General features: G+C 42.7%; 1 protein-coding gene across 1 annotated transcript; it reads left to right on the top strand.

The window, feature by feature from the left end:
* The first annotated feature begins 13253 nt into the window (after nt 1–13253).
* Nucleotides 13254–61334, top strand: CDYL (chromodomain Y like). Its single transcript, XM_069960210.1, has 7 exons — nt 13254–13673; nt 43490–44153; nt 50140–50393; nt 54920–55092; nt 56566–56776; nt 59562–59705; nt 59798–61334. The coding sequence occupies exons 1-7, from the start codon at nt 13650–13652 to the stop codon at nt 59954–59956; spliced, it is 1629 nt and encodes a 542-aa protein (XP_069816311.1). The 5' UTR covers nt 13254–13649; the 3' UTR covers nt 59957–61334.
* Nucleotides 61335–72089: the final 10755 nt, after the last annotated feature.

The following is a 72089-nucleotide window of genomic DNA, read 5'->3' as shown; positions in this document are numbered from 1 at the left end:
TCTTAGAAGATACAAAAGAAAGAAAAAAAATCGACAGCTCTACCCACTCTCAATAAATCCACATACACAAATCAGATGTATGATTAATTACTGGGTAAAACAGATAAAGAAAATATGGAATACTTCACAACGGACAGAGGACGTTTTTCAGCTGATAAGAATATGTCTGTAATCACTGAACAAATGCACGTACCCAAATGAGATGTACGTTTAATTACTGTATAAGAGATGTCAAGTATTTCGTATTTTTGGTGACGGACAGAAAATGTTTTTCAGCTTATAGGAATACACCTGTAATTACTAAACAAATGCACGTACACAAATGTTATGTACGTTTGATCACTGTATAACAGATGTCTACTATTTGTATTTTTCCTGACGGACAGAGGAAGTTTTTTTAGCTTATAGGAATACAGCTATAATAGCTAAACAAATGCACATACACAAATTAGATGTCCGTTTAATTACTGTATAACAGATATGAGCAGACCAAAATACACTTTTGGGCACTATGTATAAATTGGCAAATCCAATATGCAGCCTGCCATCCCAAAGCTAATTATTGCTGTGACTGCAATGCTGTCTATGGACAGGAAAATGCTTATTGCAAATATGCTAGTGTCATTACCTATTTGTCTAATCAAAATGGCTGCATGCAGGGAGACGATGATACAAGATAGCAGTGTGTACAGCACAGTGAGTGCGGAGACAATGGTGTCCAGAACGCAGCACAGTGACTAATTGAAATGGCAGCACCCAGGGCCAGGGAGACAATGATACACTAAGACAGCAGTCTGTACAGCACAGTGAATGAGGAGAAAATGGCGTCCAGAAGGCAGCACAGTGACTTTTATATGAGATGGTCATGTGATTTTAGCAGCCAATGAGACCCCTACACCTCAGCAATGATGTTTCTGACACTACTATGTGCTCTGCACGGATTGGCTGGCACAAAGGAACTTGAACCTTAACTCAAAGAGTAAAATGCTCGGTTCAAGAAAATTGAGATGTTCGACTCGAACCTAACTTTTCTCGAACAGTTCAATCAACACTACTCTTGTGTGGAGTCAGTCTGCGACCCATGTGAAAGTATTTCATTTAGTCGCACATGAAAAATCATGCCTACTTTTAGCGTAAGCTGAAGTAGACATGATTTGTGTATGTGTCGGAAAAGTCGCAAGATTTTGCACAGCTATGCGGTTGTACAAAATTTTGTGACTTTTCCACTCCAAAAAAGTGGCATATAATTATAAATCTCCCCCAATGAGTGTAGTCTGATATTTAAGTAAATCTGTCCAATAAGTATATAGCAAGACTGCTCATTTGCTTGTTATATTCATACTCTACAAATGCATAGAACATGCAGAAGAGATGCTGTCATAGAACACTATATATTGTGTATATTTGCAAATACTAGTAACAATTGGGCATTTTTGCACAAGTCTATCAATCCTACCACATAACAGTCAAATTTACCCCCATGTATGGCACAATTATGTGACACAATACAGGATACATACAAAACTGTACATAATACTATAAGCATTAAAAAAAAGCCTATTAATTGGAATGACAATATAGGTTGACCATATGTGAAACAACCCCATATATGAAACATGGGACCCAAAGAGGGGTGACATTGAGGAACTCATTAATGCCAACATGTACTGAAGCAGAGAATGATTCGTTCCCTTTAGAAACTAGGCTGTAGGGCAGTATTGCAACACGATTAACAACCCCAAACACACCTTAGAGCAGTGCTTCTCAATTCCAGTCCTCGGGCCTCACCAACAGGTCATGTTTTGAGGATTTCCCATACAAAGAACTCCTGTGATAATACCTGATGCACTGAGCATAATTATATCACCTGTGAAATACTAAGGAAATCCTCAAAACATGACCTGTTGGTGAGGCCTGAGGACTGGAATTGAGAAGCACTGCCTTAGAGACCACCACTTCCTTGGTAAAGAAACTGAGGGTAAAGGTGCTAGACTGGCCAAGCATGTCTCCAAACCTAAAATCTATTGAGCATCTGTGAGGCATCATCAAACGGAAGGTAAAGGACTGCCAGGTCTCTAACATCCTCCAGCTCTGTGATGTCGTCTTGGAGGAATAGAAGAGGATTGAAAATTATGGTGGCCACACAAAATATTAACACTTTAGCCATAACTTGGCCACTTTAGCTACAATCTGCCCCCCCCCCCCCCAAACCACTTGTACCTTTGGATAACTGCTTTGAATCCAAGATCTGTCCTGGGGTCTGTTCGGCAAGTGATGCAGTTATTGTCTTAAAAAACAACTTTAAAACCTGCAGCCCGTGCGAAACAGGAGTATCTGTGCCCTAACTTTGCACCACCCCTCTGTCCCTCCTCCCCACCCTCTTCATCATTAGGAATACCACTGGAACATTTTTTCCATGCTGAACACTGCACAGGTGCTTAACGATCCAGCCCATGTTGAGCATTCACACAGCTGACGAATAGGAGACAATCTGCCTGGAGAATTCCTTAAGATGAAGAGAGTGGGGAGGAGGGTTGGTGCAAAGTTAGGGCACAGATACTCTCGTTTGGCAAGGCCTGCAAGTTTAAAAGTAGTTTTTTAGGACAATAACTGCATCACCTGCCGAATGGACCCCAGGACAGATCTTGGTTTAAAAGCAGCTATCCGAAGGTACAATCGGTTTGAGAGGGTCAGATTGTGGGTACAGATTCGCTTTAATGGTCATGTGTTGTGTTATTTTAAGGGCACATCAAATTTACACCAAAAGTTATACAAGCTGGACATTAACTACTTTACAATGTATTGAAGTGTCATATATTCAGTGTTGTCCCTTGAATCTATATAATAAACTATTTCCATAAAGGTTTGCACTGTATCTACCTGCTGGGAGAGGCACATATCTACTTACGAGAGGCATATACTGTACCTACAGACTCCTAAAAGGTGCGTTACTACTATTTGGGCACTTTGGGTTAAGTGAAGATAATGTTGAAATAAGACCTAGGATGTTTGCCTGAAAGATTCTGCAGATACAAGTCATGAATGAACAATGTAGTCATGGCAATCTGAGCTAATTGGAGAGAAATAGAAAAAAAACAATGTCAACATCCAGAGAAGCCCCCATTGAGTCACTGGATATAACTGTCTATAGTCACTTATACAGTCTGCAGAACCTACTGTATGTATTTATTGCCATATGGGCATTTTATGCGGTAATATTGGTCTGAGTATAGAGTGTTTTGTTCACTACAGTATTGAGATAATTTCAGACACATGTTGTCTTTTTGGTCCTTGTATACTGGTATTATTGGTAATGTTGGTCTTGATATACTGTTTTTTGTTAAGTAACAAAAAACTGTGTGTCGGAACTGGCCTAGCTGGATTATGTGCCATTGGCATCCTTGGTAATAATGGTCTTGGTATACAGGATTTGGAAAGTAGCAGTATGATGGTAATATGTATGGTGATAATAATACTCTTTGTACACTGGTAATATTGGTCTCAGAATACTGGATTAAAGGGGTTGTCCAGCGAAAATCTTTTTCTTTTTTAAATCAACTGGTGTCAGAAAGTTATATAGATTTGTAATTTACTTCTATTAAAAATTCTCAAGTCTTTCCATACCTGTATATCATGCAGGAAATGTTGTTTTATTTTCAGTCTGACATAGTGCTCTCTGCTGACATCTCTGGCCGGGACAAGAACTCTGTCTCTGTTTTCTATGAATCTCCTTAGAAGACCTCTCCTGTTCTGGACAGTTCCTGTCTCGGCCAGAGAGGTCAGACTTGAGATTTTTTAATAGAAGTAAATTATAAGTCTATGGCTTTCTGGCACCAGTTTTCTCATAGAAAAAGAGACCATATGCAGAAAGTCAAATCTTTGCACGTTTACAGACAAGACTGTCGCTGGACAGACTGTGCTGGGACAGAGCATCAGATCCTTACCCGGTGATATCAGTTTTTTAGAAGGTGAATAAATCTGCAAAATTAGAAGAAAATTAATCGAAATCAGGAAGGTGAATTCTACCTAATGGCAGCATTTTTTTTTTTGGCCATGTAATCACAGGTACACTCAGGGCCAGCCTTAGGGCAAATGGCGCCTTGTGCGAAACCTTTTTTCGGCGACACCCCCAGCCATACACAAAAATACCCCCCAGTCATTCACACAACTACTACATCCCCCCAGCCATACACACAACTACCCCCCTGCCATACAAACAACTACTTCCTCAGCCCCCAGCCATACAAACAAGTACCTTCCCAGAGATACAAGCAACTACCCCCCCAGCCATACAAACAACTACCCCCCAGCCCCCAGCATACAAACAAGAACCCCCCAGCCATACAAATAACTACCCCCCCAGCCATACACACAACTACTCCCTTAGCCCCCCGCCATACAAACAAGAACCCCCAAGCCATACAAATAACTACCCCCAAGCCATTCACACAACTACCCCCCAGCCATATAAACAACTACTCCACACACAACTACACCCCCCCAAGCCCCCCCCCCCACAAAAAATACAGCTCCCTAGCCCCCCACACAACTTCAGCCCCCAGCCCCCGCTGAGTTCTTACCAGAGCGTTGTCCATGGCATGACGTCACCTGGACCGCTGATTCGCTGGAGTTGCGTTCTGGGTGACATCATGCTACAGTGCTGCGCAGGAGAATGGAGGAGAGGAACTAACCACTTCAGGAGGAGGGCGGCCAGGGGTGCTCCGGCAGACAGCTGCACACCTAACTTAGATATAGAAGTTAGATGTGCGGTCTGTCTGCCACAGGGCCCCAAATAAACCACCATGGGAGGAATGTGGCTCAGGCAGACAGACAGCACATCTAACTTCTTTTTCTATGTTAGGTGTGCAGCCGTCTGCCGAAGTGCCCCCCCTCAGCTGGGAGTAATGGCGCCCTGGTAGCATGCCCCAAAGGCCGGCCCTGGGTACACTTTGAAGATAAGAATGGAGGGAGGGAGGTGGGAGCCTTGTGAGTAAAGAAGGAAACTCTTTGCATATGAAAATCTACTACAGACTTTGCGATCCTACTTGCTGTGATCCTGCTGCTGCTGTTTCCTTTCTGTTTTTATATCATCTTGCAAACCCAGTGCAAAAAAACTCCCTGTTCCCCCCACACACCAACTTTAATACTTTACTGTAAATTAATCTAAAGTCCTGTGCCAGCCTGTTAAATCCAAGCCACTTTCTCTAGCACTAAATATGTCAAGGCATAGCAGAAGGGTTCGCACTCCTGTCACTGGCCAGAGAAGTAAGGAAGAATATGTTTTGTGCTCTGTGCTGACATCTCTGGCCGAGACAGGAACTGTCCAGAACAGGAAAGGTTTTATATGGGGATTCATATAAAACCGAGACAGAGTTCCTGTCTTGGCCACAAATGTCAGCAGAGAGCGCTGTGTCAGACTGAAAATGAAACAACATTTCCTGAATGACATGTAGTAGTTAATAAGTACTGGAAGACTTGAGATTTTTTAATAGAAGTAAATTACAAATCTATATAACTTTCTGATATCAGTTGATTTAAAGGAAAAAGATTTTCACAGGACAACCCCTTTAAAAGCAACTTGTCACCACTCTGAAGGTTTAACAAAACCATGTATGTGCTGCCAAACCTGGTCGCCAGCTGTCCTGAACACACGCCACAAATACTAAAGGAAAATGTAGACTGACAGCGGCACAGAAAAAGATGCATGACACAGAAAGCTAAACCAAACACAAAAACCGAAGGAACAAACACATGGAAGACAAAGGTAAGAACCTTGTGCCTTCTGGTGTAGTATTATAAGAATGGCAAGTGGGTAAGCAAGTAACCACTCTCCTGGGATGGTTGTGCTAAACAATAGGCACAACACTATCGTGCGCATGTAATAGGAAGGTCACAGCTGCAACTTCGGGAACACCACATGCCTTGGGGTGCATACAAATATAAAGAACGATCTCAAGCCGAGATCAACTGACCAAACCCTTCTCGAGAATCAGTGCAGTTGACATGCTGCCCTAAATGAGCTGGTGGGCCATGTTTTCTGTTGCTCATGAATATCCAGCACTACTGAGCACACGCACACAATGGAGAGGAATACTTATTGTCCATGTTATTCAGGGGGATTTCTCCCAATCAGCTGCACAGAACATTGTGAGTGATACATCCTTTGTTTTGCTTCTCTGTCACTAGTTTATGCTACCCTTAGGGTACTATTTCACAGGCCGAGGAGGGCCCGATCAACGATGTAAACGAGCGCCGACCTGCTAGATCGCCGCTCGTTTACTGGGCCTATTCCACAGCCCGATGATCGTTGAGTGAGGGCTGCAGGGACATCGTTACCGATGTCCTTGCCGCCCTTGCAGCATACATTACCTGTCAGGTCTTCTGCTCTGCTCCGTCTTCCTCCCCGGGTCCCGCGCGCTTTAGCTTCAGAATCCCGGGTTCCCGGCCTGTGATTGGCTAAGCGCTCCAGCAGCTGACAGGCCATTCTGAAGCCAGAGTGCGCGGGACCCGGGGAGGAAGACGGAGCGGAGCAGAAGACCTGACAGGTAATGTATGCTGCTGCTGCTGCTTCTCAAATCGTCAGTCGCCCGCCATGCACCACTATTCAACCGTAGCGATGCGCGGTGGGGGAACGATGATTTTAGGTCTGGCCCTAAATGAACGACCAGCCGATGACACGATCGGCTGATCGTTCTCTCTATTTCACAGATCGATAATCAGCCGAATAGGGATGAATGGGGCCGATTTGGCCGATTATCGTTAGTGTGGAATAGGGCCCTTAGATAGCATAAACCTACTGAAAGAGCCTCTTTAATGTAAATGGGTGGTATTACTTTCTTCTTGCCAAGATGGATATTTCAAGAGCCAGGCCACTAAATGGAGATTTGCCAAGTCCGGATGATGTAGAGGTCACAGCAACAAGAGATATGTTTAAACGAGTTGGGAGAAATGATATTCCCCAGAAAAGAGAACTCCTGGATCCCGAATTGGCACATGGACAGTTTGGCAAACAAGTTATTATTTCTAAGAAAATGCATAACAGTGCGAACATGGTTTACATGGGAAGACCAATCCGGCGAAAAATTTAAATATCATCTAATTACACCACCAAGAATTTCCCCAGATGTTCCCTGAGTATGTTGTTCACAAAATGCTGGAATAATGCAGGGGCATTACTCAAACCAAATGGAATCACCCAATACTTAAAATGCCCTTCAGGGGTATTGAAAGTATGGGGCGGATTAACTTTACCATAGGCCCCGGGCTGTTCACCAAGCCTGGGCCCCCCAAACTCACTGTAACTATGGCAGTACTAGCCTGACGTTCATAGTACAGGACAGATAATGTCATGATGTCCTTATTTGTGCAAAATTGCCATTAAAAACAGTGATTTTTTGCAAATCATGGTGGAAGTGTAGCCAGGAGACAGTACACCACTGAAAGTATAAGTCTTTTTGGGTGGTCATGGGCCCCCCCAGGAGCTCAGGGCCCCGGGCTGCCGCCCGAAACGCCCCTATTATAATCCACTACTGAAAGTATCCATTCATCCCCTTCCCTTATTCTGATCAGATTGTATGCCCCACGAAGATCTATTTTAGAAAACCACTGAGCACCCACAATCTGATTAAAATGGTCTGAAATATGAGGAAGGGGGTGCTGGTTTTTGATAGTGATCTTATTAAGTTCCGAGAAATCAGAAATAAACTCCGAGATCTCCCCCTCCTTGGGGGAGACATCTGCGGCATTCAGTGAAATACAATGAGGAGAGCACTCAAGTCCCCATTTTACCAATTTGCAAGTGGAACAATTAAAAACAGGATTATGTTTACTCAACCAAGGTAAACCCAGAACAACATCAGTAGATAAATTTTCCTAAGTTAAAAAGTCAAGCTTTTCTTTGTGAATTGACCCAACCTTTACCTCCATAGATGGGGTGACATAGCAGACTCCGGGCCAAAGGGGTAGAATCCGCACCAGTGATGTTTAACGAATTATTAAGCAAAAGCAGACATGTCTCTAATGGTCCTTTTAGACGGAATGATTATCGTTCGAATTTGCAGGATAACGATTGCATTTGAGCGATAATTGTTTCGTGTAAATGAAGCAAACGATCAAGCGACGAGCGAGAAATCGTTCATTTGGATCTTTCAACATGTTCTAAAATCGTCGTTGATCATTCGCAAAAAATTCGCAGCTTGTTCCATGTAAACGGTCTTTCAATGATTTCACCTATGTGTGAGATAGGCTTAAGCGATCGCAAAACGATTTTTCCGTACAATGTATCGTTTCGTCTAAACGCTGATCGTTATAAAAAACACATTGTTCATTCAAAATTGTTAATCGTGCGATTGGGCAAATTATCGCTCCGTCTAAAAGGACCATAAGCGAGACCAAAAAGCAGAACTAATGAAATTGGCTGAGACCCCAGAATCTACATGAGCAAAACCTGAGACCAATTTGTGCCCCAAACACAGGGAGATAGGTACCAATAATTTGTTTTTATGTTCAAGGGATACCTGTACACCTGAATAACCCCCTTGATGGTCATTCAAGCGCTGGAGTTTTCCATCAGCTGGTCTGGTCTAGCAGGACAGGACCTCACACGATGACCGTGTTTACCACAGTATAGGCAGAGGTCATGTTGCAAGCGCAAGGCTCGTCTGGTCTTGGCGTCAGAGGTTCCAAGCTGCATAGACTCATCATGTGATGCAGGAGCAACGGGCATAGGTTTGGCAGTAAGATTGGGAAAAGACAGAGGCCTAGATGAAACAGAGAAGCCCTTCTCCTTCCTCCTATCCCTGAGCCGTCAGTCAACCCTAACCGCTAAAGTCATGGCCTACTCTAATGTGGAGGTTTCAGGATAACCCACCCAAGCGTCTTTGATGGTGTAAGACAAACCCTATTTAAATAGAGTCTTGAGTGCAGGTTAAAACCATCCAGTAGTTACACTATGTCGCCTGAACTCGCTACAGTAATCTTTAGCTGAACATCGTAAGGAGCCGAGACTCGGAAAGGGCAACGTGATGAGGCTCAGAATATATGGAAAAACATATCTAAATTTCTCCACTCCTCAGCATTAGGGGGAAGTTTCAAGGCCCAGGCCTGTGGATCGCCCTTAAGCAGTGATACTACTATCCCCACTTGAATCTGGTTAACACGGAAATACAACAAGCAAGACTGCTGAAAAAAACTCAAATTTCTCTTTTTCACCTGCAAATCTATCAGGGAGCAACATTCTAGGCTTGGAGACCTGAAGTACCACAGGCGAAGCCGCTATCGCTTGGGTCTGATTAAGCAACAAACGGTGTATCTGCTGCGCCAATTCAGAGACCAAACCCACTAAGCGGTTTTTAAGGTCCTGGACAACATTTCCATATAGGCGATAATGGTAAATGGGGCTGACTATTCTGTCAGAAGAGGCAAAATAGCTTACACAAACAAGGACAGTGAGCCCTGACTAGTCCCGCCCACTGTCCCTGCCTACTTGCCTCAACGGCCCTAAACGGCCATAGACAACCACAAAGGCGATACCTACTCTTGATATGTGGAACACAAAACACTAACAGACAAACAAACACAATAAGAGAAGTCAGACAAACCAGGTCAGCAACACTCAGGTGGCGCAGTACAAAAACAATAAGCAGGTGGATAGTCAGGGTACGATGCAAAAGGTCAGGGCTGGCGGCAATAAGCAAAGTCGAGGTAGGCGATAGAGGTCAGAAACACAGAGAACAGAGAAAAGGGATAGGGAGCAGGCGAGTAAACTCTAATAGTCAGCAGGGAAAATAGGAGTCTGCTGCTACTTACCCAGAATCAGAGACTGGGTCCAGCAGCTGATTGGACCAGCTCTGATCCCAGAACCAAGCTCAGCTTAGCAAATCTAGCAGTGTAGTAACCCCTGCACTGCCAGAAGTCTGACAGGCAAGGTGGGTGTGGCTGGAAATTTCAGACACAATTCAGACAGTAAAAAAACACAGACAGAAACTCAGCGCTTCCTCTGCCGTCCGGCACGGGCCGAGGAGCGCAAAGTCAGATTCCTAACAGAGAGTTTTAGCTGTTTCTGAGGTGAGGGGGAAAGAGCTTGCAAGTGACTGGATATAGGGTGTGAAATAAAGATGCACGAGATTTTCTATGGACATCACAGACATCACAGATGACTGGTGAAGACTTCTCGCCGATGGAGTGTCACTGGGAGGAGGGTGTAAGTATCTGACACGCTATTAAGGGGTAGGGTGGGCTCTGCCCCGTCTCCTGCCTTACAGGTTCCCTTTAAATATGTTAAAGGAATAAATATAGTTGAATAGGGAGTGTTTTTAGAAAAAGATTAAACTCAAGAACAAGGGTACACAGTAAGAGGTTAGCTGGGGGAAAGATCAAAAGCAACAGGAGAAAATACTACTTTACTGAAGTAGTAGTAGATGCTTGGAGTAAACTTCCAGCAGATGTGGTAGGTAAATCTACAATAACAGAATGTAAACCTGCCTGGAATAAACATATATCTATCCACACGTACCCTGAGGAAGCGCCAAATGTGAAACGTACGTTAGGGAGATGCTGACATGGGTGAGTGGGGACTGTTTTACTGGCTCTCAGCATTCATGGTTTTAGGGAGGTAGTTTAGTTAGGCTTATGGTGCGTTTACACAGACAGATTTATCTGACAGATCTTTGAAGCCCAAACCAGGAACAGACTATAAACAGGGATCAGATCATAAAGGAAAGACTGGGATCTATCCTCTTTTCAAATCCATTTCTGGCGTTGGCTTCCAAAATCTGTCAGATAAATCTGTCTGTGTAAACCCTCCTGTATAGAGTGTGATATCACTGCACTGCCTAATAGCGATGCAGTGGGCTGCTGTAGAGTATTTATATTCCTCACCATGTCAGTAGTATCTGGAACTTCATAAAACATCATGTGATCAATTTTTTTAAATTTTGAATTACGTGTATGGAGATTTATTGAATAAAGGTATTTTATATATTATTTGGTCCATGGTTTCTGTGTACAAAGTTTTCATGTATGGAATAATGTGTAGTGGTTTTTGCGGACAGTTCTGCTTGTATTTGACAATTAATAGTGTTTGGTGTCCAGTGGAAATTGTGTGTTCAATTAAGATAATAAAAGAAATACTTAAAAGAGCAGACTAGGTGGACCCAACAGGCTTTGTCTGCTGATAGTCTTCTATGTTTCTATTGACTAAGTGGGCATTTCCTGTTTGTTGGGATAAAGAACATAAAGCTCCAGGTAGTGGGGATGGTACAGTTGTTACAGCACCAGCAGGGGATTAGTGACAGGTGAGTATGTGTTTTTTTCTTTTTTTTCAGTTTTGCCCCATACCCTGAGCATTTTTACATATCAAGATATTTACTCAGACAATGCCTTTAAAAGGGAACTCCAAACAAATTGCCAAACAATGCAAGGTTCTTACCTATGTCCCCCTCTACACACACACACACACACACACACACACAACACTCTTAATGTGTTTTTACAGTAGTCCTTCTCCTCTGATGCAATTTTATGTCTGCTCTGTCTCTCTTGCCATTCCTCTTCCTCTGCCCTATTATCAGACTACATTTCCCAGTAGTGTCTGTGGTTTAGGCTCAGAACCTACTGTAGTGTCTCTCCCACCCCATAACCCTGCCCCCTCTCCGCCACCTGTCACATCTGCATCCTCAGTCGGTGCTCAGCAAACAAACTGTAAGTTGGAGGTCACATGATCTCTGTCTCCTGAGGGGGAGGGCATCAGATGGAGCAGGGGACAGAGTAGTTTATAGGGAGGCCATTTTTCTTCATTTCCTGGATGTCAATCATCTACCAATGCAGCAGAACTGGGCAGATGCTGTAATACATTATATAGAGACATCTATATAACTTTCAATGTATTTTTAAATAGAAAATTATTTTCCCTATCTGGAGTTCTCCTTTAAGGATAAATTCCCTGCTGCTATGAAGTTCTATTTGTTAAGCATAAGGTAATCAGGTGCTAAAATATTTATATTTTGCACGCTCAAATCATGTGGCATATTGGAGTTGAAAGAAGTAATGTCAAGAGTATCATAAATATAGGTTGGTCAACAGAAATCACTGCAGTTGCACATTAATATACTGGGACATATTGCTAGAGTGTGGGGGATGATGAAAAAAATGCATATTTGGATTTTTTTTTATAACAACTTCTTTTTTGCTTGGGGAACACTGAGTTTATAAGTTGTATCAGTTCAGCTCAAAATGTATAGTAGTCAGTATTGGCAAAGATTCTGAAAGCTTCATTGATGTTGGTCTAACCTGTATTACCAGCCCTCCACCCTTGTCTGCGCTCCTAATATTTGCAATTCGTCTCTTATCTCAATTGACTGTGGCACCTGGAGACATCTCACCTCCTTTAGAAGATCCACATCCTGCCCCTAATCAACACCTCTAACAGTTGAATCACCAAGAACATGCAGTCTCTTCTTGGGTATTCCATTATTCATTAGTATCCCAAGCAAATATTCTGTACACTGACCAACATGGATACCCTGATGGCCACAAAACGCTATAGATTATTTTTGTATCACAGTGGCCAACATGAATCTCTTAAAAGCTTGAAAACTCTATAGCTGGTCATAGCTTCAACACGCTGGACAAGTTGGATAGCTTTCCATAGCCTTCATACAGGGGCTGACAGGAATGCACCATGCTGCTACTTGTGCCCTCACAAAAGCCAATGCTATTACATCTTTAAGGTCCATTATTTTCTATGGTCAACACACTGCTAACAATTTCCCATGTGGTTGGAAGATCTCTGTGACATGGTGCTACTGTGGTCTTTGGTGTAGTAGTTCTCCATACACAGGCCAACCATGATGGTTGTTGTCTTCCTCAGGTAAAGTGGAGCCTTTGTGCAACACAAGACACTACACTACTGAGATGTCTTTTAAGAAACACAAGAAGCTTTCACAATTGTTGGAAACCTCTGTAAATATGACAAAGTTGGGAGCTGTCCTACTGCTAGTTGAGGGAAGCAACAGGGTCGCTGGCAGGACTGTAGGTGAGCTTGGTGTCAGAGAATAGGGCACACTGCATGCTGAGTGCCAGGATGTTGGGTGAGTCATGTGGCAGGATGGGCAGTTGTGGGCTCGGGGTGTAACCAGAAGACTCCCCAACACTCCAGCCCGCTCCCCAGCGAAGGCAAAGTCGGTGTAGGATGAGGGGGGTGGGTGCGAGTTGGAAGGACAATGGGAGGGGGCAGGAGGAGGGGAGAAACAGCGACCTAGCGACTCCGACGAAGAGAGGAAGGAGGGAGGGGTGTAATAATGGAGGTGGGCGGTTCGGTGTTTGGTGCTGAAGGATACACTGAAGAAGAAGAAGATCGCTGAGCTCGGATCGCGCTTTTACACCCGCCCTCCCCCTCCCTATCTGCGCTCGATTGTGGATCCTGCGAAGAGCCGGGGAGCCGCCGGAGCGCTGAGTGTATACAGAGACACATCCAGAGCGCTCGGTGTGCCCGTGTGAGTGTGCCCGAGTGAGTGTGTGAGGCGGCTGCGCAGCTCCTGTGCGCACACTACTAGCACACTGGCATTTCAGAGGAGGCCAAGCACACACAACTGAGAGAAAGTACTGTGCTCAGCCCGGCGGCGGCTCCCAGACCCCCGGCCCCCACCAGCATGGCTTCCGAGGAACTCTATGAGGTACAGTAAGCCGGGGAGCCCGGCCGGGGGCGGTTGGGAGGAGGGTGGGCAAACGGTGACCCCTCCAGGCAGCTCTTCTTCCCTTTTTCTCCTCACCCTCCCCTCCTCCTCCTCCTCCCGTGTCCCCACATTCCGGGGAGTGTGTATCCCGGTAGTTGTGTGTCTGTGTGGAGTTACTCCCGTCCCTGCTTCCTCCCACCGGCAGCTGCACCTTCATCTTCCTCCTCCTCCTCTTCCTCGTACTCTGTGCGCCTATATCGGCACTCATCAGCAAGCAGTTTGCTGGACAGAAATCGTGAGGAGAGCCAAGTGGTGGCCCGGCCTTCCTTCTCCTCCTCCTGTGATGAGGAAGATGAGGGGAGCAGCCGTGACAGTGACTTTGCTGTGTGTGCCGTGCAGGGAGAAGTAGCTGCCATGGCTCTCACAGGGGACAACGAGTTGGCTAAACACTTTGTGAACTCCTTGCACGACATCTGGTGCAGGAGCCGGGCTCTGAGGAGAAGTCATCTTTGTGAATGTGCTGAGGCAGCAGCAGGCACGTAGCGTGTGCGGGAGGGAGGGCAGACACGTGTGACTGGCTGCGGGGGCAAACTACTGACAAAGTCCTTACCTGCTGCTGCTGCTGGGACTTGTAGTGGCACATCCCCCATCTCCTCACTCGCCATCAGGCAGGGCTCTAGGCTGCCTATGCACATACTAAATAGGAGAAGTCCTGGCCAGCTGAGCCCACCAGGGCATGGGTGTTTTCCAGGAGTTTTGTTGGGGAATAGCCCAGCATCCGTTGACTTGCTAACATAACTTCCCTTGGCAAGCGGATGACCAACAAGCGACCACATGTTGATACAAAGTGTATGAGCATTTGGTTTCTCTGTTGCACTCAAGGATCATAGATGTGATGTACAGGATCACAGAGGATCCAGGAGATGTTACATTGTGTGCGAACATTGTAACAGAACATAACCCACAGGAAATAAAGAGTTTACCTCTATTAAACCTGTTGATTCATTACACTGACAAGTTCACAAGCCATTAAGACCCCGGTGCCAGTAGTCAGGCTGACTGGTAGTGGGCATGTAGCATGAGACATTGGTAGAAAGTAAAGCAAAAATTTCTCATGAGATTTCAAGGATTGTTCTATACAAGGTACACACCTGATCTAAGGCTAAAGAGGGAAAAAGTGATTTATCAAAATGTCTTTCAGTAGGAATCTCTTTGTTGCCCATAGCAACCAATCACAGCCAAGCTTTCACTTTACCAGAGCAATATGAAATGAAGGCAGGGCTGTGATTGGTTGCTGTGAACAATAAAAGAATCTTACTATAAGGGTAGCTTCACATGTACCGGATCCGCAGCGGATTTCACGCTGCGAGTTTGCAGCAAAATCCGCTGCGGATCCTTGTAGTGTGAAGGTCTATGGGGTTACATATCCGCATCAGAATTTTCATTCCACTGCGGATATTCCATAGGCTTTATTCTATGATTTGGCAGATTCCACCCGAAGAATGAATTCGCTCATTGGTGGACAGCGGAATCTGCCAAACCATAGAAGGAAGCCTATGGGATTAGCAGAGAGGCGAGCTGCAGAATCCGCGGCAGGTGATCGACTGGGATTCTATAGTGTGGACATTCCCTTAGGAAGGAGGATAAAGAAGCCAGTTGCCTTCTTTATTACTGTCTATTACGTCAGAAAAGGTGGCAGGTCTAGCTTGTGAACTGCACAGTTAGTTCCCTTCCAGCACCTCATCAATGAAAACTCTTGGCCCTTGAGTTGTTGCAAAACTACAGTTCCCATCATGCCAGGCGTTGGCTGTTCAGGCATGATTGGAACTGTAGTTTTGTAACAGCTGGAGGACCGTGAGTACCAGAAAGGGGAATCTGTGGACTTTGGGGCCAACACTGAATCAGAGAAACACTATACCTTTCATGATTGCAGAATATTAATCTTGCCTTTTAAAACTTTATAACTTTTGTCCTACCTGAACCATGGTTTCTGGGGGGTTCCTGCTTGCCTCACTGGCCTCGATTGTTAGATGACTTCCAATACCTAAACAGGAAGAGATTTATTAATCAAAGCCAGTGGGCCTGGGAGAAGCTGATAGGGACCACCTCAATGACAATGATGGTTTGCGCAGAATGAAAGTGATGAAGTTCTCTTTAATATGAATGGTGACCATTAGGGATGGTCCGAACCCTCCGAGGTCAGCATCAGATTCCCGCTGTCTGCCCGCTCCGTGGAGTGGGTGGATAAAGCAGGAGGACCGCCTGGAAAACTGGGATACAGCCTATGGCTATGGCTGTATCCCAGTTTTCCAGGCGGTCCTCCCGCTGGATCCGCCCGCTGCACGGAGCGGGCAGACAGCAGGAATAATTACCGAGAGTTCGGGTTCGTACGAACCCGAACCGAGCTCGGTTCAGACCATCCCTAGTGACCATGGTACCTTGTACCTTTTATAGTGTGCTGAGGATTGCTTGAAGTGTAAGTCCATAATGACTTGTATAAAGCAAACCACGTAGAAGAGATTTTTGAACAAAGATTATATCAAGGCAAACTGGGATCAAGCCTGGTTCGATAAAATCCCTTTTAATGGTGCGTTCACACCTACAGGATCTGCAGCTGATTTTCTGCAGCAGATTTCATTTAAATAACTAAACACAGCATCAAATCTGCTGCAGATCCTGTAGGTGTGAACGCACCCTAAAGCTGTCTGTGGCTTACCCCTTGCTCTTCTCTGAAATTGTCAGAGGCCTTTTTAAAGGGGTTATCCTGCGCTACAAAAATATGGCCACTTTTCCCCTCTCTCTTGTCTCCAGTTCAGGTGTGGTTTGCAATTAAGCTCCATTTACTTCAGTGAAACTGAGTTTGAAACCCCACCCAAACTGGAGACAAGAGAGGGGGAAAAGGGGCCATGTTTTTGTAGCGCTGGATAACCCCTTTAACCTCCTGAAGTGCCGAGCGCTGTAACACTTTTTCTCTACTCTTCCCATACTTGATCTTTCTTGTAATTTAAAGCGAATGTACCATCAGGTGCATTCGCTTTAACACGAACCACGGATAGATTGGTGCCGGCACAGGGAAGCCGGTGCTGCGGTCCATTTTTTGAACCGCAGCCCGGTTCCCGTGTATGTCGCCGTTCTATCCACAGGTACCGGGCCGGGGCTGAAGCACTGGAGGCGGGCCAGGCCACCCCCAGTGGGATAAATCCCCCGCCCCTCTATGACGTGGCTCCGTTAGAATTAATGAAGCCGCTTCATAGAGGGGCAGGGGATTCCAACTACTGGGGGCGGGCCAGCCTGCCTCCAGTGCTTCAGCCCCAGCCCGGTACCCATGGATAGAACAGCACTGTACACGGAAACTGGGCCACAGTTCAAAAAAGGGACCGCGGCATCGGCTTCCCCACGCCAGCGCCGATCTATCCGTGGGTCTTGTTAAAGCAAATGTACCTAATGGCACATGCGCTTTAAGCAGGGATAGTGGTGAGAGGGGGAGCAAGGAGGTGTTACAGCTTGCAGAATTTTATGAACTTGAGAGCCTCTTTGACACTTTGCACAGGAGAATGAAAGCGTTTTTCTATGTTCTGGAAGCAGAGATGAATATATTAAAGGGTACTATGTGTCTCCTTGCCCAAAAAGCTATCTAACACTGCCAGCAGTTTGGAACACGAGTTGCAGTTGACATATTCACTTTAATGCCATTGTTTTTTCAAAAATAAAAGGTCTGTAAAGACACATTTGCACTAATCCTCCTCCCACCTTAGCAATGCTATGCAATGCATAACAAGCTAAGCAATCAAGAAATGTAGTTGTCTGTTAAATGCAGCAACCTAACAGCCATGCACATCCCGTCCATTATAGTAATGCCACAGAAAGTCAGAAAAGATAGTTGTAAAGGGAATCGGTCTGCTGCAATTCATATTTCAAACTGCTGACACTGCTAGATAGCTATTTAAGGAGATCAAAGAGATACATGGTATCTTTCATATACATAGTGCTGAGAATGAAGTATTTTACCTTCATCTTTAGCAGTGGTTCCATGCTATAGGGAGTTTAATGCTTTTGTGTTTCTGTGCACTGGGGGTGGGACTGTCAGCAATGGCGGTAGTCCTGCCCCCAGTGGACCAAAACATCTAATCAGTATGAGGATTAAACTGCTAACAGTACGAAATCTGCGTTGAGGATGAAGGTAAAAAAACTTGCCTTCATCTTCAGCTCCCCGTGCATAGTTAGGAAATATTAGCAGGTTGGATGATTCTGACCTGTTGATAGTTTCCCTTTAAGTGTCCACATCCTCTTTGCTGTATAGCTAATTGCATAGACCTCTTAAGGTGCCTTTACACAGAGATTTAATTTACAGGTTTTTGAAACCAAAGCCAGGAACAGACTGTAAACAGAGAACAGGTCATAAAGGAAAGACTGAGATTTCTCCTATTTTCAAATACATTCCTGGCTTTGGCTTCAAAAATTTGTCAGCTAAATCTCTCTGTGTAAAGGCACAAATGAACAGAAGTGAAGTATTAGTCACTGAGTGCTGGATGGGCAGCCCTAAAGTACTTAGTTCTGATGGGTGGATGTCATCAAACTACTTGGATACTGTCATCCACTGCTTGGATACCAGCAAGACAAGAATGCGCAAAAGCATAAAAATAAATGTATTTTATATTACAAATGGCCCTTGTTTTGGGCATTTTGTTTATGTAGTAAATAAAAGTTCTTAATGGCGCCCTACATATCTGTATGTAGACATTGTCCTGATTTGGCAGTGTGTAGTAAGAATCCAGTTTTCAACATACAGACTGTGCTGACTGTAAAATGGAGCATATACTCTAAAATTGTGTCTATGAAATTACAAGGAATAAGAAATGCAGCACTCTGTGCACATGTAAAAGAAAGTATTTCTGATAAGGGTATTCCTATGATGTGAAAAATAATTCACCTGATATTTTATTTAGGATAATGAAAACACGGAGGACTGGTTTGGGTAAAGTTACCATTGTGTAGGTAGTTGAGCAAATGCTGGAAGTGTTGAGCGGAGAGACTGAACTGTTTGGGTTTGAAAACATTCTCCGAACTCAAACTCTCAGCAATTGGCTTCCCACATCTGCAGAAGTTGGATGCAGACTCAGGGAGTCCTGTTAAACATGGATACAGACATAGGTCTGTTGGTAGTGGATTTGATGTAAATGAATTACTGCAGGATGAATAGAAGGAGTCTTCCACCATGATTAGCACCCAACATCGCCTTAAACAATGCAAATTTATATGCTTGAGCTTGTTCACACTACGGTGCTTGTGGAAATATAATCCCCTCTCTTTATTGTCGGTAGTAGAATAATGTGATAGCTAGATATTTGCCAAATACTTTTGTTAATTATCCTTGTCTTGGTGATCATTTTAGTGTTGCTTGTTTGGAAATGTGTACATTTATTTATTATGGGTGGAATTTGTTAAGAGTAATATGATTTGTATGTGTGTGTAGAGGTTAAGGGGTTTGCATTGTTACGTTTCTTATCTTTTAAAAGGATTAATAAATAGTGAAAGAAAGCACTTTGTTACATTGACTTTTAGGCTATGTTCACACAACAGTTTTTATTAAAAGAGCTGCCTTTGTTTTTAATTAAAACAACGACTGTTCTTTTCATATTGAAATGTGTCACATTGAAATCAATACAAACAACTACTGTTGTTCACACAGTGTATTGAACAATGGCCATTGTTCGCTATGTCCTTGAAAATAATTGACGCCCGTTATTTCTGGCCATTCTGCATTTATTTCAATGTTATTTTCAATGCAACAACAATTTCGTTCTTTGACACTTAAGATGGCCATTGTTTTTGAGTGCCAAACAATGGCCGTTGTCCATACTGTGTGTGAACATAGCCTTACCAGTAATAATTGCAACATGACACTCCCTGTTGTTCAAGATGACTGTTTTACACTGAAGAATATCACTTTTTGAAAGTCTTTTACATTTATGCAGAAGTTGCGCATTTCTGGTCTTTCCTCATCATTTCTATTGGGGTCAGGATTCCAGATAGGGTAGTGCCACATATTTATAATATTATTTATTTATTTTTACCTGAAAATTCTTCATGTAGCCTATGTAGTGACATGGCACCATTTTGGTACTTTGACCTAGATTTATCAATCTGCCTTAAACCAAACATGTCTCCTCTTGCCCATAGCAAAATCACAGCTCAACTTTTATTTTACCAGAACTTGTCAACAAATGACAACTAAGCAGTAATTTGCTGCTATGGGCCCTTGACTTTTTCATAGTTAGTTTGTGTTGCACAGAACAGCTGTCGTTGACCACAACTTACACGTACAGATATAGGGGGAGATTTATCAAAGGGTGTAAAATATAGACTGGTGTAAACTACCTACCATAACCAATTACAGCTCAGCTTTCAGCTCTGGTAAAAGGGTCTGTGAATGGTTGCTGTGGGCAGTTTACACCAGTCTATATTTTACACCCTTTGATAAATCTGGGCCATAGTGCTTTGCAGTACTGGAAGTCATCACTGGCTTAACATGAGACTTTTGGAACCATTGAAAGGGAGGAATTGAGCTGAACACTCACAGCAGCATGAGATGAGTAAGGCTGTAAAATTCTAGTACCATGAAGAATTTGTGGCCTTCAGTTGTAGCAAATCACATGAGTGAGCAGAGCAGCCCCACACCATCACATTACCACTCTTATGGCTGACAGCTGGTATGATGTTCATATTATGGAATGGGCTACTTGATTTATACCAGGCATCATGGGAGCAGTATCATATAAATAGTTATAAATTTGACTTACGGTGATTTTCTATTTTCCTCAAGTGCAAGACAGAGTTATTGTTATCATCACAGTACAGTGGTGGCTTGGATTACGAGCATAATTTGTTCCGGGACCGTGCTTGTAATACAAATCCACTCTTAAACCAAAGCAAATTTTTCCATAAGAAATCACTGATATGCCGACAATTGGTTCCACACCCCAAAAATAATGACTTATTATTCTGAATAACATATAAAACAGATGAATAAAACATTCAGAAACAGCAGAACATGTGATATTATAAGTTACTGTACAGTAATGAAGGGCTGATGGAGCATGAAGGAATGAGCAGGGCAGATGTGAGTACATAAATGCAGCACTCTGTCCAGTGAGAGTGGGGTTACAGCTATGGAGAGATTACCTCCACAGTCCTGTCCCCTAATGTAAGCCCCAGCCTAAAGTGGATCTGCTATGATTTGGAAGGTGAGGGAGACTTCCTGGGTCAAAGTACAGTGCTGTAGACCCCGCAATGCAGACCATGTCCCTCCTCCACTCGCGCTCTCACCCAGTACAGGGAGTTCTTAAACCAAAACAATGCTCTTAAACCAAGTCACAATTTTGAAAAACTGTGAGCTCTTAAACCAAGGTACCACTGTATCTCCTCTCTTGCTACTCTTCCATAACTAATTTAGACAGTGTGGAGTCATGAACATGGTCTTAGGATGAGACTAGAGATGCCTACATTTCTTTGGAGATTTTGGGACTTTTTGGGGCTTTCCGGCAAAAGTTTAGAAGTTTAGCTCCTATTCTACTGGTTTCCATTTCAGGATAACTGCTTTTGTACCACTCGCTCACATTCATTTTGTTACCTCTCCCTTAACCAGTCTGTTGGTACAGGGAACCTATGCTGCTGTGATGACAGGACTAGCAAGCAAGCAAGCAAGGTCACTCTACAAACATACAGACAGTGTGTAATTCCCCCTTAGGTCTCACTCTCACACTTTCACTTTGAAGGGAGTGAGTCTGGGGGTTTCAGTTGGGTCTGAATGAGTTTTTAGAAAAGTTCAATTGAGGGTTGGTCAGCAGAGCATGGGACAGATTTGCTGTCAAGCCCCGTATCCCAAGCCACCTGGACAAGGGCAAGGAGCCAAATGAATAATTATCAGCAGCCATTTTGATGATAAAAAGGACAATTCTAGTGTAAGTTACTATTTGAAAATGGCATCCGGGCAGCCCCTCTGCCCGGCTCCTACCCGCTCGCTGCCATGGGAATAAGGAAGGCTGCTCGCTGCTACGGGAACAAGGAACAAGCTAGCGCTGACCTGATAGGTCGGCGCTCGTTTCTTCCTCTGAATCGCCCTGTGTAATAGGGGCGTTAGCCATCTCCTTTCAGTAAGGTGTAGGAGGTCTTCCAGAGTTTTGATCCTTCCTGCCTTCCAGAAGGAAAACAAAGGATTTTCATAGCCTGGCCTGAAATCTATTGCTTTCCACAGTGGAAAGTGTTTCGAGCATTTTACCGATTTCTATGCTACCATAGTATCCCGCAAAAGTAATAAGTTTTTGATGGCTGGAGGTAACGATGTGAGAGGTCCATGAACAATGGCCATGAGGTCCCAAGGGCTGGCTAGTTGTTGTTCCAGAGGAATATTAGAGTGAAAGCATGAGTTCTAAATTTTATTTTATTTATTAGAGTTAGATTAAAAAAACTTTTTATTTTGTTCTAATTTGTTTCCATTTTCTTACTGTAATTTTTTTTTTTTTTTACCTTTTGTTCATTGTTTGAGGGGGCTGCCATTTTGCCTGGACAGTTCTTAACAGAATTTAGTGACCTGCTTTACAGCAAGACTCATGGACATAGACAGAGTCTGTCCTCTTGAGATGAATGTGAAACATCACTGAGCATGCTCTGTGACCTTTGAAGCGGTCATTCTACAGGGAGCTGCTATTATCTCCTCTATCTGGGTGTCACTGCAGTGCTGTACAGATCACTTAACAGCAGTCTACTTTTAACACCAGAGACATAACAGGAAGTCTCAGCTAAGTCTTAGCTAATAATTTCACAAAAAATTATTAAAGTGTCACTGTGGTTCCATTTTTTCCCCCCAGAAATCAATAGTTCAGGGGATTTTAAGAAACTTCCTAATTGGGTTTTTTAGGCAAATATGCCATTATCTGCATTCAAAACGACTTTCCCCAGGCCCCCCCCCTCCTCTCTCTCATCCACTGTTCATTATCAGGAAATCTCGACTCTTTTACACAGTCTGGCCCTGTCTGTTCTATGGAAAGGGGGGAGGAGGGAGAATGGAGATTAGTCGCCAGCAGAGAACAAAGGATTACACAGTGGGAGCCGCTGAAAGCCCCTATTCGGAGGTCAGAGAGGTCAGTGCTGACTGTCAGAGAAGATAGCTGGTGATGTAGCTGTAAATTACGTCTTTGCTGTCCTGTGTTGGTGCCTCATCTGCCTCCACCCCGCATTTTTAGTCTAATAAACCCAATTACAAAGGTTCTTAAAATCGCCTGTACTATTGATTTCTGCAAAAAAAATTTAAACGACAGTGACACTTTAAAAAATATGTTTAACATAAAAACATAATTTAAACAATAAGTCATTTTGTGAAATGAAATTTATTTTCTAATGATACCTTTAATTTTACCATAAAATGCAAAAATAATTTTTTGTGAGGTAAAATTAAAAAATATGCGTTTTTGGTTATTTTTGGGGCTTTTATTTTTACACAATGCAATTTAAAGTTAAACTGACACATTCTCTGGGTGGTTATGATCATGATATGCAATTTATATAGGTTAGATTTTATTTTCCAATCTAAAAAGAATTATAAACATTTTCCAAAAAATATTCATAAAATTTTGGCGGTTGGAATTTTTTTTCATTTACAGAACTCACTGTATGCAATCAATAATCTTATATCTTAATAGTTTGTTCAATATGTTATATCTTAACCCCTTCCCTCCCAGGCCAATTTTCATTTTTGCGCTTTCATTTTTGCCTCCTTGTTTTTAAAAGGCCTTAGCGCTTGCATTTTTTTACCTATAGACCCACATGAACCCTCATTTTTTGCGACACCAATTATACTTTGCAATGACAGATTTAATCTTTAAATTTTTCCATAAAATATGCTGCAAAACCGGGAAAAATTATTTGTGCATTAAAATTTAAGAAAAAGTGCAATTCTTTTGATTTTGGGGGGGTTGTGTTTGCGATGTTCACTCTAAGGTAAAACTGACTTGTTATTTATGTTCCTCAGTTCAGTATGATTACAACTATATGTTACTTGTATAACTTTTATTTTATTTTACTATTTTATTTAAAAAAAATTAAAACCTTTTGTAAAAAAAAAAAATACTTTGTAAAAAAAATTATTCCCATGCTTTAACGCTTTTATTTTTGGTCTATGGGGCTGTGTAATTTTTTGCGCCATGATGTGTGCTTTCCCATCAGTACCTTGTTTTCATATATGCAACTTTTTGATAACATTTTATTACAATTTTTCTGGATTTGATGAGACAAAAAAATCAACAATTTTGCACTTTGGTAGGTTTTTACACTTACATGGTTTACCATGCAAAATCAGGAATGTGATCATTTTAATCGTTATGGTAATACCAAATATGTTTATTTTTTTAATTATAAAATGGGAAAAGGGGGTGATTTAACCCCTTAACGACATCGGGCGTAAACTTACGCCCTCGCGCCCTGGTACTTGGCGCATCAGGGCGTAAATTTACGCCCGATGTTTCCCCGATCGCTGCGTGTTCACACACAGCGGTCGGGGAAGATGGCCTGCTATAAATCATAGCAGGCCATCTTAGCTTCACGGCACGGGGGGTGGTTAACACCCCCCGTGCTTACGATCGCCGCTATAGGCTGATCAATTCAGATCAGCCAATAGCGGCGATCGGAACCTTTCCGGGTCATCGGCGACCCGATGACCCGGAAAAAAATGGCGGTCGGTGCTGTCCGAGGACGGCACCGACCGCCATTACTGTAAAAAGTAATGGTGATCGCCGTGCCACCGGCCCGATCGCCGTGAACGGCCGGCCGGCCGTTCACGGCGATCGGGCCGGTGGCACGGCGATCAGAGTCCCACAAAATAGTAAATACCTGCCCTGGACCCCTCAGCTAGGCAGCCGAGGGGTCCAGAGCAGGTATTTGTACATTACTCACCTGTCCCGGGCTCCTGATCGGCGTCTTCCGGGTTCGCGGCATCCTCGTCTTCGTTCGGGTCTTCGGCTTCTTCCGTGACGTCACGTTCGGCTTCTCTCGGCTATTTTCGGCTCCAGCGTCGGCTGTTTCCGTATTTTGCGCTCTGCTGCCCTCTAGCGGCTGATAATGTGTAATACACGTATCAGCCACTATAGGGATGTTCAGAATGTAGAAATTTTTATTTTTATTTTTTTCAAATTTTTTTTTTTCTATTTTCCGCACCCTATCGCCGCTGAGTGTTGATCAGCATCGCACGAAAGTGCGCTGCTAATCAGCAACTCCTCCTTTTTGGCGTAGGGTGTTTTTTTTCTATATTCTACTGCCACGGTCTGCTTATAAGTGCAGACCGTGGCAGTAGAATATATCACCAACTCCTTTGTTGGCGTAGGTTTTTTTTTTATACTTACTGTAAAAAAACACGTAAAAAACACTACATTACACCACACTACATTGAATAAAGTTTGACACTACACCACTACATACCCCATATACCAATCCCCGTATAAAGATGGCCCCCAGGGTGTTTTCGGCGTCAGAGGGATACGTTATTATTACCTCCGACACCGAAACAGCCAGTGAGGATGAATGGGGGGGATCGTTCTTTCCTCCATTCATCCTCATCCTCCAATGACATGTCTGGGGGGTAGCGTAGCGTACGCTGCCCCCCAGACACGTCTTTTCCGCCAGTACCGTCCCAATAAGAGATGACGGTATGGAGTGAAATTCTACAATCTCTGTGAGAGTACCTCAGGGTACACTTACAGATTTAGGGTACGTGCACACTGCGGAATGGCAAAGGATAACCCTTTGTGCATTCCGCAGCTGGCACCCGCCGGCGGACTGATGCGGGCGCATGTCTCTACCCGTGTCATAGACTCCATTCTATGCACGGGCGGATTCCATCGTCCATCCAAAGAATGAATACGTTGGACGGAGAGCGGAATCCGCCCGTGCATAGAATGGAGTCTACGACACGGACGGAGACGTGCGCCTGCATCAGTCCGCCGGTGGGTGCCAGCTGTGGAATGCACGAAGGGTTATCTGTCGCGATTCCGCAGTGTGCACGTACCCTTAGAGTGTATGTAGGAAGGGACACCCGAATCCAGCCCCCAGATGCCCCCTCCCCCCCCATCCTCGGAGTTAGTGGGAAGATCGTTCGGGAACTGATCTTCCCACTGCTGGATAAAGGTCACCACCACCTGTACGGGGATAACTTTTATACCAGCACCCCCTCTTCCGGTCCCTCGCTGCCTGAGCTACTGTAGCTTGCGGCACGATCCGAACATATCAGAAGTAGTAATAGGGCCCTAATATTTAGCAGCCATGGAGCGGACCCAGTGCTTCTGGATATGAAGGACCCCGTATCACACCAGGACAACATTTTCCAGGTGACGTCCCCCACACTGGAGAACAGGAGACCCCAGAAGAAGTGCAGAGTGTGGCGTAACAGGGGGATCAGGAAGGACACCATTTTCCCGTGTGACACCTGTCCTGATCCCCCCGGCCTCTGCATACTGGATCGCTCCAAGGCGTACCACACGTCACTGGGGTTCTACATTATCTAAATTCTGTCCCTTATTCCTATTTCAGGGGTCACGTTGATCCAGGGATTATTCTGATCGCCAATATGGAGTCGGGAAGGAATTTTCCCCTGTGATGAGGCTACTGTCGTCTGCCTTACGAGGGTTTTTTTTTGCCTTCCTCTGGATCAACACAGGTTGAGTTTGATGGACACCTGTCATTTCCAACCTTATAAACTAATAATTGGCCTAATCCCCCCAAATAAATTAGAATTGTCCCTTTTCCCCAGCTAAGTAGGTATGGCTGCCATTCCCATTAGAGGATGCCATGATGCAATTACAAAGCCTCTGTGCGGCCAGGACAGTAGAAACCCCCCACAAGTGACCCCATTCTGGAAACTACACCCCATAAGGAATCTAAGAAGGGGGGCAGCGGGGATATGGCCCCCTGGTGACGGCCACATTTGGGACGTGAAAATGAAAAAAATTGTATTTTTTATTTTCTCGGCACATGTTCTACGTAAGTGCCCGTCACCAGTGGGGTCCATATGCTCACTGCACCCCTTGTTAGATTCCTTATGGGGTGTAGTTTCCAGAATGGGGTCACTTGTCGGGGGTTTCTACTGTCCTGGCAGCACAGGAGCTTTGTAATTGCGACATGGCCTCCATCCTCCATTCCAGCCTCTAAATGGCGCTCTGTCCCTTTGGTGACTTGCCCTGTGCCCATATGGCACATTATGCCCACATGTGGGGTATTTTCGTACTCAGGGGACACTACCCTACACGTTTTGTGTTCATTTTCTTTTTTAACCCCTTGTGGAAATGGAAAAAAATCAAGGCTAGACCAACATTTAGTGTAATTTTTGTAAAATTTTTACTCTAAATCATTAATCTTGTCATGTTTTTTCATTTTCACAAGGGGTTAAAAGATAAAAAAAACATTTAATGTGTAGAGCAATTTCCCCTGAGTACGGAAATACCCCACATGTGGACATAAAGCGCCATGCGGGTGCAGGGTAAGCCTCCGAAGGGAAGAAGCGCCATTTGGTTTTTGAAGGCTGGATTTGGATGGAATGGATTTCGAGGGGCCATGTTGCATTCAAAAGGCCCCTGTGTTGCCAAGACAGTTGAAACCCCCCACAAGTGACCCCATTATGGAAACTGCACCCCTCAAGGAATGTAACAAGGGGTGTAGTGAGCATATGGACCCCACTGGTGACGGACACAAATGTGGAACAATGTGGCGTGAAAATGAAATATTACATTTTTTACACTATAATGTTGGTTTAGCCTTGAATATATCATTTTCACAAGGGGTTAAAAGAGGAGAAAAAAAACAAAATGTGTAGCGCAATTTCCCCCGAGTCCGTAAATACCCCACATGTGGACATAAAGCGCCATGTGGGCGCAGGGCAAGCCTCCGAAGGGAAGGAGCACCATTTCGTTTTTGAAGGCTGGATTTGGATGGAATGGATTTTGAGGGGCCATGTTGCATTCAAAAGGCCTCTGTGTTGCCAAGACAGTTGAAACCCCCCACAAGTGACCCCATTATGGAAACTACACCCCTCAGGGAATGTAACAAGGGGTGTAGTGAGCATATGGACCCCACTGGTGACGGGCACAAATGTGGAACAATGTGGCGTGAAAATGAAATATTACATTTTTTACACTATAATGTTGGTTTAGCCTTGAATTTATCATTTTCACAAGGGGTTAAAAGAGAAAAAAACACACAATATGTGTAGAGCAATTTCCCCCGAGTCCGTAAATACCCCACATGTGGACATAAAGCACCATGTGGGCGCAGGGCAAGCCTTCGAAGGGAAGGAGCACCATTTGGATTTTGGAGGTTGGATTTGGCTAGAATGGATGATGAACGCCATGTCGCATTTACAGAGCCCTCGTGCTGCCAAAACACTGGAAACCCCCCACAAGTGACCCCATTCTGGAAACTGCACCCCTCAAGGAATCTAACAAGGGGTGCAGTGAGGATATGGACCCCTTGATGATGGGCACATTTGTGCCATGAAAGTGAAAAAATGAAAATTTTCCCTTTCACGTCACATTGTTCCACATTTGTGCCCGTCACCAGTGGGGTCCATATGCTCACTGCACCCCTTGTTAGATTCCTTGAGGGGTGTAGTTTCCAGAATGGAATCACTTGTGGGGGGTTTCCAGTGTCTTGGCAGCACGAGAGCTCTGTAAATGCGACATGGCCCTTGAAATCCTTTTCAGTAAAATTCGGCTTCCAAAAGCCAATTGGCGCTCCTTCCCTTTGGAGGCTCGTCCTGCGCCCCCTTGGCACTCTATCGCCACATGTGGGGTATTTCTGTACTCGGGAGAAACTGCGCTACACATTTTTTGTCTTTTTTTGCCTCTTATCCCTTTAAGAAAATGAAAAATTGAAGGCTAGAACAACGTTTTAGTGTAAAAAATAAATTTTTCTTTTTTCACGCCATATTGTTCAGAAAATCTGTGAAGCACCTGTGGGGTCCAGATGCTCACCGCACCCCTTGTTACATTCCTTGAGGGGTGTAGTTTTCTAAATGGTGTCCCTTTAGGGGTGTTTTTTAGGTTTTGGCACCCCAGAGCCTCTGCCAACCTGAAGTGGTACAGTCAAAAATGACCAAATATAACGGAGGCGTTGAAATTCACTAGGCGCTCCCTTATATCTGAGGCTTGTGGTTGCGTCAAATAGCGCAATACGGCCACATATGGGGTATTTCTATAAACTGCAGAAACGGGGCAATAATTATTGGGGTGCATTTCTCTGGTAATAGGTTTATAATTATGAAAAATATTGGATTACAATAAAATCTCTGCACAGAAAATTAAAATTTTCAAATTCCTTACACACTTAGCTTTTATTTCTGTGACTCCCCTAAAGGGTTAAAACACTTTCTGGATATGCTTTTGCAGAGTTTGGGGGGTGCAGTTTCTGAAATGGGGTGCTTTGTGGGGCTTTCTAACATACAGGCTCCTCAAATACACTTTAAACCTGAACAGGTCCCTAAAAATATCTGATTTTGAAATTTTACTGAAAATTTGGAAATTTGCTGCTAATGTTTTAAGCTTCCTATCGTCTAAAAAAAATGAAAGATAGTTTAATAAATGCCGCCAACATAAAGTAGACATGTTGCTAATGCTATTTAATATATAATTTATGTGGTATAACCACTTTCTGTATACGCAAAGAAGTTTCAAAGTTGGAAAAATGAATTTTTTCACATTTTTTCACATTATTTGGGTTTTTTTCATAAAGATTTGTTATGAGTATCGACTCCAATTTACCAGAAATGTAAAGTACAATATGTCACGAGAAAACAATCTCAGAATCAGCCGGATAGGTAAAAGCATCCCGAAGTTATTAATGACTAAAGTGACACTGGTCATATTCATAAAATTTGTCTCTGTCATTAAGGCCATTTCAGGCTCTGTCCTTAAGGGGTTAAAGTGTCACTGTCATTATAACTTCCAAAATCTAAATCAACAGTAGATGTGAACTGAAGCAAGTTTGCGATATACATTCATTATTTTTTTTTGTTATCATCATGCTGTAAAACAAAGCTGAACTTACCAGAATTCGAGGTCCAGTCTCCAGAAGGCAGATTTTGTGACTTGTGCTGGTTGAAGAAAACAGACTAAACACAGGAATTCCAAACAGTACAGAGAATCACGGCTCAATGTGTTCATCAATCACATTACTGCCTTCTCTCTGTGAGCGCCGAGATGGCCTGGGATATACAGGACTTCCTGTTTTCTGACTTTCCTGTTTTTTGGGTAAAAACTGTTCGAAAACAGAAAGTGTCATGTTTTCTATGATAGCTAAAAAAAAAAAAAAAATAATGAATGTAAATTGCAAACTTGTTCTATATCACATCTACTGCTGATTTAGATTTTGAAAGTTATAATGACAGTGACACATTTTTTTCTTAATTAAATATTTATTTTTATTTTATTGCTATACACCCACAATATAACATAAGTAATTCTTGTTAAAACAACAATATCCCATACAAATGTGCAAATACAAAAGCCCTAATTACACATCATTACAAAAACATAATAATAACCCTCCACCCCAGACAGGCTCGTCCAGCACGGGACAAAAAGAAAAAAAAACAGTGACACTTTAAACTTTTGTTAGGAGAGGGGATTTTTTTTATTAATAAAAAGCTTTTTTTTTAATACTTAAATTTTTAGTCCTTTTAGATTAGATCAGTGCTGTATTACTCTGGGCTGCTGCAGCCCAGATCTTTAGATTACCGAGCAGTGCCCCCTTTTCCTTTGAGAGGATTTTACCTGGAACATCTTTTCCCCATATTTTTTAGGGGCCATTTATATATTTAAATAAGTTAATCATATCTCCCCTTAAACTTCTCTTCTCCAGACTAAACAAATTTAATTCTTTTAATCTATCCTCATAACTAAGATGCTCTATTCCCCTTATTAGTTTAGTTGCCCGACTTTGTACCCTCTCCAGCACTAGGACGTCCTTTTTATGAATCCAAAGTAAAAAAAGGAATCACAGCTCCAGCAATTGTAGAAAAAATATCAAAAAATCTTTATTTCCGAAGCATATTAAAAAACACACAGGTTAAAATCAGCATGCCGACGCGTTTCAGGGTCAAGCAACATATTCATGAATATGGGGCTTGACCCTGAAATGCGTTGGGGTGCTGATTTTAACCTGTGTGTTTTTTAATATGCTTGGCCCTTTTAAAATTAAACGTTTTTGCCCTCCCAACCTGTCTTTCTTTTCTACACTTTAAGCTAAAAGTGACTATATTGTTGTCACTATTACCCAGGTATTCATGGACAGTGACATCCCCAACCAGCTCAGCACTGTTAGAAATCCAACAATGCATCAATTTTTTCACCGTTTACCTCCCATAAATCTCCGTACTGTCGGCGCTGTGGGGACATCTTTACGCCAGGTGCAGAAAATGCTGGACTAAATGTAAATGTCCCCCTAATATACGTTTTGTATGAAGGGTGTTTGTTTTTCTTTATCCAAGTTTTCGTTTTATACTGTTTTGTTACTTAAAGGTTTTGTCTATTTGGGTTTTCCAAATGTAAAAGTAAAAAAAAATTACTAATTTAATTTCTAGTTTCCATTCTTTTCACATTGTGCTGAAAATTGAGCTGACATAAACTGAGAGCTTCCTGCGCTTCCTTATGTGTCAGTGACATGTATGAAAGGGTTGGCTCCTTGGCTTGGTTCTTTATCAAAGTTAGGTCCCTGCTTTGTCTCCACATCTGCTGTAATGGAGCTGTTTTATAAGTATATTAGTAAATTTGTTTATATTACATTTGGAAAACAATAATGAACTCCTGATGTTGAACAACTCCTTTAAAGGGGTTGTACAGTTTAAAACATTTTTCTCCTATTCTGACCCTTTGCCAAAGTTATACATACCACCCATGTCCTTTCAGTACCAGAATGGTAATTTTCCCTGACTTTGTCCCCCCTCTCCAGCTGCACAGGAAGTTCTGTAGTTCTGAAAATTTCTCTGACTGTCCTCCATTTTGTGCCAATACGTCAGAGAAGGTGTAATGTCACTGGGCGGTCCTGGCAGTGAGAGAGTCTCTCCTAATTGGTCCCCTTCAGGGCTAATTTAAATATTTGGGCGTATGAACTCCTATTGGTCTAGTAGACTTGCGTGAGCAGCAGCCAGATTCTAGCCCATGTAGAATAGCTGACAGCTACTGTAATGTCTGTACTGTCATGTCCCTGAATGTACATACAAGTTCTGCTGGATTACAGTGTCTTCCTGATGATGTAGCAGAGCTGAGTTTCACTACAGTGCCGCCATGTTCCTGGAGGTAATTTTGCTCCAGGAACATGGCAGCTCCGCAGTGGAAATGCTGTAATCCAGTAGAGTTTAAATGTACATTCAGGGACATCACTCTGCACCCTGCCACTGCCCACTCTAGCTGCCCACCTTCCCCTGGATTCCCCCCCCCCCTCCCCGAGGAGCCCAACCCCCTGGCCAGGATATCCATCACTCGGCAGTGGAAGGTGAGCGCGCGCTGTATGCAAATTACAAAAGATGAGCCCGATGCCCATAGAGAATGACTGGAGCCGTCATTCTCTATGGGCGTCTGACTCATCTCTGGAGCGTGCGCTCATGGCTGCCGACGATGATATTTCCATCCCGGACCGGCTCCAGGAGGGTAAGTATCCCGAGATTTTATTAAATCTGGGCCAATGCTTGCTGTGGTGTGTCTCATGAAATGTATGCATATGTTCCTTAAAGGGGTTGTCCACTTTATAGTAAAATAGGTCAGTGTACAGTATTAGTAAGTGTACTCAATGTACTGTATATACTGACAGCAGTTCCCTGTGTACCTCATACAGGTAAAATCAGACTCCCCTCCTCCAGGCTGTGCTGCCCTGCTCTGTGGTGTTTCTGTCCATAAGATGACCGACCCTGTGTCCTCCATAGACACATACAGGCTCAGTGGTAGACACTTAGGGGGGGGGGGGGGGCGAGGCAGGGTCACATGCTCCTCTATGTCGGCCATTTTATGGACAGGAACACTACAGAGTGGGGCAGTACAGCCTGGAGGAGGGGACTCCGATATTAGCTATATAAGGTACACAGGGAGCAGCTGTCAGTAAATGCGGTGAGTACTCCTACTAATACTGTACACTGAACTGTTTTACTAAGTAGCCAACCCCTTTAAATTTTTATTTTAGCAATTTTATTTAATGATCTTAATTGATTTATAACAGCAATACTAACAACATGACAATTTCCATTTACCAGTTTACACAGTAATAATACATTGAAGACAGAATTTCTCTAAAAACCAACACCGCCATAATCCCACTTACAGCAGTAATCAAAGAAATCTTTGATCTTCCTGTCTTAACCCCTTGTAGGCTTAATTTAAAGCTCATATGATCTACCTTATATGGAGAGATAGCTTATAGTCTGTTAGGGTTTATGTAGCTTTTTGTTTCGTTGACTTAAACATGGGTGTGCCCTAATAACTCACTGGGATTTTGTCAATATATAGGCTAATGATGTAGAAATGTCAGTACACTATAGTAAAAACTAATTAATTTTGATCTATCAATGAGGTTAGAATTCATTACTTATAGTATTATAAAGGAGAAAAGCAATTTACAAGATTAATGTTTATAAAATATTAGTGCACAACACCAAATAGTAGACACATAATGGTAACATCACAAATGATTTTAACCCCTTAAGGACCGGGCTAATTTTCATTTTTGCGATTTCGTTTTTTCCTCCTTGTGTGTGTATATATATATATATATGTGTGTATATAAGGCCATAGCAGTTGCATTTTTACACCTATGGACCCACATAAGCCCTTATTTTTTGCGTCACTAATTGTACTTTGCAATGACAGGCTGAATTTTTGCATAAAATATGCTGCGAAACAAGAAAAAAAATTATATGCGCGGTGAAATTGGAAAAAAAAACGCAATTTTTCTTTGTGCCTACACCATGTGTCCTATGGAAAAACTGACATGTTATATATGTTCCACAAGTTGGTACGATTAAAACGATATGTAACATGTATAACATTTATATTAATTGATGGCTCGTAAAAAATTAAAACCTTTTACAGAAAATAAAGGTTCCTTAAAATCGCTCTATTCCCATTCTTATAGCACTTTTATTCTTTGGTCTATGGGGCTGTGTCAGGTGTCATTTTTTGCGCCGCGATCTGTTCTTTCTATCGGTACCTTGATTGCGCATATGCTACTTTTTGATCACTTTTTATAACAATTTTTCTAAATTTGATGCAACTAAAAATGCGCAATTTTGCACTTTGGAATTTTTTTTGCCCTTACGTTGTTTACCGTGAGGGATCATGAATTAAATAAATGAATATTTCGGGCGATGACGCACACAGCGATACCAAACATGTTTATTTATTTATTTTTATTTATAACATGGGAAAAGGGGGCGATTTGGACTTTTAATAGGGGAGGGGGTTATTTATTAATAAAATCACTTTATTCTTTTTTCACCAACAGTAATTAGAATATACACAGCACTGATCTCCCATTGAGATCAATGCTGTGTATATAATAGAGCAATGATCCATCAGATCGGTCCTCTATTATAATGGTCTGCTGCAGACCATCTAAATGGATTGCTGACCCGAGATCAGCGTCATTCCGACGCTGAGCCCCGGCCGGCTCATTAGGACGGATCTCCCCTCAGCGATCGCATCGCGGGGGGGGGGGGGGGGGAGGTCCCCCACTAGACACCTGGGAGAGGGGGCACAGATACTATCCAAATGCAGCTGTCAGCTTTGACAGCTGCATTTGAACAGTTAATTAGCCGGCCGCGGCGGCTAATACCTGCGGTCCCTAGCTGCACATAGCAACCGGGGACCGCGGGCTGCAGAGAGGGCTCACGGCGGGAGCCCTTTCTGCTTACCGTTAACGGCCACATGATGGGTATACCCGTCATGCGTTGTTAAGGGGTTAAGTAGCAACAATTGCTGAACTAATTCCCATATTTCTCCGAGATATAAATTGTTACTATTATAAATATGATATTAAGGTTAGATGTAGGGGTTTGAGACCCTCTAAGTGTATCCAGGGTGCCTTTCAGGTCTTGAGCTGCGTGAGTATGCTTGTTCAAGAGCTACTCCAGAGTGCTCGATACTTGAGTAAAATTGCAAGTCTCCTCCCCTGTTTGGTAGCTTTACTTAGCCAATAAACATGTGGAGAAGGGGCTAGCACATCCTGCTATGCTGTAACCATGTTGGCTGCTGGCATAGCAGTGATTGGCGTGCCGCATAGGGTGACCTTTGTCAAATGTGTACTAGCTGTCCATACCCCTGACCCACATGCACAAGTGATAAACATGCAAATTGCTAAACTGCTAACCCAGGAGATATTGCCATATAGGCTTTTGGGACCTGAGGCATTCCACAGCCACTTGGTGACAGCCGTCCCTCGGTATTCAGATGACACTATTTTACCTGCTGTGGTGTTTCCACCTTACACCAGAATGTGACAGGTAACATCACCCATGCCCTAACCAATGCAATTGCTTGGAAGTTTCACCTAACCACCAACATTTGGACAAGTGCTTGTGGCCAGGGTTGCTACACAGATTGCACACTGGGTGAACCTTGTGGAGGCCGGGACCAAGCCGGATCCCTGGGTGAGGAGATGAGGAGAACAGGCATCCAACACAAGCATGGGAGGGAGTATGTAGCTGACCTTACCATTGTCCTCCCTGATCCGTCTGCACCTTTTTGACTATTGGGTGTCTAAGCTGGACACACGTCAGAAACTGGCGCTGTACACTTTGGAGTTGCTTGCCTGCCCTTTATCTTGTCAGAGAGGGTATTTAGCGATGCTAAGGGATCATTACTGATAGATGTACCCATCTGTCAACTTATAATGCTGACAGGCTGATACTTACCAAAATGAATAAAGCCTGGATTTCCCTAGACTTTGCTGCTTCATGCAGGTGGAGAAACTAAGTCAAGAGCCAGATGCGTTTGCAAGCTGTAACTGGATAGCCATATATCCCTATTACCCTCAAGAAAAGCTATATTTTGCATTGTACTTTATGGGGAGAAAAATATACATGACAGCACATCCACACAACTTATGACTTACCATCTGCTTCTTAGCACAATATACTACTAAAATCAGGAATTGGTTACATTTTGATCAAAGTGCATAAGCCCACACACCACATCAAGGTTACTGATAAAGTGTTGGTCCCTAACTTAAATTGTCGTAGTCCTGCGCAGCAACCACCACCACAACAACACCGGCGCCACGGGAGGAAGTAGCCCAGTTGCCCGGCAACCCCAGCATTGCCAGACATAGCCCCCCTGGGCTCTGGGCCACAGACACATTGCCGCCATAGCAATGGCCGCTGCAATTAAATAACACCACACAACAGGAGAAGCAGATGGGAAAAAAAAAATCTTACCCTTTGCTATCAGTCAGTGAGACTGAGTAAAGCCAGGCTCTGACCCTATATATACTTACTGATTAAAGGGGTAGTGCGGCGCTAAACAATTATTCACAAAATAACACACATTACAAAGTTATACAACTTTGTAATGTATGTTGTGTATGTGAATGGCCCCCTTCCCCGTGTCCCCCCACCCACGCTAGACCCAGAAATGTGGGGCATTATACTCACCGCATCTCTTGTCGCCATCTTGGGACAATGACGTAGTCTTTGGGAGGCCGGCCGAACCGCTCTATCCGTCCCTCATGCCGACCCCCATAACTGTTCTTAGCCGCGATTGGCTGAGCACAGTTATGCTCAGCCAATCGTGCTGAGCTGCTGACGCGGCAGAGGGGGGCCAGCATGAGGGACGGAGAAAGCGGTTCGGCCGGCCTCCCAAAGACTACGTCATTGTCCCAAGATGGCGGACAGAGGTTGACACGAGATGCGGTGAGTATAATGCACCACACTTCCGGGTCTAGCGTGGGTAGGGGGGGGGACACAGGGAAGGGGGCCATTGTTATACATAACATACTTTACAAAGTTGTATACCTTTTGTAATGTGTGTTCTTTTGTGAATAATTGTTTAGCGCCGCACTACCTCTTTAAAATCACCTGTGTCGGGGAGGAGTGCTGAACCAAAGCATTAAGGGGGAAAAAGGAGGGACAGAATCTACAATGTACTCTATTGAGAGAGAAATAGACATGGCAGCACATCCACAGAACTTATGACTGACCATCTGCTTCTCAACACAATATACTACCAACATCTTGCATTGGTTTTTCCTTTCCTTCTTCTTCCTCCTCCTTCCCAACTCTTCCAAATTTTTAATTATTGCATGCCCTTCTCGTTTTTCTTTTTTTACAATGCTGGAAACATTTCTTTTTTCCTAGTTAAAGATTTTGGGGTGTAAAGACACAAGTTGCAAGTTATCAATGGCATACGCCAGTCTTAAATAGAGGCCCGTCCCTTTTTTCCTGGATGAATGTACTAAGAGGCATACGCTGAGCGGCCCTGTGCCGGATGCAAGTGTAGATTTGTATCATAATTAACACCTGCAAACCAGCGTAAATCATGATAAATCAGTTGCGTGAGGAGGCCACGGCCATTTTGACTCGAAACAACACCCCCACCTTCTAGGTGAATGGGGGATGCGGCTGGCATATACCACAGAGAAGGGGCAAATCTGCCCCTTTTCCTTGGCACACACTGGGGGAACATATTAGTAAATGTCCCTCTTTGTATGCAGTTTCTTCCAAGCCACCTTTTAAAAACAGTGGTCATTTTAAGCCCAATTGCATTTAACTAGATAAGTCTCTCCCTAGTTTGCCCCTCGTCTTTTGGATCTACAAATTTATATATTTTGTAAAGGTATTCTGAACCCTCAACAAATTGTACGTTCTTTTTTATAGACAGGATTTTTAATGCCTTAATATTTTTGGACTGCTAGTCATTTTCTCTCCTGTTACTAAAGTTCCTTAAGAGCTGGTTGTACACAGCAGGGTAGTTTCTAGGTAATTTGACCACTCGGGTGAACCTCAAAAGAATCGATAACCCCCTTCCCTATCCGCTGCCTTTGAAATAATGCGGAAAATAATAATGTTACATAATTGGATCAATGTAAATCAATTATTTATTTTCTAATGTCTACCAGTTTCAAAATTAGGTTTATTTACTATAGACATTTTTAGGCTGGGTTCACACTACGTATATTTCAGTCAGTATTGTGGTCCTCATATTGCAACCAAAACCAGGAGTGGATTAAAAACACAGTAAGGCTCTGTTCACACAATGGTGAAATTGAGTGGATGGCCGCCATATAACAGTAAATAACTGCCATTATTTCAATATAACAGCCGTTGTTTTAAAATAACAGCAAATATTTGCCATTAAATGGCGGCCATCCACTTAATTTCACCATTGTGTGAACAGATCCTTTCTGTGTTTTTAATCCACTCCTGGTTTTGGTTGCAGTATGAGGACCACAATACTGACTGAAATATACGTAGTGTGAACCCAGCCTTAACATGTAAAAGAATAACTCACAGAGGCCCTAGCGTAACTCCCAGAAATTCATTGTATTACACATTGTATCTAATGAAATTAATTATAATATACACCGTACACCCTGAAATTCTTTATAATACACACTGTATCCCTTGAAATTCTCTATAATACACACTGTATCTCTTTAAATTCTTTACATTCCTTATAATACACACTGTACTCCCTGAAATTCATTACAGAACACGCGGTACAAGAAAAACTGAAGAAGCAGCCAATTTATACTATTCTGTTCATTTTTTCCTCCTCACATTCCAAGAGCCATAACTCTTTTACTTTTCCATCTACATGGCCATACGATACTGTGTTGTTGTTTTTTTTTTTTTTATTCTTGACTTTTTGAGTAAGTGTTCTTTCTAATGACACCAAATCTATCAAACGCTCTGGAAACAAAAAAAAAAGAAATTATTTGTGGAATTGAAAACAAAAAGTGAAAAGTGTATTTGAAAACAAAAATGCTTTGAGGCAATTTGTACGCAGTGCTCCTTGTGGTAAAACTGACATGTTTTCTTTATTTTGTGGGTCAGTATGATTACAGAAATACCCAATTTATATAGTTCTCGTTTTGTTGCACTACTAAAAACTCCTTTTAATAAATGCCTAAAATTGCCGTATTTACCCTGCAGCTTTAGGAAGAGGAAACCTTTTTGCTTTACAAAAGATATAAAGGCTATATTAAAAGAAGAAAAGTCTGCAAATAAGAGATATAAAGAGATTGAAAAGTGTGGCTGATGTGTAAAGATGTGTACAATTAAACAGAAGGAGGAAAGGCAGATCATACATGCTGCTAAAGCCTTGAAAGAAAAGAAATGGCCAAATCTGAAGGGGAATAAAGTCCTTTTCAGATATGTTAGTGACAGCAAGAAAGGAAACTGGCATTACAAAACTTAGTAATGGGGAGAATACCTTTTATGATGGCTTCACTTCTAAAAAAAAAAAAAGATAACTAAGAATCAACAATGTGAATGACCCCAAACCAGCATGGCTTTAAAGCGACTCTGTACCCACAATCTGACTCCCCCCCCCCCCCCCCCCAAGCCGCTTGTACCTTCGGATAGGTGCTTTTAATCCAAGATCTGTCCTGGGGTCCGTTCTGCAGGTGATGCAGTTATTGTCCTAAAAAACAACTTTTAAACTTGCAGCCCTGTGTCAAACGGCCGGGGCTTACAGAATCTGTGCCCTAACTTTGCATAACCCCTCCATGCCTCCTCCTCATCTTTAGGAATGCCACTGGCAGGATATTTCCTATTCCTCTGCAGTGAAAACTGCACAGGTGCCTTAACGATCCAGCCCATGTGACACAGGTGACACAGGTAATAAATAGGAGACAATCTGCCTCGAGCATTCCTAATGATGAGGGCGGGGAGGAGGGACAGAGAGGTTGTTCCAGCCTAATGCGTACACAATCTAAGCCCCGGCCGTTGGGTACAGGGCTGCAAGTTTAAAAGTAGTTTTTTAGGACAATAACTGCATCACCTGCCGAACGGACCACAGGGCAGATCTTGGATTAAAAGCAGCTATCTGAAGGTACAAGCGGTTTGGGGGGGGTTTCAGATTGTGGGTACAGAGTCGCTTTAATGAGGGCAGCTCATGTCAGACTAATCTCATAGATTTTTTATTTATTTTTTTATTGATTTGACCATGTAAGTGCTAGATGATGGTGGTGCCATGACTATTGCCTACCTGGACTTCAGCAAAGCTTTTGATCCATATAAAGAGCTGATGGAGAAGTTCCTTAAAAATAGACCTAAAGGGAAACTGTCCAAAACTGCTGACACTGTTAGATTGGTCAAGAAGACACATTGTATCTCTCATATATCTGTCTGTGCTTCTAGAATGTAGAAAGAATGCTTTTATTATATAATACAAAGAGTCAAAGAGGCTTTCCTGAGCTGAAGTGCACCAACCTGTAACACCTCCTTGCTGCCTCCTATACCTGAACCTGTTTTGTACCCCACCTCCAGGTGTCAATAAAGTAGGGAGGGGGAGAGAGGAAGATCCCAACTTGCAGCTATTGAGGAGCTTGGCAAAGCCTCCTTGACCCTTTGTATCATAGAATAAAAGCACATATCTCCTTGACCTAACAGCAGTTTGGAACATGAATTACAGCTGACAGATTCCCTTTAATCCCGGGTAGTTTAATGGATTTGTGGTTGGCTGATGGATAGATATCAGAGGGTTGTATTTAGTGGTGTGTTTCTGAGTAGGGACTAGTTACAAAGTGGTGTACCACAAGGGTCTATTTTGGGTCTTGTTCTTTTTAATATGTTTGTAAGTGACATAGGAGAAGGTATGTAAGGTTTGTCTGATTGCCCATGACACAAAATTGCTCAAAAGAATTGATATTCCTCGAGGTGTCAGTAATATGGAAAGACATTTAGCGTTAGTGGATAAGTGTTCAAAACAATAGAAAGTGCTGTTCAGTGTTTCCAAATGTAAAATAATACACTTGGGGAGATAAAATCCTCTATCCAAGTATTATATCTGCAGTTATGTGTTAGATAAGACTTCAGAACAGAAGGATTTAGGGGTAGTGATTTCTGACAGCCTCAAAATGAGTCGCCAGTGCAAACAGGTGGCAGGGAAAGATAATCAAATGCTGGGTTGTATAGCTAGAGATAGGAAGAGACAGATATTGATCCTGCTGTATAGAGCTGAGACCACATCTGGAAAACTGCTCAGTTATGGAGACCTCACCTACAAAAAGATAATGCTAAAATAGAAAGGGTCCAATTAAACACATTTCAAATGTACAAACATTTTGATAAGGTACAGTTTAAGAGACATTTAGGTAAATTATGTGCAGTGTTGCTTGGTAACAGCAGGATCATAGTTTAGAGAAGTGATTAAATCTAGGGTAGGGCTGGGTGATATAGGCAAAAAAAATGGGTGTAATAGGCATAGTGAATGGGGGTATAGGAATAGTAGAGCTATAGTAGATGAGGCGTATAGTAGTAGATAAGGGGACCAGCAGTAGTAATAGTGAAGAAAGTAGTAGTGGGAGTAGTAGCAGTAGTGAGAGTAGTATTGGGAATAGTTGTTGTAGTGAAGTTAGCATTGGGGTAGGAGTACTAGCAGTAGTGGGAGTAGTAGTAGCAGTAGTGGGAGTAATAGTAGTTACTTGGAAAGCGTGGTGTGGGTGAGGTGCGGGGAGCCATGCTGGGTCCTCGCCCGCTCTCCGGTAATGTCGCTCTTGGTCTCTCCTGCTTCGATGCTCCTCAGTGCCTGGCTACTGCTCCTGGATAATCTCTTGCATTTTAAATTTTCTGAGGTCAATATGCAGGTTTAATCATGTAATAATTTTATTGCCAGCGTCGCCACACACGTGGCGATACTAAATAAATATATGTACTTTTCAATTTTTTTACATTTACTATTGTATTAGGGGCTATGGGGATTATGTGATTTCACTTTATTAATTTTTTTGTGTGTGTGTGTTTTTTTTTTTACTTAATTTCATGGTCCCACTACAGTGACCTTACTGTATAATTGCTTAATTACAGGCATATTGCATTGCAATGCTGATCTGCACTGCAAAGCAATGTGCCTGTAATAGGCAAGGTTGATCAGACTCAGCCTAAGGCTGAGCCTGATCAGCCACAGTTGCTGTGACACGGTAGGCCTTGAGGAGACCCCCTTGATGTCAGAGTAACTATTGGAGCTGTCTGATCACTCCGCACAGCCCCGATTGGGAAGGGAGGGAGAATTCTCCCTCCTTTTATCACTATAGGTGCTGTGATCGCACTGATTGCAGCACCTATAGTGTTAACCACTGAGATCCGGGCTCAGCCCAGGTCTCGGCAGTTGCATCGGGTGCCCGACTATCACTGATGGCTTGGATCACCCATGGATATCACAGCAAAGTTCCTGCACCTGCGTCATCCCAGTCATGTCCATCTGCCAGATTAGGACATGTTGATACATTATTTGCGAAAAGGGGGTTAAGCATCTTTCTGATCTCTATTATTGAGAATGTTAACTCCTTTCTCTATAGTTAAGACATTAGTTTAAGCAAAGCAAATACACAAGCTCACCCATTTATGTACACTACTCTAGTATGCCCTACTGGTAGCTTGCAGAACACTATGGCATCCATAAACCAACACTCACGTTCTAGGAAAAATGTGTATAAAACCTTGCTTTTATTAAATATGGTTCAAATCAGAGGATAAAACTGGACATGTTTTAAATCAGCTTAGGGTGGGTTCACACTGCGTTTTTGCAATCCGTTTAACGGATACGCTTTTTTTTAACAGACAAGAAAATAGAGTCAGCAACGTTTTTGTGTCCGTAAAAAAAAAAGGATCCATTTCGATCCGTTTTTTTAAATAATGGAAGTCAATGGAAAAACGGATCAAAACTGATGCACACAAATGCATCCGTTTTTTGCAATCATTCTTACTCATGACATAAAAGCTAGGTGGATTATCCATTGCAGTAATTTGTTTCTGTTTTATTAGTTATTGTCAGTATTCTGTTTGCAATATTGTGTCCACAACCCTTCCATATTATTTACAATTATGATCTTTAATTAAACTACTAAAGAAAGTAGAAACTGCTAAATTGTGAGTTTACTTTTCATCCACGGCAGTTAACAAATGTTCTAGTCCTTTGTTACTTGTATCAGACATTTATCTATAACCTTTCTTGTGACTGGGTTGGACACTTTTTGAAAAGCATTATTTTTATTCTTGCTTTATGCCTATTAGGCTATGTTAACACAACGTCAAAAATAGAGAAAAGGTGTCCGATTTTGAAATGTAAAATAACATCTGTTATTGACGCGATTTAACTGACTGCTATGGCAATGCATTGAAGTCAGTGAAAAGACGGACATCCAATGCACACAATGTATGGAATAACAGGCGTTTTTACCGCGGATGTCAAAATAATGAACATGATGATTATTTTTGGACGTTTTTTATTAGCTCATACACAGTTTTTCTTTTGTCTCCGTTTTTACTATTAAATTCAGTGGACTTTTCAATTAAGCCACACCCAAAGGCCAATTAATAACCCCAAACTAGAATAATGTACCAACAGCCGTCATTGCACTAAGGGGAGGAAAGACAGCTAAATGACATCCGTTATTTCAGACTCAAAATAACGGACATCATTTTAAAGTGAGCTGAAAAAACGTTGTGTGAACATAGCTTTATGGTGCAAGAAAGAAAAAAATCAAATTTTTTCACCTTTATTTATAATATATTTTACACATTCTAAATGTAACTTTTATGTATGTTATGAATAGTATTCTATTTTTATTTTCAGGTTGAAAGAATTGTTGACAAAAGGAAAAATAAAAAAGGCAGAATCGAATATTTGGTGCACTGGAAAGGATATGACAGTGGTGATGACACCTGGGAGCCAGAGCAACATCTCGTAAACTGTGAGGAATATATTCTTGAATTTAATAGAAGGCTTAATGAAAAGCCAAAAGACAGCAACACAATATCAAAAACAAATAGGACATCTCCCAATAATGCCAGGAAGCAAATCTCCAGGTCAACAAATAGTTCCTTTTCAAGAACTTCACCAAAATCTTTGACTCTCAGTAAGGATAGTGACTCCAAAAATACTCAACTTTCTACTAGTCCAAAATTACGCAAAAGTCCTTCTCAATTAATTCCAGTAAGGAAAAATATGGACCTTTCTAGATCAGGTATCAAAATTCTTGTACCAAAAAGTCCTATGAAAAACAGGAGTTCAGTAGATGGTTTTCAGAACGAACCTGGAGAAAAGCTAAACAATATTGAACAAGAACAGGATTCTGTAGCTCCAGAAGTAACTGCTGAGAAACCAGTTGGAGCTTTACTTGGACCTGGTGCTGAAAGGGCTCGAATGGGAAGTAGACCAAGACCACCCTCACTAGTACCACAAATCCAGCTGCCATTGACTATTACCACAGCATCAGCATTAGCAGTAAATGGAAAAGGTAGGAAATCTGTCTGCATGAAATCTCACAAAAATCTGATATTTTTTTTTATATATGGCAAACTTTTATGGATGCTTATTTTTGGATTCGACATACTGTAAGAAAAATGTCAGCAGAAAGCAGATCTGTCAGTAGCTTGTTTGTTAATATGTAAATGAAGCTCAAACTGAAACTCAATACCAAGGGAGTATTTCACAAAAAAGAGTCAAGTGTAAGCCTGTCCCCTCTTCTTCACCAGAGAACATAAGCATTCAACAGGGAAGGTACCTAATTTATTAACAAACAGGCTCCTATCAAGTCCTGATTAAATATATATTTATACAATTATACTAGGAGGCCTGGGGATCATTTAAGCGTTTTCTTTATGATCAATGTATTCCAGTGTTCTGTACCACTTCATGTGGAAACATGAGGGGAGTGCAGCATGTGCACTTGGGTGATTTGCATTTGTATATGAATGACCTTAGACTTTTCTACATTTGTCTATCCTATTTGCAAAACACAGAAACGTGTTTGAAAGGGAGACATAGCATTGCCCTGGCCCTAACAGGAGATGTTCCTGATGATTGGAGATATCGCCTATCTGGACTTCTGCAAAGCCTTTGATACAGTTCTCCATAAAGAGCTGATAGAGAAGTTAGTGGAAATTGGACTTAACCCATGGATAGTTCAGTGGATTTGGCTGCAAGGATAGATACCAGATGGTTGTTGTTAATGGTGTATATTCCGAGCTGAGATTAGTTACAAGTGGTGTGCCACAAGGGTCTGTTCTAGGTCCTGTTTTTATAATATGTTTTTAAGAGACATAAGATTTGAGAAGTAAGGTGATGACACAAAAACTGATGACACAAAAGTGCGTAGTAGGGTTGATTTTTCTAAAAGTGTCTGTAATATGTAAAATTATTTAGCTTTTCTAGATAAGTGTTCAAAACAATACAATTTGAGTTGTTTTTGAAAGCATTTAGTAATATGCTTTATAGCCCGCTCCATTAACATAAATAGCAATGGACAGGAGCTGTCCTATTGACATGAATATGAAACATTACTGAGTGTACTTTTACTTTTTAGCCTTTGAATAGGCCACAGGAAGAATGGGGCTTAGCTGTGAGCTTCATCTATTGAAATGTACTGGTGTCACCTCTCCTTGTAAAGCAGTACAGATCACTTTACAACCCCCTCCTTCATATCATTACAGACAGTATGGAAAGCCTCAGGTTTGTTTTAGGGCCATATCATAAACGGTGATGTAGAGGAGAAAGCATACGCCGACCTGTCAGATCAGCGTTCGCTTCCTCCTCATTCCCCGCTTGCTGTCTGTGCTATTACAAGCACAGACATCAAGTGGGGAGCTGCGGGAGGGGCAGTCCGAACTATCTTTAGATCATCTGGGCTGCCTATTCAAGAGAGCGGCGGTCAGATGCCACTGCTTCTATTACACGAAGCAATGGGCAGCAGACGATCGCTACCGTGATTGCGTTGTTAGGTCATGTTTGAAGACCACAATTAGCCAACATCGTGCATGTGTACAAAGAAAATTTGCCATCACTGCCTCCATTTTGCAATACGGGTATTATTGCTCTCACATCAGCCACTATCTGCTGTTTTTTTAATAATGCAAGTTAATGAAAAATGGATCCTGACCGATCTGTTTTTACCATCTACTTTTCCACATAAAACTGATAAGGCAGCAAAAATGCAGTGTGAACCTAGCGCAAGGCATATATATATATATATATATATATATATATATATATATATATATATATATATATATATATATATATATATATGAGCCTTACTTCCCAGTAAGGCTAGGTTCTCTGCATTTTGCATGTTTTACTGTATCTGTTTCAATACATTTATTTCTATTGTACAGAAAAACATGGTCAACCACATCTTAGTGTATGTTAAAAAAAAATCTGTTTTAATTAGAAGTCAATGAAAAACTGATGTTGCAGTATGACATACAACATATTCCATTTTTACCATCTGTTTTTACATCAGTTACCCCCCCCCCCCCTTTAAACAGACAGCAAAAACACAGCATGGCCCTAGCCTGGGGCACAATGACTGTCCACTGTTGTTTTGGGTCTATGACTGTCAGAACAATGGAAATAACTAAGGCAAATGTATACAAAACCTTACCTGCAGTTTGTGACTTAACCCAAAGATGATTTTTCATTGTCTTCTTTGAAGTGTCATAATCTTGTCGTTTTTTAGTCTATATACCTAAATGAGGGCTTGTTTTTTTGTGCGACAAGTTGTACTTTTTATTGTCACCATCTTAATGTATATGTGACTTTTTGATTGCTTTCATTTCTTTCTTTTTTTATCGCAAATTACAAAATACAGAAAATCTGGTGCAGTTTTAAAATTATTTCTTTTCATCGTGTTCACCATATGGGATAATTGTATAGTTCTGGTAGAATGTGGTGATACCAAATACGTGAGTGTTATTATTTTATATTTTATGTAAAAATTATTTTGTTAGGGGAAATTGTGTAATTATATTTAGTATAATAAAAAGTAAAGTTTTGGAAAATATAATTTTATCGGTCCCACAAAAGGAATTGACATGCAATACTCAGATCGGTTAGTTAATGCACTGCTCTACTAGTATAGTGCAGTGTATTATCCTGTCAAAATAACATTGATAGGCTTGCCTTTATTAGGCCCCCTAGTGCCATAGAAATCCATCTGTATCCCAGCTATTTTGTCACCCTAATACTGATGATGTGACAGAAGCCCAGAAACTACTTAAAGGAGAAGTCTGGCAAACATTTTTATTTAAGTATTGTATTGCCCCCCTAAAAGTTATACAAATTACTAATATACCCTTATTACGGGAAATGCTTATAAAGTGCTTTTTTCCCTGCACTTACTACTGCATCAAGGCTTCACTTCCTGGATAAAATGGTGATGTCACGACCCGATTCCCAGAGCTGTGCGGGCTGTGGCTGCTGGAGAGGATGATGGCAGGGGGACACTGGGGCACACAGGGCACTGGAGGGACACTGAGCATCCCCCTACCATCATCCTCTCCAGCAGCCACAGCCGCACAGCTCTGGGAGTTATCCAGGAAGTGAAGCCTTGATGCAGTAGTAAGTACAGGGAAAAAGAGCGCTTCATGTGCATTTCCCACAATAAGTGTATATTGGTGATTTATATAACTTTTGGAGGATAATACAATACTTTAATAAACATTTTTGCTGGGCTTCTCCTTTAAATGCCGAAATCACAATTTGACCACAGCATCTTAGGAGTTAAACTGCAACAATCAAAGGTTACTCTGCCCTTGATGGTTAGAGCAAGGGCCTTGCTGCCATGCAACAGTCCAGTTCCAGTGATATTCTGCACAGGGACCAGTGCAAGGCTACTTTTGCCTCTTTAACAAAACACTTATTGTGGTCATCAAGGGATTAAAAAAATACAGTTCCTATGCAAACCATTCCCCTCAAATCCAGTTTGTAATGATATATAGTTTTAATGTAGATGTAATGTAATCTATGTTCATTAGTTATTAAGCATACAATAAATGTGTAGTATGAAGCATAGCTGATATTAAAATATCACTCGCTAATGAGATTTGGAACCCCCTCAATAGAATATTGATGGCCTATCCTAAGTATATGCAGGAATAGGCACTAAGAAGGTGTCATGGCCAGTACACCAATCTGGTTACTATAAAATTAAGATGGACACTTGGGCATTTACACTTATTAAGAGAAACATGTAGACCAGAGAATGCAAAAATGAGGTGGGGATGAAACAAGTAGCACTGAAAGCAAAGGCCCCCCTCCCTGCATAATCACTCCGCTCTCCCCGGCCCCCCTTCATGCCTTATCACTCCGCTTTCCCCTGCCCCCCTTCATGCCTTATCACTCCGCTCTCCCCTGCCCCCCTTCATGCCTTATCACTCCGCTCTCCCCGGCCCCCCTCCCTACGTAATTACTTTGATAAACAGATCACTCACCCTTCAGTGTACTCCTGCTGCGGCGCTGGCCCCGGTCTCCGCATATTCTGCAAGCAGCCACACTTACAGGCACTCTGTGTGAGTGCAGGAGAGATTTGAGTGCTCCGTACAGAGCGCCTGTCACCTGAGTTTTATCGGGGAGATTGACAGGCGCTCTGTACGGAGCAGGCAAATCTCTCCTGCACTCACACAGAGCGGCTGTAAGCTGAGTGTGGCTGCTTGCAAAAGATGTGGAGACCGGGGCCAGCGCCGCAGCAGGAGTACACCAGAGGGTGAGTGATCTGTTTATCAAAGTGATTACGTAGGGAGGGGGGCCGGGGAGAGTGGAGTGATAAGGCATGAAGGGGGGCCAGGGAGAGCGGAATGATAAGGCTTGAAGGGGGGCTGGGGAGAGCGGAGTGATAAGGCATGAAGGGGGGCCGGGGAGAGCGGAGTGATAAGGCATGAAGGGGGGCCGGTTAGAGCGGAGTGATAAGGCATGAAGGGGGGCCGGGAAGAGCGGAGTGATAAGGCATGAAGGGGGGCCGGTTAGAGCGGAGTGATAAGGCATGAAGGGGGGCCGGGGAGAGTGGAGTGATTATGCATGAAGGGGGGCCGGGGAGAGCGGAGTGTTAAGGCATGAAGGGGGGCCGGGGAGAGCGGAGTGATTACACAGGAGGTGGCTGCGACCTCCTCCACACTCAGGCCCGCTCTGGAACGGGCGTCAGGTGACGTCTCATGCTCAGGGAGGGCTGTTTTTATGGCTTTGAAAGCTTGAAAGTGCATAACTAGCTAGAGGCCGGCTGAGTCGGGGAAGTCCCCACACTTCCGGTCCGGTGATGTCACGGAACCACGTGACAAATGTAAAAATACAAAGAGACAAAAAATTCGTATTAGAAACCAATGAGACATAGTAATTATATTACAAGACAAATATGTAGGGTAAATGTTAAAATAACCTGGAATACCCCTTTAAGTTTTAGTCAAGTTCTAAAACAATGGGGGGAATTTACCCCCAGTCTGGTGTAGGTTTCTGCAAAAAGTAAAAATGTCATACATGATGAATGAAACTTGCATATAAGACCAGACATAAATATAGGATGTCATCCTGCCACATACACTTTTTATTACTTTGAAAGTAGACCAGGACCAAAAGCAAAGCACATTTTTTTGGAAACAATTGCAAGTTTTAGACACAAAGTGAAAGATTTATCAAACTGGTGTAAAGTAGAATTGGCTCCGTTGCCCCTAGCAACCAATCAGATTCCACCTTTTGTTTTTCAAAGAATCTGTAAGGAATGAAAAGTAGAATCTGATTGGTTGCTAGGGGCCACTAAGACAATTCTACTTTACACCAGTTTGATCAATCTCCCCCAAAAAGTTGATGAATTGTCCCTAGAATGTTAAAGGCAGTTTTTTTGTTTTGTTTTGGGGTTTTTTAAAGCAAAATTGCAAGTTGGCTCTTTGTTCCCACACAGTTTAATTTTACAGACATAATTGTGGCTGTAAAAATAAATGTAAAGCCCCTATTACACGGGGTGATGAGAGGGAGCAAGCGAGTGCCAACCTGTGAGGTCAGCGTTTGCTTGCTCCTCGTTCCCCGCTCGCTGCCAGCACTATTATACGCATCTGCAGCGAGCAGGTAAGAGCCAGGGGGGGCTGCCTGGGTGATCGCTAGATCGTCCAGGCAGGCCATAGAAGATAGCGGCGGTCTGCTGCCACCTCTCCTATTACATGGAGTGATGGCAGCAAATCGCTGCTTTCCTCATCATTTCTTTTTTGACATGTTGAAATACACTATTACACGAAATGATTATTGGGAATAACAGTCGGTATCAGACGAATTTGGCCGATAATCGCTTTGTGTAATAAGGCTTTAAAAGACAATTTTTTTTTCAGTTTTCACACTTTTAATTTAAATAAAAAAAAAAATATCTTCCCCAAAACAACACCTGGAATAGTTGCACTATGGTATTTGTGTATAACAAGTCTTACTTTAAAATAACCGCAACTAACTATTTTAACTATTTACAGGACCATCTACTTTCATGCAGGCATTGACTGCAAATGGCACCAACACTTTACAGACATCAGTAGCAGGCGTTACAGGAAAGAGGAGGTTTATTGATGAGCGAAGAGACCAATCTTTTGATAAAAGGCTTCGATTCAGTGTAAGGCAGACGGAAAGTGCTTACCGATACAGGGATATTGTTGTCCGCAAACAGGATGGGTTTACACATATCTTACTTTCCACAAAATCATCTGAGAATAATTCACTAAATCCAGAGGTTAGTGTTATTAGTAAATGATACATTTGCAAGCTTTGCTTTAACATATTATATTATATTTTCTTTTTACCTATATATTATGTTTCTTGGCTGATTTATGTGTTAGCAGTTTACTTTAAGACTATGAGGGCAAAAAGCCTTGAAAATATACACCAATCAGTACACCATAAAATAAAACCAGTGACAGATAAAGTGAATAACAATGATTTTCTCATTACAATAGCACCTGCCAAGGGGCTCTAAATTAGGCATTAGGTTAACAGTCAGTTTGTGAAGTAAGAAGCAGGAAAAATGGGCAAGCCTACGCAAAAAGGGCTAAACTCTGACGGATACTGGGATGAGTGTAGTACCTTTCTAAAGTGGTTCAACAAATGACAACTGTTGAACTGGCGAGTGATGGGTGTCTATGGCTAAGGGTAGGTGTTCACACTGCGTTTTTCCAGTCCATTTAATGGATCTGTTTTTAAATGGTTACTTAACTTACGTAACACAAAAACATGGTCAAGCAAACTAAAACAAGAAAAAAACAACAGATTTGTTTCAAAACGGATGCAAGCAGTTGCATCTATTTTTGCATTTTATATCCCTTTTTTTCCCCCATTAAACGAATGTTAAATGGACTGCAAAAATGCAGTGCTAACCTACCCTCACTGATGTACGTGGTAGCGACAGCAAGCCCAACTGGTCTGATTCACACAAGAGCTTCTGTAAATGCTGTCTATAATATAAAATGTGTTAAGATACCCAATGCATAAGAGCTTGCTATATATGTAGTTGAATAGTCACAAACCTGACACAATTTCCATGCTGTTTCCTGTCACCAACAAAAAGAAGGTGTGGAGATACCACCAGCGAGGAAGCCAGTGAAGAAAGGTTGATGCTCTAGGCATTGGTCTGCAGGGAATCCTTTGGTCCTGGCATTCATATGGATGTTATTTGGATGTGTACCCCTCCCTCAAGGTTGAAAAATCAAATACCCTTCATGGCAATTATTTTCCCTATTGTCTATGGCTGCATTCCACAGGATAATATGCCCTGCCAAACTGCAGAAGTGGCTCAGGAATAGTTTTGGGAACATGACGGAGATATTAAAGTGACTCTGTACCCACAGTCTACCCCCCCAACCGCTTGTACCGTCAGATAGCTCCTTTTAATTCAAGATCTGTCCTGGGGTCCGATCTGCAGGTGATGCAGTTATTATCCTAAGAAACCACTTTTAAACTTGCAGCGTTGCATCAATTTGGCATGGCCTAGAGTGTCTCTTAGGCCTGCAACACCTCCCTGCCCTCTTCACCATTAGGAACGCCCCAGGTAGGGTTTCTGCTATTCTTCACTTGTCTGAGCACTGCACATGTGCTGGATCGTTAAGGTATATTTGCAGTGTTCAGACAAATGATGATAAGAAGAAATCCTGCCCAGGGGCATTGCTAATGATGAGGGTGGGAAGGAGGGACGCAAGCCTAAGGGTCCTCTTACACGAAGCCTTTTTTAACGATAAACGATCACAAACGGAATTGTTTATCGTTCGCCATATTACACAGAATGATAGTCGTTAGTTACGGTCGTTATTGCAATCGTTACTGTGATCGTTTATTCCTTCTGATCCCAGCAAAACAATGAACAATGTGCTATTTCACTTAACGATTAGTGAACGATTGAGCGAACGAATGTGGAATTACAGCGAACGATTAATGATGATTTTAGGTTCAGATCTAAATCAACGATCAACGACATGCGAACGATTTTTCGATCAATGCCTGCAATTACACAGAACGATTATCGTTTAAATTCGAACAATATAACGATTTTTTGCACGCTAATCGCCCCGTGTAATAGGGCCCTAAGAGACAGACATTCTATACCATGCCAATTTGACACAGTGCTGCAAGTTTAAAAGTTGTTTTTTTTAGCACAATAACTGCGTCACCTGCCAAACGAACCCCAGGACAGACTTTAGATTAAAAGCAGCTATCTGATGGTACAAGTAGCTTGGGGGTCAGATTGTGGCTACAGAGTCTCTTTAAGGTGTTGATTTGGCCTCGCTTTACCTAGACCTCAATTTAATTTAAGGGTCTGTGGGATGTGCTAAAGAAACACGTCCAAGATTCATTGAAGCCCCACTAACTTGCAGAACCCAAGGGATCTGCCTATAAAATCTTGGTGCTAGATCCCATACCACACCTTAAAGAGTCACTGTCGTATTTTTTTTTTTTTGTTGCAGAAATCAATAGTCCAGGCGATTTTAAGAAACTTTGTAATTGGGTTTATTAGCCAAATCTGCCATTATCTGCATGTAAAAAGCCTTTTCCCAGGTGCCCCCCTCCTTCCTCTTTTTCATCCACTCTGAAAAATCTGAAAATTGTGACTTGTTGCAGGAGTCGTACCCTGTCTGCTCTAGGGAGAGGGGAGGGGGGAGGAGGAAGGAGGGAGTTAGCCGGCAGCAGAAAGCAGATAACAGAGGATTACAGGCACGGAGCTGGGTGACAGCTGTAATCTGAGCTCTGACAGGTCACTGGTGACTGTCACAGGAGATATCCCGTGAGGGATTTGTAGATTAACTCTTTGTTGTCCTGTTTTGGTCTTTTCTTTAGCTCTCTCCATAGGAGAACAATGAAGACAGGGGGGAGAGCTTCAAACTGCTTTTACATGATAAAAATGCATTTTTCGGATAATAAACCCAATTACAAAGTTTCTTAAAATCGCCTGGACTATTGATTTTTGCAAAAAAAAATTTCACGACAGTGACACTTTAAAAGGTCTTGTGGAATCCATGCTTTGACTGGTCAGTGCTGGTTTAAAGGGCCTAAGGGACCTATAGACTATTAGGCAGATAGTTTCAATATGTCTGATCAGTATATATGCTTTTTTTTTTTTTTTTTATACACACCTTCTGCCACATTAAAAAACTAGTTACACTTCACCACAAAGTGCCCTAGCTGCTTTTACATATTTTTTTTTATAGCGGTTTGTGTTCTTTTGGTTAGTCATGTCTCCCTAAAAACTACATCAAAATAGCATATGTAGTCTTTCAACACATAAATGAAATTATGTAAAAGTGGTAAACTATAAAACCAACCTGCAGAATAAAGTCAGCATGTCATTCATACCACATGAAGAATGCTGTGAAAAAATGGGAATAAAAAACAGTGGTAGTATTGATGATTTTTATCTACACCACCTCCCAAAAATGGCAGAGAAAAGTTAATGCAGCTCACCGTAAACCCCTGGGATATATGCATACCCAGGGGCTGGGGTTGATGTCAGGGGCACAGTTCATACAGGTAAGGATTGCAGGGAATCCAGCAGTCTTTGAAGTGTACATGTCGTTTGTAAAAATTCTTTACAAATGAGACATCAAAAGTTTTGATTGGCCCGAGTTTTGATGGATCTGAGTGTTCAGACAAACGGGGGTTGACACGGTGCAGCGCAGTCCACTTCTTCTCTGTGTTAGAAAAAAAGAGCCAGGCTCATAATGTAAGTCTATGGAGCCCGACTCTTTTGTTTCTTACACAGAGCGGGGAGAGGACACGCTGCAACACTGTCTTCTCCCCTTTCTATCTCCATAACAAAGTCACCGCATAGGCCCCGCTCCCTCTAAAGCGTTATAGGAATGCGCTGACCTAGAGGTATAGGCCCCATTCTCTCTGGCTGCTGAATCAGAGGGGACGGGGCCTAGGCCTTTAGGTTGGTTCATTCTGATGATGGAGGGATGGGGCCTAGGAAGCGATAGTGTCACATAGGGGCAGGGCCTACGGCAGTGGTGTGTGTGGAGACACGGGGCACGACTGCTATGAAGCTCTGCCCATACGGCACTGTCCACAAACAATAACATGCATTTTTGAGAGAATAGGCCACCAAGAAATCCTTTATAGGGTAAGATATGAAGTGTCCAGAATATAAGTTTGAGAATGGTGCTGAGAACTCCTTATGGAAAGGGGGTGACAATATCACTTTAAATAGACATGGGCCTTATTTGTTAAAGGTGATTTATATTAGTACAGATTTTTTATTTTAAATGCACCTATATATCTAGTTTGGTATTACTTCTGCTTTCACTTGGAATTACCCAAAATGTATTATCTCTGTAATCTAGTAAAATTGATAAACAACTGAATACTGAGAATTATCTATTAGCTGAGAAGTTATGTTCTGTAATTAATGTAATCTCTATTAAGTAGGAAATATAAAAGGCAAGTTAGATTGGACTAGGATTTGTATTACCTTTTGTGGTATGTATGCAGTTGCTTAGATATTTGTTAATTACAGTTGCACAATCTTACGGGATACATTTAGATATAGCCAAGGTAAAAATTTGCAAAAAAAAACAAACCTGTATTAAAATTCTAATTCTTAAAAGGAGCAGGGATGTATAAAAAGTATATAAGCTATGCTAGACAAATCCAACTTCAAAACTACCTTTTTCTGCAGGCATCCTTTCTTGCTAATAACAAGACTTAGCAGTTTCTTATTGCCTGGGTAAGAGTAATCTACTGCTGTAAATAGAACATTCTTTCTCTGTCTTGTAGGTAATGAAGGAGGTCCAAGGTGCACTAGCCACGGCAGCTGCAGATGACAGCAAGCTAGTTCTTTTCAGTGCAGTTGGGAGCGTGTTTTGCTGTGGGTTGGATTTCATTTATTTTATAAGACGCTTGACAGATGATCGGAAAAAAGAGAGCTCTAAAATGGCTGATGCTATTAGGTATGTACACATTCTCTACATTGTGCTGTATTCTATGCCTAGAGTTTGGGTAATCCTTGCAAAATGAGCTAAAGGCACAATTTGGTAGTGTATAAAAATAGTTAAAAAAAAAATACTACTTTTTACAGTTTTTATATAAATTATTAACCTAAATTAAAGGCTAATTAGTCTTGAATAGTTTGCAGGAAACATGGATGCTAATGCCCTTTTGACCCCTTCCTTTTTTGTCTAGTGCATGAGTCTCAATCTCGTGGCCCTCCAGCTGTTGCAAAACTACAATTCCCATCATGCCTGGGACAGCCAAAGCTTTGCTTTGGCTGTCCCAGGTATGATGGGAATTTTAGTTTTGCAACAGCTGGAGGGCCGCGAGTTTGAGACCCCTGGTCTAGTGGCTAAGGGGGTGGGTTTAAGGGAAAGGTGGGATTTAGCACTTCTAGTTTCAGGGTAGCTTCACATGTAGCGGAATCGCAGCAGATTTTACACTGTGAGTTGACAGTGAAATCTGTTGGGATTCCTGGTACTGTCAGTTTGTATGGGTTTACATACTCGCAGCTGCATTTTCATCCTGCTGTGAGTATGTAAAGGCTCATCCCCCTTAACCAGCCACGGCCCGTTAAATACTTTATCCATCCGTGCTCCAGCCTGCTTCTGTGGCTCCCGCCTCCCTGACGTCCTGCTCAGCCAATCAGTGGCTGCGACAGGACAGTGCACTGATTGGCTGAGCGGGACATCAGGGAGCCACCGAAGAAGGCCAGAGCGTGGACAGGTAAAGTAGTCAAAGGGCCGCAGCAGGTTAAGGAGGATGAGGCTTTACATACTCGCAGAATTTTTATTCCACTGTGAGTATGTAAACCCATACAAACCCAATACGTATCTGACAGTCGTGGTAATTGCAGCAGATTTTGCTGCGAAATAGCTGCGTCAAATCTCGTGTCGACCCCCGTCCGCCATCTTGGGACAATGAAGTAGTCTTCGGGAGGCCGGCCGAGCCGCTCAATCTGTCCCTCAGGCCGGCAGCATGAGGGACGGATGGAGTGGTTCGGCCGGCCTCCGGAAGACTACGTCATTGTCCCAAGATGGCGGCTGGGGGTCGACACGAGATGCGGTGAGTATAATGCACCATACTTCTGGGTCTAGCATGGGTGGGGGAAACACAGGGAAGGGGGCCATTTCCATACATAACATACATTACAAAGTTGTATAACTTTGTAATGTGTGTTATTTTGTGAATAATTGTTTAGCGCTACACTACCCCTTTAAGCATTCTATAAAGTATTTCACTCTGTACAGTGTCTGTCTCTCTCTTGACTGATATTTTGTAATTCAATTTTTTGTAATTTAATGTTAACTCAACAAAGACCTTGTTTCACTGCAAGCAGTCACAAGCATTGGTTTAACAGCTGTATGATAGATTCAGGATGGTAATCATGCTTGTATTTTATATTAACATATTCATATCCATATATTTTGCAGAGTGTTTGTGAATACTTTTATACAGTTTAAGAAACCAATTATCGTTGCTGTAAATGGACCTGCAATCGGCCTTGGTGCATCCATATTGCCTCTTTGTGATGTTATCTGGGCTAATGAGAAAGCATGGTTTCAGACACCGTACACTACTTTTGGACAAAGCCCGGATGGCTGTTCATCATTATTGTTTCCTAAAATAATGGGCATTGCATCAGTAAGTTTTATTTTCACAATTATTTCACAGATATTGCCTATGCGTAAAATTGTTTAAACATGTCCGGGTAAAATCAATTTTGTCCTATCCACAGGATAGGGGAAAAGCAATAGATCATGGGGGGTCTGACCGCTGTGCGCCCCGGAAATATTCATATCTGCCTCTGATTCTCTTGTTATAAATAGAAATGCAGTTACGGCACGTGACCCACGTCTCTATCATTCCTCTGGATCCACCAAAAGAGTACTGTACTCTGCTCTCTCCGGCACCTCCATAAGGAATGAATAGAGTTGCAGGTCATGTGTCGTACCTGCGGCTTTATTCATAACAGAAAAGTTGGGACCAATAGACAGAAAACCTTTTTATCAGTTTCTTAGATTTAATTTTTATCTTAATTTTATCTTACAAGTAATACATTACTGTAAATTTTCTAAATGTATTGTAGTAGAAAACTAAAAAGAAATTATGTAATCCAAAAGATTTAAGTTTCTTCACCTTACATATACTTAACAGCCTAGGGTTTTGAGTCTTACAAAGCAGAAGCATTTATACTGATAAATTCCACAGATATGGAATTTATGACACCTGCTACAGTGAAGATAGAATCTAAAAGACCAAGAAAAGTCTCTGGTAGAATTTTTTGAAGCATACCTGTCATAATAAATGTCACATGTCATGATCACTTGGGCTCTCACTATTAAGACTACATGCCAAACAGGAGAATAAGCGAGGAGCAGTGCACTTCCTTGCTGTCATTCATTTCAGTCCATCTTAGTCTTGGGGATTACTGGGCCCCCAGAGCACCATTTGGCCTGCCTGCCACCTTGAATGCTCAGGCTTACTTACGCATAAGCAAGCATGCTGAAATATGCATCAGTAGGTGTGAGCATCTGAGTCGACAGGTGAGTCGAATGGTACTCTGGAAGGCCAAGGAACGTTCCCAGTGCTTCCAAGGAGATAATTTGCATATTTTGTGCAATTTGAATTTCACAAAAGTGGCGGGACTTACGAGGATCAAAAAAGCGGCTCCGGTAAGTGAAGGTGAAGGGCTACCGGAAACTATCAGCAGGTTCATATGCACATACTTGCTCATGGTTTTCCGTTAAGATTTTGGTTTTGCCTTTTACAGCTCCTGAATAAATATAATTTAAAATATGTAGATTCCAAACCTGCTACTCGATAAAAGTGAGAAAAGAACATGTCTAAACAAAATGAGGGAAGATGGCTGTAAGAGAAAATTGAAACCTGCCAAAAAGTTATCATCTACTTTTCATATTTGCACAAATGTGTGTGTGTGTGTGTGTGTGTGTGTTTGTTTTGTTTTTTTAACCATTGTTAAATTCTGCAAATAATAGTAATAGTTTAATAAAGGCATTGGCCACCTTATAGTAAAACTGTTCAGTGTACAGTATAAGGCTATGTTCACACTACGTATATTTCAGTCAGTATATGTATATTTCAGTCAGTATTGCAACCAAAACCAGGAGTGGATTAAAAACACAAAGGATCTGTTCACACAATGTTGAAATTGAGCAGATGGCCGCCATTTAATGGCAAATATTTGCTGTTATTTTAAAACAACGGCTGTTATATTGAAATAATGGCCGTTATTTACTGTTATATAGCAGCCATCCACTCAATTTCAACAGTGTGTGAACAGATCCTTTCTGTGTTTTTAATCCACTCCTGGTTTTGGTTGCAATACTGACTGAAATATACTGACTGAAATTTACGCAGTGTGAACATAGCCTAAGTAAGTGTGGCCACAGCACTTACTGACAGCAGCTCCTGTGAACCTCATGAAGTAAAATTTAGACTCCCCTCCTACAGGCTGGGCTGTCCTGGTGAGTCTTTGCATAAGATGGCTGACATGGAGGAACATGTGATCATGCCCACCCCTCAGTGGCCACCACTCAGCCTGTATATTCCTATGAAGGACACGGGGTGGAGAGTGGTCACATGCTCCTCCATGATAGGCCATCTCATGGACGGAATCAGTGCAGGGCAGAAGAGCCTGGAGGAGAGGAGTCTGATTTTAGCTTTATGGGGTACACAGTGAGCTGTTGTCAGTAAATGCAATTAGCATGCTTACTAATATTGTACACTAAACAATTTTTTTATAAAGTGGCCAACCCCTTTAAAGTTTGCTAAATATATTTAGAGAAAATAGAGGGTTACAAAAAAAATTGCATTCAAGCTATATTTACACAGTATTTTTTTTTTCTTGGCTCAAAGAATTAAAGAGGACCTGTCACCCTGTCCGGTCGGGTCACGGAGATATCAGCTCCCGAAGCCCAGCGCACGCGCTGACAGGAGAGTCCGACGCTCATAGAGAATGAATGGGGAGTCCGATGCTCCGTCATTCTCTATGGGCATCGAACTCTTCTGTCAGCGCGCGCCAGGCTTCGGGAGCTGATATCTCCGTGACCCGACCGGATCCAAAAGCGGGACCCGGAGGGATCAGGTGAGTATAGGGGTCTGTAACGGGGGTCGGGAGCCTGTCACCCCGGCACGGGGGGGTGACAGGTCTCCTTTAAAGAAATACTTTCTTTGAACATATCCTCAGCGCTAGCGAGCATGGAGGAGGGGGGTGGGCTCCAAAGAAGGTGAATGTGTTTTTTTTTAACATGGTCTCTAGTTGTTAAAATGTAAAAAGTAAAAAAAGGTGCCATATTGGTGTATTTGATTAGTAACACTTATAATTGTATTCTTTTTCTTATCACTATATAAAGGTGACCACAGCATCTGTTCTTTATTCAAAAATGTAATATTCTTTTTATTTTAGGCAAACGAGATGTTACTCAGTGGAAGAAAATTAACTGCGCAAGAAGCATGTGCAAAAGGCCTTGTATCTCAGGTGTTCTGGCCTGGAACATTCACACAAGAAGTTATGGTCCGCATTAAGGAACTTGTCACCTGCAATCCCGTTGTATGTGATTCCGATGTTATGAATTTATTGTATTGCTTGCTTTGTTATAGTTGTATTGCAAATTATTAATTGTCTTTCTCAATTTTTATCAGGTACTTGAAGAGTCCAAAGCTTTAGTCCGTAATGTCATGAGAGGGGATTTGGAGCAAACAAATGAAAGGGAGTGTGAATTGCTGAAGAAAATCTGGGGATCTGCTCAAGGAATGGACTCCATGTTGAAATACTTGCAAAGGAAAATTGATGAATTCTAAAAATCCTTTGCTTGTTTTATTAAGCAGCCTTGAAACACTTAAAGGGGATGTCTGCTAACAATTGCGATACCCTAACTTATTTATTTTTAAATTTTTGTTACATTTTGAACAAATATCTGAAGCCTACCATAAATTCTTCCCAGGCAAAATTGAGATATGGAGTGAACTTACAAAACATCTAGCGAACCACATCTCTGCGGACATTGTAACAAAGATGTTGAAAAACTGTGTGACAAAGAAGTATGGAAAAATGCATATTTTTTTTGTTCATAAGATATATATATATGAAATTATATAAATATATATTTAAAATGAAAAACGGGTAGCAGTGAGCCCTGACTTTCATTGCCCACTGGGGTTGGACTGTGGAAATGTTTTGTTTGAAAAGAAGGTAAGATACCTCAGACATGGATTATTATTATTTTCATTTTGCAATGGAATTAATCAATTCCTACAGGACTATAACTATGTACGGATGCATTTTAACAAGCCCCCAAAAATGTGTGTGTGTACTCAGGACATATGCTAATAAAATGGAAAAGGAAAACAAAACTTTTATACTGTCAGGAACAAGTTTAGTTCATTTTACTTTAGCATGATAAAAACCACTGTCAAGGTTTTTTTCCTTTTGTGTGATGCAGTATTAACAGGTCACTGATTTATCTTGTGTTCAAGAGAGGTTCATTTACCCTTCAAAGGAAGTTTTATGTAGTTTAGTTCCTAAGTGAAACTTGCTAGCTGTTTGCAGGTAATGTATTACACCAAAAATAATTTTATGTTCATACATGTATAAATGTTAGGTTTCACTAGAATATATTTTATTTAATAAGTTAATTTTGGTACATTATTAAATTGCAAAATATCCTCCCTAAACTACCTTTTTATTAGGAGTGTGCTATTCTATTCTATTGCCTTTTTTAATCAACACACTATATAAATCCCAAATATATATTTTACTTTTATGTATAGTTTAGGAGTTTCTTGTAAATATATCTTATGTGCCATCAATTCCCAGAGTGATGATTGATTTGTGACTAAAGGTATATTACTCTGGATACTAAAATATCTGCTTGCAATGTAGTTGAATGTATGAAGAAAAGTAATCCACAATATTTTTGTACAGTTTTTACATTTTTACTATAAACTGTCCATCTCCCATTCTTGTCAGAGAGTTGCTCCCAAAGTAAATCTGCCTAGAGCTTGGGTTGGTACAGTATTTGCATTCATTTGGACCTATGCTTTTGTTCTAAAGATGAAATATATACATTGTACAGTCTGTAAAGTTTTCTAAAATATACAGCTGTGAAATTGGCTAAAATAAAACTAATTTTTCTTAATTTATATTGTCCTAGCAGGCGTTCCTGATTTATTGATTTGTCGCTCCAAAATAAACTTGTTTTATGGTTAGTTACAGCATTTCTTCTCTTTTCACACTATTCACAAGAAGTAGTATTGGTTGTCAAAATGACAGCACAACCAGAGAAAGGTGCTTTGCCCCCAGAGACAGGAAACCTGGAGACATAAAACGGCAATCACCTCCTTTCTATCCTCAGTTAGTGATCCAAGACCCACTCACCACCAATGCAATGATTATCCTCTCTCTGTAGCTCACGCACACTGGTAAGGGCAGGTGATTCCTCTTCCAGTCAGGACGCTGGGCTTCCAGATGTGAAACGCAGTGAGGCTGTGCAGGAGTCCCAGAATTCCTGCATGCTAGAAGTCACACAGGACCCCAGGAGCTCTTCAGTGAGGAGCTTCTTGGCAGAATTCTAACAGCATGTTGGAGGAGGTTGTGCAGTGGGACGGTGTTCCATTCAAGCGGAGGAGCCACTGTCATGCAGACTCAGCATGAGCCCTAGTAGGAATGGCAAGAAGGTAGTTCCAGGCCCAGCAGCTCCAGAGAAATCCAGGGTACCCAGGATGCTCTCCCCTGGTGTTGGTGGTGACATATGCCTAAGATCTTCCTTTTATTTTATTAAGGGTTATTTGGACAAAAAACTAACAATTTGCTGCCAGGAACACGTTAGTAAATCAGTACCATTATGTTTTGTCTCTTTTTATGAAAGAATGGGCTAAGCTGGACCAAAAGAGCTTAATAGCTATAGCTGTTTAACGGAAATATCCCTTTGATGACTCCGAGGTCCCCTTCGGGATCACACAAAAAAAATTATGTCTCGATAACAAAAGTGTCAAGGAAAGCATCTTTACCTTTTGAGGACCTAGGGGTGCTGAAAGACCCTATGGACAAAACAAGCTGAGAGTTTCCTGAAGAAGTCTTGGGAAGCTTCCACTGGGTCAATTAAGCCCAATGGAGCTAGTACTTATGTGGCTAGGTCTGTGTTAGTATGGTTAACCTAATGAAGGTTTACAGTTAAGAGCCCAGGCATAATCTGTTAGAATCTCTGCCTCGTGTAAAGAAATCTGCATCTTTTCTGGCTGATGCATCAGCAGAGGCTCAAAGAATTTCAGCCAGGTCAGACACCCTGTCTAATGCCACTAGAAGAGCAATTTGGTTGAAAAACTGGTCAGGAGATGCAGTTTCTAAGTCCAAGTTATGTGCTATCCCATGTAAAGGCAATGTTTTAGATCTGTTAGAAAAGGCAGGAGACCAGAAAAAAAGGATTTCTTTGTTCCTTTCAGCCTAGACAGAATTAGTCCTTTCAGACCCAGAATACAGGAGGCCTTCGTAAAGAAGGGGCAGACAGATCAGAGAAAGTTTGAGGAGAAAATAAGTCCCATAGACTTGCGTATCTTCAGTTCCATTTGTTACCCTTTGGAATTGCCGTAGCTCCCAGAGTATTTACAAAGATCGTAGCAGAAATGGCAGTCCATGTTATAGAAGGAATGTAGCCTTACTAGGAAAATTAGAATGGCTACTAAATCACCACAATGGTCCCAAAGTCATCACCACAGCTGCCAGCCCTAGAGGTTGATGGCAAACTAAAATAACCTCGACTTTCAGGAGTCCTGGGATAGAAGTTTTCTAGAAATCATCTTCTAACTTCTTCTGGGCCAACAGCAGTCTTTGAAGCTCTACAGCAGTGGTGGCAGACCTTTTTCCAGTCGAGGGCTATTTGGACAGTTATAAAATCATTCGAGGGCCATACACGGCCACCACACTTGTGCCCTCATGCCCCTAGTATTGTAATTAACCACGCAAAATTTGTGCAGCGGCAGCCTCTTGGGCTGAGAAGAGTGATGCGTATTTAGAGCAGATCTGTAAGGTTGCTGTCTTCTCCGCATACTTTTTTCTGTCATTACTGATTGGACCTCTTGGATACCTCTAGTGTTTACAGCACCATTTACATCCCCACCCTTCTATTTTTCTTCATTTCACTGGTGTGGAGCAGTGCATGTTTAGAAAAAAAAAAGTCTTTATGTTCTTGGTGGCAGTTCTTAAAAAGTGAAAAGCATATTGTTAGGAACCGGACAGCAGGACAAGACAACACAGTGAGCCCTAAGCTCAGCCCCGCCCACTGTCCTCTACCTATTTGCCACAATCCGCCCTAAGATGGCGGCGAGCAACTGGGCGTCAGTCCCTGCACTGGCTAGGTGGGACACAAGGACAAGACAGACAGACAAAACACAATAAAGAATGGTCGACAGTCCGGGTCACAACAATCGGGCAGCAAAAGTACAAAATCACAATCCAAAGGCAAGGTCAAAAAACAGGCAGTATGGTCAGGGGCAGGCAGCAAGCAGGAAAGGTCAGAAATACAAAGCAGAGTCAGAATAAACAGAGCAAGAATAGCAAACACAGAACCAGGCAGAGACAAGCTCAATAACCAGCAATGATATCCAAGACTGAGGTAGTTATATAGGAGGCCAGGGTTCTGATCCAGAACATAATTGGACCATCCCCCTGATCTCCAAGCACAGACACCTGAGAACAAAACAGATCCACTGGCAGGAAGACCTGTCAGTCATAGCAGAACCAAAACACAGATTAACCATGACATGGCCAGACAGAACTCAGCAGGTGAAGTCGGGTGTGTCTCCCAACCCAGGTGAGCAATAAACCAGAGTTCACACACAGCAAAACAAAACACAGAAACAGGATACAAGAAAATCAGTGCCTTCTCGGCCGAACAGCACGAGCCGAGGGGCGCATAATGCTCTGCAGAGATACCATCCTGACAGTACCCCCCCTTTTACGAGGGGCCTCAGGACCCTCACAAGACTCAACTTCACTTAGAAGATTGCCATCTGACTCCCATTCTTCAGAAGAAGAGTCCATGGCATGGAGAACAGGCTTACTGACAGGACGAGCAGAAGAACATGATAAATTGGCATTAGATACAGGCAAATCAGTTACAGTAGAACTAGCAATGTTTATTTCGCCGGAGGGTACCTGTGCGCCCAAGTGACCTTCCTGGGAGTCACCTGAACGCTGATGATCTGGGTGCAGGTTTTCTTGCCGCTTGGGACGCTTGTGGCAGAAACTGATGAAGTGGCTCCTGTCACCACAGTAATAGCACAGACCGTTGTGTCTCCGGTGTTCTCGCCTGGTCCTGGCGTCCAATAGTCCCAGCTGCATGGGCTCGTCCTCATGAATATCAGGGATAACAACAGAGTGTTTGACAGAGCAGGGGACAGAGGTCTTAGAAGGGTCTGAGCCTACTTTTTCCCTATGTCTGTCACGGAGTCTACGGTCTATGCGAATAGCCAAATTCATGGCCTGCTTTAGGGTGGAAGGATCAGGATGTCCTGTCCAGGCATCTTTAATGTCATCAGATAACCCCTGCTTAAATTTGCATCTAAGCGCTGGATCATTCCATCCGGATGGAACGCACCACTGGCGGAACTCTGCACAATACTCCTCCACCGGTCGCTTGCCCTGTCTCAAAACTGTCAACTGCCTCTCAGCTGCTGCTGCCCTGTCAGGGTCATCATACAGTAACTCCAATGCAGAGAAAAACTGATCTACAGAAGACAATTCTGTGGCATCTGGAGGCAAAGAAAAGGCCCACTCCTGCGGAGGTCCTTGTAAGAGTGACATAATAATGCCCACTCTCTGGCTCTCATCCCCAGAGGACCGGGGACAAAGTCTGAAAAACAACTTACATCCCTCTCTGAAGATTCGAAAGGCCTTTCTCTCGCCTTTGAACCTATCAGGAAGCTGCACAGGAGGTTCTGGGGGAACAGCAGCAGATAGCATGGCATTTTGGCCCAGGAAAGACTCTACCTGCTGCACCCGTTGCGTAAGGTCCAGAACAAGCTGGTTGAGACTTTGCATTTGCTCAACCAGAGCTTTCATGGGGTCCATAGCAAGGTGGAGAGAAAAAAAAAAAGTACGGCTGGTTATTCTGTTAGGAACCGGACAGCAGGACAAGACAACACAGTGAGCCCTAAGCTCAGCCCCGCCCACTGTCCTCTACCTATTTGCCACAATCCGCCCTAAGATGGCGGCGAGCAACTGGGCGTCAGTCCCTGCACTGGCTAGGTGGGACACAAGGACAAGACAGACAGACAAAACACAATAAAGAATGGTCGACAGTCCGGGTCACAACAATCGGGCAGCAAAAGTACAAAATCACAATCCAAAGGCAAGGTCAAAAAACAGGCAGTATGGTCAGGGGCAGGCAGCAAGCAGGAAAGGTCAGAAATACAAAGCAGAGTCAGAATAAACAGAGCAAGAATAGCAAACACAGAACCAGGCAGAGACAAGCTCAATAACCAGCAATGATATCCAAGACTGAGGTAGTTATATAGGAGGCCAGGGTTCTGATCCAGAACATAATTGGACCATCCCCCTGATCTCCAAGCACAGACACCTGAGAACAAAACAGATCCACTGGCAGGAAGACCTGTCAGTCATAGCAGAACCAAAACACAGATTAACCATGACATGGCCAGACAGAACTCAGCAGGTGAAGTCGGGTGTGTCTCCCAACCCAGGTGAGCAATAAACCAGAGTTCACACACAGCAAAACAAAACACAGAAACAGGATACAAGAAAATCAGTGCCTTCTCGGCCGAACAGCACGAGCCGAGGGGCGCATAATGCTCTGCAGAGATACCATCCTGACACATATACTACTAAGGTGGGCTCCCTTCGGTCTTAAAAATTCATTGAGGATGGAGAGGAGGGCCTGCCCTTTTATTTCTCCAGGTTTCCTGTCCCTGGGGGTGGAGTGCCTCTCTCTGGTGGTGCTGTTATGTAATCGGGGAAACATCATTACTTGTAATTACTATTTTTACGGTCGGTTGTCACCCATCCTTCTATGTTATTTACAGGGACGTATACCTGGGGCTACTACGATTTGTTGGTGAAAGGGGTGCCAAAACTTGTGGAAAGAGGACTGACTGGCAGCAATGCCGCCTAAGCCATCACAGAAGAGGGGCGGGCAGATTGGATCACCTAGAGAGAAATCTGCTAAAACAGAGAAAATTGATAAATATCTAAAGTCCCCTAACTGTACAATAACCCCTGCCTCATCGCGGTCTCCGTCTCCAGCCGGGGCCGAGAAAAAGATATCTGGCTCAAGATTTTCTATCCTGCATGAAGAAAGGGGAGAGGAAGTAGAGGTGGGAGAGCCTGCGGTGACAGCCAGTAAATTAGATGCTATTCTGGCTGAGGTGTGCAGCTGTAGTAGATCCTTGGCAGAGCTTACTCTAAATGTAAATACGTTGGCCGTGGATGTCTCGCTAATTAAAGATGATTTGAATAAGATCCGTGGGAAGGTAGACATGCTGGAAAAATCAGTGCCCACATTAGAGTCTGAAATATCAGAGATGAAAGTAAAAATGAAGGACTTTGAGAAACAGCTTAAAGTAAATACGGAGAAAGTTACAGATCTGGAAGATCGGTCTAGGCGGGCTAACGTCAGGATTCTGGGCCTGCCAGAGGGGGCAGAGTCGAGTAATGCAGTGAATTTTTGCCAGAAATGGCTGGTGGAAATCTTTGGCAGAGACTCTTTCTCTACTCTATATGGCCTGGAAAGAGCTCATAGAGTGCCTCTGAAACCCCTTCCCCCGGGCAGTGCTCCTAGAACGATGATTGTTAAGTTTGTCTGCTCAGGGGATCGGGACAAAGCGCTAAAATTAGCAAGAAATAGAGAAGATATCACATACAATGGTGTGCGTGTTGCGCTCTTTCCGGACTTTTCGAGAGCCACGCAGGCCAAAAGGCTGCAGTTCAGAGAAATAAAGAAAAGGCTTCACAAGGCTGACATCTCTTTTTCATTAATATTTCCGGCCAAACTGCGAATTGTCTATAAGGACACGGTGCGGTTTTTTCTGTCTCCCAACGAGGCAATAGAATGGATGGACAAAGAAGGCCTCTAAAGATATGAAATGTGTTACGGGAGGGGGGGTTGGGAGGAGGGGAGGGGTGGGGAGGGGGCCGTGGACTGGCTATGAACAGAGGCCGTTCTTGGGATGTTGATAATGTCCTAGGGGGGTCAGTTGGAGTGGGAGGGTTGGGGGGGGGGCAGGGCGGTGGGGGGGGGGGAAAAGCACGGAGGTTTTTTTTTTTTTTTTTTGTTTTGTTTTGTTTTTTTTCTCTAAAGTATAATGAGTTTTGATATCTTTTGTTGGAACCTGAGGGGACTGGGGGAGAGGACCAAGAGGGTGGCGGCATTTGACGTAGTGAATAGGCATCTGCCTGCGGTAGTCTGCCTTTTAGAAACCCATGGGACAGAGGAAACGATCGGTAGGCTGAGGCGTAAATGGGCAGGAGTAGAACTGCACTCCGTTTTTAACTCATACTCATCGGGGGTATCGGTATATGTTCACCATAAGATTCCGTTTGAGACTATGGCTAAAAAGATAGACGGTCGGGGTAGATACGTGTTTGTGCAATGTAAAGTCTATGGGAAAGCAATGGTGCTTGCATTTCTCTATGTTCCTCCTCCCTTCTCCTCTCAGGTATTTTTTGATTTATTGTCCTGGTTGCATGGTAGAGAAGAGTTGCCACTGATTATATGTGGTGATATAAATTGTGTGTTTGACATATGCTTAGACAGGAAGGGACCTAAGCTTAAAACTACCAGAGGTACGTCCCCTATTGCTAAACTAGCTGGGGAGGTAGGGTGGTTTGATGTTTGGCGTTCTTTGTATGGTAATAAATGTGAATATTCATGTTTTTGCCCAGCTAGGGGTTCAGCCTCAAGGATTGATGTAGTTATGGGTAACGAAAGGGCCCTTCGCTGGGTAAAAAGGATGAGATATGAGACGCGCTCACTTTCAGACCACTCTCCTATGACAGTGAAAATAGATGTGGCGGAGCAGACACTACACCACATGAAATCTTTCAAATTTAACGCCCATTGGCTTACACTGTTTGATGATAAAAAAAAAATTGGTAAGGAATTGAATGAATTCTGGGATATTAATATAGGGACAGCAAGTCTTCATTGTGTATGGGATGCTTCTAAGGCGTTTCTTAGGGGTCTCCTTAGCCGAGAGATATTCCGTAAGAAAAAACATTTTAGGGAACAAGAGAGGAATTTGCAGGAGGCAGTTGAGGTGGCAGGCGTAGCATTTGCACAAGATAACAGTGAGGTTAATGTGGAAGGACTAAAAGAAGCACAAAAAGTTTACTCAGATTATCTGAGAGATAAAGCGCAACAAAAAATTTTCTTTTCAGGGCAGAAGCATTTTATAGAGGTAGGTAAGCCGGGGAAGCTCTTGGCCAATGTACTAAAAGCGCAAGGGGAGAGTGGTCACATTGCAGCTATACAGGGGGAGCAGGGGATTGTCATACGAGATCAGGGACAGATTCGGGAGGTAGTTAAAGACTTCTTCTCCCAGCTGTATGGGGAAGATGTTACACACTCGGAGGGAGATTATAGCGCTTTTTTTGAGAAGATCTCGCTGCCTCGAATCTCAGAAGAACAAAGAGTTAAATTAAACAGTCCCATTACTTTGGGAGAGTTGGGGGAAGCACTGAAGAGCATGGCAGTGGATACAGCACCTGGGTCTGACGGCCTACCTTTTAAGATCTATGGGGAATATGGGGAGGTATTGATGCCACGATTATTGTCAATAATGAATGAATCCTGTAGCAGAGGCATCTTACCAGACTCTATGAGACAGGCCAATATTGTTTTGATCCTTAAAAAAAATAAGGATCCCTTGCTGGTTGAGTCGTATCGGCCGATCTCCTTGCTCAATACAGATTGCAAGATTTTTGCGAAGGTCTTGGCAAGGAGATTGGCCGAGGTGGTCCCGGATTTGGTGTCACGAGACCAGGCGGGTTTTATACGCGGGAGGTCGGTTTTTGACAATATATCCAGAGCCTTTGCTAATATTCAGTTGGGGGGTTCGGGTCCCCACTCCATTCTGTCATTAGATGCGCTTAAAGCATTTGACAGGGTGGAGTGGGGTTTCCTGTGGAGGGCATTGGAACGGTATGGGTTGGGTACAGAATTTATAGGGTGGATAAAATTGTTATATACGTCACCTATGGCCAGGGTGATAGTGAATGGGGTCCCCACTGAAGGCTTTGAGTTAAAAAGAGGGACCAGACAGGGCTGTCCGCTTTCCCCCCTCCTCTTCGACCTATATATGGAACCTTTGGCAGAGAGAATAAGGGGAGCATGTGATGTAGTGGGTTTTGGTCTGAGAGGAGGGGCGGATAGGATTTTATTATATGCGGACGATGTCATTCTTTTTGTTGACGACCCTAGGAAAAATCTGGACAGAGTGATGAGATTGGTAGAGGAATTCGGTAGTATCTCTGGATTCAGTGTGAATTGGGGGAAATCTTCATTACTGCCAATTGTGGAGGGGGAAGTTATAGACTATAAAGATCTGAAAGCTAAAGAGTCGATAGAATACTTGGGTGTGGTGATTAGCCCCTCGGTTAAGGACTATGTTGCGTTGAACATCAAACCTTTGTGGGATAAGATAGGTAAGAAAGTTGAGACCTGGCTTAAGTTGCCCTTAGCGATGGTAGAAAGAATAGCAGTCATCAAAATGGTAGTCTTACCCCAAGTCTTATACTTTCTAAATGCGGCCCCGGTGTGGATCCCAGATGTATGGTTCAAGAGGCTTAGAGTTATGATGGATCGGTTGATCTGGGGTCGGAAACAGGTTAGGATCAAATATGATGTGTTGTGTCAGGAGGTTGGTAAAGGGGGTCTCGCCTTGCCGGACTTTCGGCTCTATTCTATTTCTGGTGGAGCCCAGGGTCTGGCGAAGTGGAAGACCTCCTTGATAGTAGAGCATATTTTAGTTAGAACAGGGAACTCTGGGAAAAGTTTCTTTGAAGTACTAGAAGCTGGTCAGGGCATGAGTGGTCCCCTAGATAAATTCTCGTTTTGTACATTATATAATAGAGTGTGGAGGACTGTGAAAAGAGTGTGTGGAATTAAGGGGTCGTTGGATTTCACTCCACTATGGGAAAATGGTAATTTAAAGGAATTTTTGAGCCAGGATCTGGCAGGTTTTTGGAAGAGTAGGGGGGTAAAATATGTGTGTGATTTATTTGAAAATGGAGAAGCGATCACATTTGAAACTGCGCAAAGCAGATATGGGTTATTAGATATTCACAGATTTCAGTATGCTCAAATTAAGCATGCAGTACGTTGTTCACAAGGGATAGATTGGAGATGTGTGGAATCACATGAAGTAATTGATGTATTATGTAATTGGAGTGGTAGGGGTAAGTGTTTGCCGAAAATCTATAGAATATTAGTTAGAGAGAAAAGAATGCCACACTTAGAGAGGGTAAAGGTTAAATGGGAAGGGGCATTTGGGGTGATACATGACACAGTGTGGGAAATTATAGTTAAGAATCTAGGAGTAGCATCATGCAGTCCGGCACATAGGTTAATACACTACAAAATTTTGCTCTGGCTTTATAGAACTCCTGAGTCCCTATCCCGTTTTGGTAGACAAACTGTGAGTTGCAATAAATGTCATACTGAGAGAGCTGACATGATACATATGATGTGGACGTGCCCATTAATTTGTACCTATTGGGAGAATATAAGGAATCATATTGAGGGAGTAATGGGATTGCCTCTACAAATGTCTTGTTCTATTCCAGAGCTGCTATTGGGGGGTTTGGTGGAAGATGGGGAAATTAATTCGTTACTGAATAGGATAATGGGTTGTGCAAAGGTTTTGATAGCAAGGAGGTGGGTGAACCGTCTACCCCCTGTGGTGGAAGAATGGAAGGGGTTGGTTAGAAAGGTGAAGAACTATGAGGAGATAGTGGCAAGAAGATCTAGTAAAGCAACCTTAAGGTTTCAGAAGCTCTGGAGAGGTTGGAAAGATTGATGTATTCATCTGTGTTTTTTTTTTTTTTTTTTTTGTTTTTTTTTTTTTTCTCTTTTGGCCTCCGTGCTATGGGTGGGTGGGTGGTTGGGGGGATATATATTGTGAGCTGTGATATTCTCGTCTGTTTTTTTTTTTTTTTACTATGGTAAAAACAATAAAATATTTATAATTAAAAAAAAACCATGACATGGCCAGACAGAACTCAGCAGGTGAAGTCGGGTGTGTCTCCCAACCCAGGTGAGCAATAAACCAGAGTTCACACACAGCAAAACAAAACACAGAAACAGGATACAAGAAAATCAGTGCCTTCTCGGCCGAACAGCACGAGCCGAGGGGCGCATAATGCTCTGCAGAGATACCATCCTGACACATATACTACTAAGGTGGGCTCCCTTCGGTCTTAAAAATTCATTGAGGATGGAGAGGAGGGCCTGCCCTTTTATTTCTCCAGGTTTCCTGTCCCTGGGGGTGGAGTGCCTCTCTCTGGTGGTGCTGTTATGTAATCGGGGAAACATCATTACTTGTAATTACTATTTTTAACCATTTCCCGCACGAGGACGTAACTGCGGGTGGGGGCGTTCGGAGCAGGGCTGCGCGGTGACCCCGCTCTGAACTGCCGCGGTCCCGGGTGGCGCATGTTGCCCGGGGCCGCAGCTATTAGCTGGCACGATCCGATCGCTGTGCCCACTAATTAAGTCTTCAGATGCAGCTGTTAACCTCTTAAGGACGCATGACGTACCGGTACGTCATGCGTCCTTAAGAGGTTAACAGCTGCATCTGAAGACTTAATTAGCGGGCACAGCGATCGGACCATGCCAGCTAATAGCTGCAAGAGGTGTTCAGAGAGGGGCCGCACGGCGATCCTGCTCTGAACCGCCGCGATCCCGGGTACCGCATGTAGCTC

The sequence above is a fragment of the Dendropsophus ebraccatus genome, chromosome 2, assembly GCF_027789765.1.
Source record: "Dendropsophus ebraccatus isolate aDenEbr1 chromosome 2, aDenEbr1.pat, whole genome shotgun sequence".
NCBI lineage: Eukaryota > Metazoa > Chordata > Amphibia > Anura > Hylidae > Dendropsophus > Dendropsophus ebraccatus.
This window is presented reverse-complemented; position numbering and strand designations above follow the sequence as displayed.

Excerpts from the sequence above, each read along its gene's own strand:
- CDYL (XM_069960210.1), top strand. The coding sequence starts at position 13,650 with ATGGCTTCCGAGGAACTCTATGAG. Across the intron at positions 50,394-54,919 it reads ATAATTCACTAAATCCAGAG|GTAATGAAGGAGGTCCAAGG; the intron begins GTTAGTGTTATT and ends TCTGTCTTGTAG. Across the intron at positions 59,706-59,797 it reads TTGTCACCTGCAATCCCGTT|GTACTTGAAGAGTCCAAAGC; the intron begins GTATGTGATTCC and ends AATTTTTATCAG.